This window comes from Populus alba, chromosome 4 (genome assembly GCF_005239225.2).
Source record: "Populus alba chromosome 4, ASM523922v2, whole genome shotgun sequence".
NCBI lineage: Eukaryota > Viridiplantae > Streptophyta > Magnoliopsida > Malpighiales > Salicaceae > Populus > Populus alba.
Window position 1 is genome coordinate 3,271,964 of NC_133287.1, and position 72,089 is coordinate 3,344,052.

General features: G+C 31.3%; 5 protein-coding genes and 1 non-coding gene across 8 annotated transcripts; 3 read left to right on the forward strand and 3 right to left on the reverse strand.

Annotated features, from left to right (window-relative positions):
- Positions 1-131: 131 nt before the first annotated feature.
- On the reverse strand, positions 132-4,422 carry LOC118047354 (protein GID8 homolog). Of its 2 annotated transcripts, none has more exons than XM_035056628.2 (7): positions 4,228-4,422; positions 4,029-4,129; positions 3,071-3,230; positions 2,837-2,940; positions 1,807-1,938; positions 1,409-1,565; positions 132-527 (listed from the first exon to the last, which is right to left on the reverse strand). In XM_035056628.2, exons 2-7 carry the CDS (start codon positions 4,029-4,031, stop codon positions 406-408), a joined length of 678 nt encoding a protein of 225 aa, XP_034912519.1. In that variant the 5' UTR covers positions 4,032-4,129; positions 4,228-4,422; the 3' UTR covers positions 132-405. The 2 variants fall into 2 exon arrangements, with proteins under 2 accessions (XP_034912519.1, XP_034912518.1); XM_035056627.2 differs by having other exon boundaries at positions 2,837-2,943; positions 4,228-4,419.
- Positions 4,423-15,527: 11,105 nt separating this feature from the next.
- Positions 15,528-26,178, forward strand: LOC118047352 (helicase-like transcription factor CHR28). Its single transcript, XM_035056625.2, has 12 exons — positions 15,528-16,032; positions 16,256-16,328; positions 16,423-16,809; positions 16,942-18,158; positions 18,777-18,848; positions 19,683-19,760; positions 19,860-20,769; positions 21,662-21,792; positions 21,983-22,204; positions 23,384-23,971; positions 24,087-24,296; positions 25,651-26,178. Exons 1-12 carry the CDS (start codon positions 15,874-15,876, stop codon positions 25,753-25,755), a joined length of 4,152 nt encoding a protein of 1,383 aa, XP_034912516.1. The 5' UTR covers positions 15,528-15,873; the 3' UTR covers positions 25,756-26,178.
- A 561-nt stretch (positions 26,179-26,739) lies between these two features.
- On the forward strand, positions 26,740-26,811 carry TRNAQ-CUG (transfer RNA glutamine (anticodon CUG)). The gene has a single exon. It is a non-coding gene; the product is annotated as a tRNA-Gln (tRNA).
- Positions 26,812-32,909: 6,098 nt separating this feature from the next.
- On the forward strand, positions 32,910-36,944 carry LOC118047353 (serine carboxypeptidase-like 31). Its single transcript, XM_035056626.2, has 10 exons — positions 32,910-33,234; positions 34,515-34,622; positions 34,746-34,841; positions 34,950-35,042; positions 35,129-35,211; positions 35,307-35,594; positions 35,885-36,015; positions 36,222-36,317; positions 36,400-36,505; positions 36,674-36,944. Exons 1-10 carry the CDS (start codon positions 32,964-32,966, stop codon positions 36,818-36,820), a joined length of 1,419 nt encoding a protein of 472 aa, XP_034912517.1. The 5' UTR covers positions 32,910-32,963; the 3' UTR covers positions 36,821-36,944.
- A 3,731-nt stretch (positions 36,945-40,675) lies between these two features.
- On the reverse strand, positions 40,676-45,602 carry LOC118047351 ((E,E)-geranyllinalool synthase). Of its 2 annotated transcripts, none has more exons than XM_035056624.2 (12): positions 45,219-45,602; positions 44,872-45,067; positions 44,550-44,770; positions 44,306-44,429; positions 43,911-44,026; positions 43,597-43,826; positions 42,685-42,800; positions 42,389-42,487; positions 42,089-42,304; positions 41,877-42,006; positions 41,530-41,775; positions 40,676-41,439 (listed from the first exon to the last, which is right to left on the reverse strand). In XM_035056624.2, the coding sequence occupies exons 1-12, from the start codon at positions 45,541-45,543 to the stop codon at positions 40,948-40,950; spliced, it is 2,511 nt and encodes an 836-aa protein (XP_034912515.1). In that variant the 5' UTR covers positions 45,544-45,602; the 3' UTR covers positions 40,676-40,947. The 2 variants fall into 2 exon arrangements, with proteins under 2 accessions (XP_034912515.1, XP_073264711.1); XM_073408610.1 differs by having other exon boundaries at positions 44,300-44,429.
- Positions 45,603-58,761: 13,159 nt separating this feature from the next.
- On the reverse strand, positions 58,762-60,550 carry LOC118047350 (NAC transcription factor 25). Its single transcript, XM_035056623.2, has 3 exons — positions 60,210-60,550; positions 59,788-60,098; positions 58,762-59,680 (listed from the first exon to the last, which is right to left on the reverse strand). Exons 1-3 carry the CDS (start codon positions 60,391-60,393, stop codon positions 59,117-59,119), a joined length of 1,059 nt encoding a protein of 352 aa, XP_034912514.1. The 5' UTR covers positions 60,394-60,550; the 3' UTR covers positions 58,762-59,116.
- Between the last annotated feature and the right edge of the window lie 11,539 nt (positions 60,551-72,089).

Here is a 72,089-nt window from a genome sequence, read left to right on the forward strand (position 1 = left end):
TTCCAGTAAATGCCCTGCTAGTCATTTATCCCGGAGAACAAATCAGGCAAGGGGGAACGCGTCATGGCCTTGAATTTATTGTGTAAGATAGTGGGGGGTAGCAACAGGACAACATTTTCAAAGTTTGGTCATAGCCTAGAAATTACTTGTGCCATTATGATTTTGGATATGATGCCATAATCCACAACTTTAAAGAAGGCAAATCGCGTAAACATATCTACTGTGCAAGGATTTAGAATAGAGGAGAATGAACAACGAACAAATTGTAAAACAGTAGCATCCAACAGATCACTGACTGCCTAAAGTCATTGTAATAGAAGCAGAGACATTTTGTCCTTCCATCATCCAGTTTCTGCATGTGCAATCTTGACCAAGCGAAATCTTCCACGAGAACTTGCGAGCAGCTCAAACTGCAGGGTCTTCGAGCATGGCAGTAGATAAATTCTTTATTCGAGGATATGCAGCTTTCTCATCAAGTTGGTTCTGAGCCCATAGCAACATTTTTAACAAGCTTGGAAGCTTTGGATCTGTGATTATGTCAATTCATAAAAAATAAAAAGAAAAAAGGACAGCATAATTAATTCTTCTTATAATAAAGATAGTGCAAGATAACAATATCAAGATAATCAACTCAAGTACACAAGCACAGTAAAGCAAACAGAGAAAGGAGAGGACAAAGAACAGTATCCAAAATATGAGCTTGCATCTCATCGCTTTGTCATTATCTCGTTAAGATTTCAGCAAATGTTGTAAAAGAAAATACGCGTGTCTAATTCACAGCAAATGATGTGACCTAAGGGAATAAAATTAGCAAATGCCCATTAGATGCAAGCTCTTGCCCTTCCCAATATTCCTTCTAATCCCCTCCAAAGGAAAGAACAAAATGGCCACATTTTACGTGAGAACCAATGTTGTACAAGGCTTTTAGTGCTACTGAGAAGATCAAGCCCAATTTATGTGGGTCCTTAAATCAGCAATGTCCAAATGGTATACCCAAAAATAAAAGGTTCGGTCTGACACAAAGGATGTTGTTACAGTAACTGACGCCCATTTTACACCATTAGCTAATTGACATGCCTGGAAGGTAAGCATCTCTTTACACAACTATAAGAGTGGATGCTTGTGTATGATGTTTGTGATGAATGGTAGTGGGTGTCCAGAAGACGTGTCGAATAATAATTGATTGGGTTACCATAACATAGCTGGTAGCATGGCAATGAAAATGTACAATACAAAGGTGCTTGATTTCTTCTTCTCTTTTTTTTCTTTTGGGACATAAGAACCGAATAAAAACAAAGAGCAGCAGACATCACCAAAGTACACAGGAACACTTATTTCTATTAACACAAACACACAGACATATAAAAAAAATGGAAAAAGAAAAGAAAAGAAATAGGCATCCGCAAACCTTTTTCATGACTCTGGCTTGTAAGGATAGCTGCATTCACCTCACTTGCTGTCTTAAGGCGTTGTGAAATATCTAAAAGATCTCCAACAGGGCAGTTAGAAACATCTTCAAAAGCCAGCAGCGCAACAGTCTTCTCCAGTTCTTCTAAAAAGCTATGCTGCAGAAATTTTCAACTTTCTCAGGTCATTTATTATCATGAAAGTGGTCATGTGAATGTGTCCACTAAGACAGTATTTATCTTCAAGGTGAATATCATTATTAGTTTCAATAATTATGCAACCAGTTTAATCATTGAAGTTCAACCAAATTGAGAAGAAAAACAAAGCCAGAAGGAACTGCAGATGATATTAAATGCTATGAAAGTAAACATGACAAAATTATGAGGAACTCGGAATTACATCTTCTTCTCCCCTTGGAGCAAGTTCCTCCTGAGCAAACTGCAGAGCCTCGTTTACTTTGCCATTGCGAATCAGTTCTATCAATCTCTGTTGCTGGAGATGGAAAAACAGTTGTGGATTTGTATCCAGTATCTGCATGCAAAATTTTCACATGATGAAATCTAGATAGAAAAAGGCCATAATCTATATGGTTGTGTCATACACGCATGCATGTGTATACATATACGTGCATGTGTTTTTCTGCATAGAACAAGCAATGATGACTTAAAGAACAGCCCTCTATGAAGGAATTTATGTTTCTGAAATTCCACAACCGCCATTAAAGATGAGGTTTCCATATTCTAGCTTTCTTAATCACTTTCCTGTGATTTTCAGTAGTACACACTAAACAGGCAATATGACAATGTCATGTATAAGAACATCACATGACTTTCTCATGGCTAGACTAATATGGGTTGCATGATAAGGCATGCAAAATGATAATATATAATCCTGCAGTTTATTCATTTGCTTCCTTGAAACATTCATTGCTTATAAGCATTTGGCCCATAAGAATATCATTGACATAACAACTGTATAGTTCAAGCCATTTTTCATTCAAACCTATAAAAGCAGTAGGACATGGGAGTTAAACTATGACCTGTTACTAAGGCCAAAGCATTAATTTTTCCACAATTATGAAATAATTAAATGGTCATCGAAAGTTGAAGGTATCATACAGCTCAGTGCAATTGTATGGCCATTGCAAAGTTAAAGATGCTACAACCAACATAATCATAGATGACTGCCTACCATGCTTCTTGATCCTACTGGAAAAGAGAGAGTTTCAGATAACACATCCATGAATATGATAAGAAACTCCCAAAGTCCCTTAAAACAATGAAAAGCTAAAATTTCAACAAAAAAGATTAATCAAACAAACAATATAATCACATGATCCTAACAAACTATGATAGGGATAATAATATGTGTATAAATGACCCACAAGTCACCTTCACAAAGATTGTAGCAACATAGTAAAGCATCGCACCTCAGGATTTAAATCATTCACTTTCTCAATCGCGTCCTCAACATTTCCACACTGCACAGCCTTCTTAGCGGCCATTCGATCTGTAATAGTTGCAAGATCTATATCTGCTATTTCTCAATAAGAAAAAAAAACAAAACATCTCATGCCACCAAAGCACAAAAACCAAACATAAAATACCATAGTAAGAATAATGTTGACACACACACACACACACACACAGATGAAAAAGGATACGTTCAGCTCCAGATTCCATCTGAAATTTCTCAGCAGCGTCCACATAACCTTCCGTAACAAGAAAGTTCATCACCAATTTATTCATGTCTTCTTTCCTAATTTTTACATCATTAAGCTTTCTTTCCCACTCTTCTCTTGTAATCAACTTTTTTGACATAGCCTGTGCACAACAAACATAAACATAAGCACATTACCCATTCAACACCTATCTAAATATTCCAGTTTCAATAAATTTGTTCTACTCTGTATTTCTACACTAAATCTCACACAATTCAGCGCCATGAATGCAAGACTTCACACATTTCATTTCCTATTTTTGTAAACTAAAAAAACAATCAAAACATTGGCACATATTTTCTCACTTGGATCTAATGTAACAAAACCCTAACTCAAACTACTTATCATAGTTATTAGGCAGGTCACAATCAAATTCTCTCTTTCTTAGAATTCAAAATGCCCTCTTTTAGCATGGATACTTACTACGTAACCAACTAGAGACAGCACCACACAATAAAGCACAATCAAGATCAAAATGCAGCATTAATCCAGTCAGTATTACCTTATAGTTGACAAAAGAAAAATCCCTACATAACCATTTTTAATTGTCTTCAATAGATGCATGAGATTAAACACTTCAAAAACATCAAAATAATCATGATTAACAATATCCTAATTCAAAGAAATTATCACCGTCATTTGGCTAGGTCAAAGTCACACCCCTTTTCTTTAAATTGAAAACTTTGGCCTATTTTATCTATCAGGATTTTCTTTTAACAATCAAGAAAAGACCACAGTTTTTAGTAAAACGCAATCATATCCAAACCCACCATTATAATCTAATCTTAAACCTTAAACAACAATCTTTCATTTCCTACAAAAAACACCACAGCATCAATCATAACTAATCACTATAAGAAAAGATTAACAAGAAATGAAAAAAGAAACCATAATCTGTTACCATTGCTTCAATTTCCGCAAGTTCAAGAATTACAACCCAGAACAGTTACATAAGTGCACTAGCACCACCACCGTCCGTAATCCACTGGATTCCACTTCTCTCTGTAACCAAACAAACACCCAGATTAAAAACGCCTAAAAAGTCCTAAAACCTACACTGTTACACTAAAAAAGAATTCAACAATTGTATTTACTCTCACCAGAAAGCCAAAAGCCCTAACTGTATTGAAACTAAGATTTCAAGAGTGGATTGGGTTTCGATTTTCCGGGAAAATATCCACTTTCTGGGAAATATTTTGCGCGCGAGAGAAACCTTCGAGAAGGAGATTTGTTGCTTTTTTTTTTTTTTTTGCTTCTTTTGTTGCTCTACCTTTGAAGAGAGTTTATTCTGTTGACTGATTTTGATAGCACTTTTTTTAAAATGTTTTTAGATTATTTTAATATATTAATATTAAAATAAATTTTAAGATATTTTAATATAATTTTAAGTAAATGCATGATGCCAAATATCTGCGTTGTCGATGGGTCTCAGGTGAATATATATGTATGGGCTTTCAGCCCCATAAATTCACCAAAAAAGTTCGATTGTGTATTTGATATTTGGGCCTGCGTTATTAATGGGTTTGGATTTAATTGAAGGAACATGATATTTGGTCTCTTTGAAAAAACTAATTTGGAATGATAATATTTCATTGAAGAGGAGACAAAATATTTGGTTGATTTTTTTAATTAAAATATAGTATTATTGTAGGAAAATTTATAATGTATATATACGTCAATTGTGTATGCATGGATGATTTAAGAACTAATGAAAGATTTTACAGACAATGGGATAGCCACCATGGAAAATGAAATTAATTTGATTAAAAATTTCGTATTATTAAAAAATATAAGTATTATTTATGAAAATATAAATAAGATAATACTAATAAAAATAATATACAACACAATCATATATACACCAATAGCACTAAGTCAATATATTACATGAACTCTCATGTATCACCAACTGTATTTACATGCCAAACAATTAATGTTATATGACCCAACCAATTCTTGATGATTCAAAGAGTTGACCCATGATATGATATGTTCTAACCTGACAAAATCAAAATTAATAAATTTTAAAAATCTAGAATAATATCATTTTAAATAAAAATTATAAATCCAAGTTCATCCGCCAATCCAATAACTCAGGTTCTTTCTTGAATCGATCTTAAATTAGATACAAAAATTATGACATTATAGAAAAAACTAAGTTGTGTAGTATATTAACTACATTCAGAACATTATAGTCCCTCTCACATTTCCTTTTGGATTCATGGTGTTAATTTGTTTTTTCTTCATTTTGATAATCAAACTTTTTTTTTAAGCAATTTCATCGTCTTGTGTCTAAATTGAAGGTTATTTACTTCAAATTTATCAATGAATGACAAGATTGAAATAAAGAAAACAAGGGTGAAAAAAACAAGGAAAATAGGTGGGAGATTTGAGATTGGGTAAAAAATGTTTGCTTTAGCCCTCCAACTTCTCAAATAATAAACTCTCAATCTCTCAATATTTTGATCCAAAAATTCATTTTCCTTAATTTTTAGTTTATGGCTTAAGAGATGAGAGAGCGATTGGATTTTCATGATAGAGAGAGAAAATCTCAACTGACACCGATTTTGACCACTACAAAAAGCAATTCTAGTATCAATAGATTTCATTTAGTGAGGGGAGTTTAGCCTATGTTTTATTTGTTTTTAACCTTGCATAAGACAGTAGATATGAGCTTATGAAATTCTTTTTTGTTTTAGATTAATTTTGAGTTTTTTAGTTATACGAGGCCACAAGTAGATTTGTCAAGGTGTATAGAGAGTTTTCTAAATTTTTTGGGTTAAAAATCAAGTTTTTTTTTGCCAAAAAAGCCCCCTGGCCTAGATTTCTAATGAACTTCTAGATGCCTCAAATCAGGCAGTAAGCGACGCGTCACATTTTTCATTTTTTTTTTGAAAAAAAAAAAGGAAGCGAATGATAGATCTTCCACCCTTTTATGAATAAAAAATAACTAAACTCAACACAAACACGAGCCTGGGCTGTTTTCAAGCCCTAGAGTGTTGGGCCACCCATGTCATCCCTGCATGTGTTGAGTCTCTTTTGTTTTGGGTTATTGGTTTTTTTTTTCTTTCTTTTTTTTTTCTTTAATTTAATCATTAATTATTGGATTTTTATTGAATTTTTTATTGCTTTTTTTTTTAGTTTTTAATTTTTTTTATGATTTTTTAATAAAATATGATTTACTTTCTACTTGATTTACAAATGTGCTTTCAAAAAGAATTTTTTTTTTATCTTAGAAGGTATTATTTCTGTGTAGCTCTACTTTTTTTTTTTCTCTTTAATTTTATTAAATCACATTCATATATATGTTTTTTTTTATTAAATAGAACATTAGTTTCAATAAATAATATTATTAAATACAATCAAGTCTATAACCTATATTTTAAGATTTTATATATATATATATATCTCAACTTTTCAATTTATTGTTTGGTTAGTTATCGTTTTGATTTTTACTTAGTTTTCGTATAAAATGATATTATTTTTTTCTAATATATACAACATTGCATAATAATTTTTTTAATTCAATTCAATTGATTTCATGCAAGCATATGTTTCTATTATCATTAGATTAAATAAAAAATCATTTCTTAGAAAACAGAATCATTAAACACAACCATGCAAATTACTCATGTTGTGAGGTCAAATATCTTGATTTATATTTATTTTTTGAATTTTTGGACTAGTTTTTAATTCTTGTTGATGACTTTTTTTTTTATACCTATTGATATTGATAATTCTTATTTTATTTAATTAAATACATGCATACACTTTTCGATTCACGTTTAAGATTTTTTATATAAAAAATATATTAGGAAAGCTTGTGAATTTAATTTTTTTATCAAAAAAACAAACTATCCAGTCACGCACGGACAAGCCGTCATATAGCCAGTAAATAGCTAATGTTATAAAGTCGTTTCAAAATCTATGGAAATAAGAAACGTTTTAAGAATGGTAGTGGATTGAACATTTCATCTTTTCACCATGTAAAATGTGTTAAGTGATTCTTTTATTGGCCACACATCAATTATTGGTGAGCCGAGAAGAAAGAACCCTCCGATCGTCCTGTGACCCCCCCCCCCCCCGGGCGGTTACTTAGCCACTAAGTGACACCCACTCTTACAACTTCTTATTCACGCCATGACAAAAGAGTTTTTCTTTCGAGTCAATAATAAAGTTCCAAAATAAAATAAAAAATTTTAAAATTACTTTTTAAATTTATTATATTCATGACACCAAAAATCAATATCGACCAAGCATATCCTAGCACATATATGCCTGACACACAATATGGCTCCACCTTGTTGCTTGTTTTGGAAACAATTGTTGCCAATAAATATGTAGTATATATTTTTTATTTTTAAATATGTTAAAATAGTATTTATTTATTTATTATTTTAAATTATTGTTTATACCAGGATATTAAAACAACTTGAAAATATAAAAAAATAATTTTAAATAATTTATTTTTAAAATTTTAATAAAAAAACCAGGTTAAATGTTCGAACCAAATTCTGTAAATCACCTGCACAACTGATAATTCATAATAGCCTCAAATTTATTGGATCTATTTTTCAAGATTATCTCTATAATTTTTATATATCAACTAAGAATCATCTAAGTTGATTTAATGTGTTTTTTTATTAATATTATATAAAAATGTCATCTCATATAAAATTAATTTTAAATTTATAAATTTTTTTTTAAAAAAAACATGTTAGCAATATATAAATTTTTTTTTTTTTTTAAAAAAAAACATGTAAATGATATCACCAACATAATGAAGTAGTAATCTCTAAAATATCACAAACACAAGTAATGTGTAAAATTTATTATTCTCACCACCATGCCAATGATTGAGGCAAGCGCTCCCTGTATATAAAAAAGTTGTGTGAGCACTCGAGCTTGTGCCCGTACATATGAACAACTGTAGGGTTAGGATAGGAAGCACGTCGCTGCCATCGGAATTGCCCAAGAATCACGGGGTGGATGCCTTCTCGTCGACAGACAAGTAGACAACTGCCAAACGCTAGTTCGGCAGATTCCACACGAAAGTTCCAAGGGTTTTCTACACAGGTGAAAGTCGAATTGAAGAAGAATCTGCCTGCCGCCTGCCTGCATGGTTTAAATTAAATTTCCTGACATGTACCCAGCCCCGTACTTTCTTAGGAACGTGGGTCGCTAAGAGTTTTATATATATTTAACTCGGATTCACGTTGGCATCTTTGAGAAATTTGCCCAACTTTGTCTACAAATGGAAGCCCACTCTTTTTTCTTCTTTTTTAAAGTAACTGTAGGTGTTAAAGTTAATTTAGCCGTTTGGGTACACGAACAAAAACCGCGTTTTCAGAAATTTTTAATTTTTTTTTAAAACAAAATTTTTTATATATTTTAGATGTGTTGATTTTAAAAAATAACCACAACCATGACCGTATTTTCAAAAATACTTTATACATGCCTTAATTAATTTTTTAAAATTCTAAAATTAATAATTAAATAAACCTTTAATAAGTCTTATATTTGTAATCTTCAAACTAGTGAGAAGCAGTGTCTTTTAGTGTTATATTAGTGCGCGTATCTTGCGTGCATGTAAAGGCATGCACTGGCATCCATCATTCTATTCTCCACTATTTTCTATCTGCTTTATGCGTAGATCGTAGACTTTTTTTTTTTAAAAAAATAAAAATTAAATAAATCCACATTGTTTACCTTCCTTCTTAAAGTTTTAAGGGTAAGAATCTTGAACCACTAAAAAAATATCCTTACCAAGCTCAAAGACAAAGACATCTTAAATTTGAGCGAGTTTTGCAATCACTTTACCTAATTCTTCTTTATTTTTTTAAAAAAAAAAAAACTTTATGGTAAGATTGTGAGTAAAGTTAAGAAAAATAAAACAAAGATTTTCTTCATTTTGATTTTCACTTCTTATTAAGAGCTTGTCACGAGAAATGTTGCGGCCACTTGCTTTAGCAATTAAACTAGTCCACTAACTAGCGTAATGCTGCAATAGGATTAAAAAAATTTAAACCTAAAAAATAAAAGTTTTGGTTGCAAGATTTTTTTTTATATTGTTATTAAACTTCATCTAATAAATAAATTTTAAAACCTCTTAGACCAACTTTTTATCTAAATTTTAAATAAAAACTGTGTGAGGATTGTCTCGATATAACTCAATTGATCTAATGAGTAAAAAAAAAAACCCCAAACAATAGATAAACATATGATTTGGCTATAAAAAAGTTTAGAATTATATATTTTTTTATTATTAAGATAAAAATATATTTAATTGAATTGGGTTTTGTGACTAAACCTACCAAACACTCAATCTAGGTCATATAACCATTAGGTTTTATAGCTTTGTTATTCTAACCATTTTTTACTTAATCATTCTACACTTTACTTTGGTTTGAATAAAAAAAATTTTAAAACATAAAAAAAATGCAAATATTATAATGTATTTTCTATTTGCACGTAAAATTTTAATTATGAACTCATCATTTAATATATATGAAATAATTTTTTTTTTCAAATACTGAAACTATAATATATTCAATTGACTAGGGCTACCTAATCTCATATGTTAAACATGTGATTTAGGTCATAGACTTGACTAAACTTAATAACATCGTCTTTTTGAAATAATATTTTGTTTAATAATATAATAAAAAATAGACACTCTTAAAATCAAATATTAACTCAATGTTGAAACGATCTGTAAATTGCAAGCATTGTTTTCTAAACAAAAATCCATCATGGTCTTATAAGCAAATTGCAAGTATTTTTCATATATGATTGAAGACAAAAAAAATTGATAAATGAGATACAATTATATAAAAAATATATTAGAAAGCTTAAAATCAAAAAATTTATGCTAATTAAATATTCATGAGTTTTTTTGGTCATATGGAACATAATAATTAAAAAAAGAATGTTAACACACCCATAAAAATCTATAATATTATTTAAAAAACATGAAAAAAAATTAAAAGATATTATAATAAAATGTTAATTTTTTAGTGCATTTAAATCTAAATTTAAAAAATAAAATGCAAATAACATGTTGTCTGTTAGTTCAAATTTTCGATAACTTGTTATGGTTGAAAACTTAAGCTGGGATGTTTCTTAGTTTAAAAATCTATTTTAACACAAAACATTTAAGAAACACCATAAAAACAAAAACAAACCAATATTTAAACTAAAACATATCTAAATTGGTCATAAAACATAAAATCAAACTTTTTTTTTCTCTCCACTACATTCTACTTTTTCAAGCAAGTTTAAGGTCTCAAAACACCTTAATATAACTTTTTGTAGCTGAAACACAGCAAAACAATAAATTTCTCTCTTTTTAATCAATATCAAATGAGTCTCTTTCTCATCTTTCAAACTTAAAGACTAAAAAATAAAATAAATAAATTTTCAGATCAAAATAAAAATTGTCACTAATTTGGAACCAATCATGTATTTTTTTTGTGCTCTAAATTTCAGTTATTTGTCTTTTAATTTTCAGTTACATGTATTTGGTCATTGTATCACAATTTCAAACTTCATCTCATTTGATTGGATCATAAAAAGATTTAATGAAATATTTTTTTAAAAAATAAAGGATATATATCAAAGTCAAGCTCTCTTACACGTATTTATTCGCGGGAATTAGCTAGCTGACTTAATTGAGAAAACTATTTGAAATCATTTTGATAATTTGATATTATCTTTTTTTAAAAACAAAGAACTTGAAGAAGATTATACAATTGGAATTGATTTGATTCTGATGATATCACATTCCATGCATGTTCATGCAATGCAATGATGTAACCATTTCTGCGTACTTGAAGAAGAACTTGTCACTCTTGCTGCCATTAGAGAAGTTACGGAGGCTTATGTTTTCTTATTTTTTAAGCTAAATTAGTTCGGAAATCATTTTAGTTAGCTCTCTAGACAAATATTATTACATTTATGGTCTTTAAAATAAAAAAAAGGGTTTGTTTATTTTTGTATTTTAAAAGTATTTTTGTAAAAAAAATTAAATTAATTTTTTATTTGTTTTGCTTCAAATTAATATTTTTTTTTTTGTATTTTCAGATCATTTAGATGTGTTGATATCAAAAATAATTTTTTTTAAAATAAAAAAAAATATTTTAATATATTTCCGAATAAAAATAATTTTTAAAAATAACAACTATCACCTACAAACACCTAAAAAATCATTCATTCAACATTTAAATATCCAAGCATCGAAAATCAATCCTTTTATCACAATTCTTATATAGATTCTGAATCAATTCAGTCGTTCAGTGGATTGAAAATTAAGTTTTCTCGACTCTTTCTCATATTTTGTACTTTAGTAGAGAAAAAATGGAACCAACAACCGAATAAAGTTGTTAATCTTCCATCACTAATCTCAAAAACAAATTGTAGCTATCTGCTTAATAATGGATTAGTTCCAAAGGCTGGAAATAACACTTTGACTAAGATTCCATAAATTATACTACTGCAAAGTAATAGCTTTTTATTGTAATTGTTCTTGTTCTAGTTCTAGCCTTTTCTTCTTGTTGTAATCTTTTTCATTTTCTCAAGAACACATCCAAGCCACCCCGCTAGCTCCTATACGATCACCTCCACATGCATCAACACAGAACCACCACAACAGTAGCCGAATCAGCCTCTAACAAGTCCTCCTCTCTTCTTTTTTCCGCTATTGTCACCTCCACTAGTCGAAGAGCGCTGCAGCATGAGTACTGTTCATAGAGCTATAATAGAGAGACATTTGAGGAGTAGGAATGCCATGGACTCTCTCTTCTAATGGCTCGTCTCGTGCTCGCTGGCTGCTGATCAATGATTCATAGACAAGATGTGCAAGACGTCCGATTGGGATGCTTCTGTGCTCATCAATTCTACATCCTATTTGTGACATTTATTTGAAATTAATCGCTAATTAAGATATCCTTACAAAATATAACGCATTGACTAACTTTTTTTCTTCTTCTCCAAGCTCAGGAATGAATTTCTAACTGTTTAATACATCACTGGTTGTTTACAATATTTATGATATATCTTGTTTGAAATATAAGAAGAGTCAAATCTACCTGATTAAAATATAACATATATAAGAGGTGTAAGTTTAACTGGTTAGATCTTGAGTTTGTTGAGGTCATCATTTGAGTTCTATAAATTTAAAGCCACTAGAGCTTATATGGTCATTAACTCAGCTGATATGCACACAAGTTGACCTAGACATCCATATTAATAAAAAATATATAAATACTGTGTGTATTTTGTATTGAAAAAGAAAAAATATCATTAGATAAAATATATTCATCTTAAAAATATCTTGATAATTTCGTATTAAGATGCATAAAATTTTAAATTAGGGAAAAAATTTAACAAAAACTTACATCATTAATAATAATTTGGAGGGTATATAATAACTAGAAAGATTAAATACAACTATTGAATACAAGATATTAAATAACGAACTTTCACTATAAGATTTAACAGTTTTTTTTTCCGTCGTGAGAGCTGGTTACTAAAAATTAGTTGCAATATAAAAATTGATCTCATATGAAAATATTATTAAAATCATGAAAAATGTGAAAAATAAATCTATAAAATATTCTGCTTTACCGATGATTTAACTGATAATTTTAATTATTCTTTCGGTAAAATATTTAATTTAAATTTTAAGTTTAACAAAAATTACATTTAAATGTATTTTTTGGAGTTTTAATAAATAATAACTAGAAAGATTAAATACTAAAAATTAATATATATAAAACTATGAATTATTTTAAATATTAAATAGCGAACTTAATATATATCTTATATGAAGCTTCAACACATGCAGCATAATTCACTAATTTCTTCTCCCTCATACTTATAAATGGAAGAAATTATGATTTCTTTCACATAATTCTCATTTTTTAAATATTAATGACGTGTAATTTAAGATGGTCTTCAAACAAATATCCTAACTATATTTCTGATTCTAGACCATATCCAAAAAAGAATCATTAAAAGCGATTAAAAAAAAAAAAATTCTTTCAATATATTATCAAATCGACAAAGTTGGAGAAAACTTTAAGAATTCTTGTCCTTTTTACAAATGTTTAATGAACTTCGATTTTTTTTTTTTTTTAAAGTTGGGTTTGACTAATGGCTTCCATTCTCCTACAAAACAAGCTTCCCACATAGAATATGAGGTCTTTCGATACTGAACTTGGCAAATTACAAGAAAAAAATAGTTTTAAAAGAATGAAATGAAGGAGAATATTCTTCTTATGCGCGATTATCTCTTGTATTATCGATCCTACTCATGTGACATAATTATCTTCATCATGAAAAACCGCAGAGCTAACTTGTAAAACAAGACGATGAGGTAAGCAATCACACTGTTAACTTGTGACACAAAACATTCAAGTGAGCAACCACAAGAATTATCTTGCAAAATGGGGCATTCCGGTGGTCAATCGGAGTGGGATGAACATGTCTAGACATTGTTTAACATGTTCATAACAGTGAAGAGTCATGTCAGCAAAGAAAATTACAAGAAATACAAAAGGATGATGGACTCGGATTTGGATCCATTTTCCAGCTTTAACGGGCTCCATTTTGAGCTCCTCCTCCTCCTCCTCCTTCTTTCACCTTGGGTTCGATTTTTCCCTTTCGACTTCAATTTTGCTCTCCTTTCTTTTGTGTTGGGATTAGTTTTGCCCTTATACTTCTATGTGATATTGGACCGGGTTTCAGCTCTTAATCCCAGATCAAAATTCTTATGCTGTAATTAGTATTAATATTAAAAAATATTAAAACAATAATATATATTTTTTAATTTTTAAAAACTGTCATTATGCGTAAGAACAAATAAGGTAAAAGTCCAGTCGACATGCGTGTTTTCATGCTTGGCATTTGATATTCGTCATCACATGCACAATCAGCGTTGAATTCAAAGCGTAGAAGATACCAACCCAATCCCGCCGCCATCATCGCCCGTTCACGACTCTCACTTTAGTAGCCTTGACCCATCCCACACCTTGCCCTTTGCTTTGGCTTAATGCCATCCTCTAATTTTCCATAGCTTGACAATATGGTCCTTTTATTAATTGTCATAAAACCACTCCTTTTTTAATTAATACATAAACGAACCATTAAAGATTTCACGTTATAAAGAATGGGATTTAGCACATATCTTTCTAATATGGTAACGTTTTTAAGATCGACTCTGATAATAAATTACAACGCTATAATAAATACCAATGTACTAAATTTACACTCTGTTTGGTATGTGTTTTAAACAGAAATTGGATAAAATTTAATTTTTTTTGTTTAAAATTATTTTTTATATCATTTTTTATTGGTATCAAAAATAATTTTTAAAAATAAAAAATATTATTTAAATATTTTTAAAAATAATTTTTTTTTTTTGAGGTTGGAGATGACGAGTCTCTTTGCATCGCGCGGATCCAACAAGTAAAGCAGCCGAATGGTTATGAAAATACAAAAAATTAAACGATAAATAAAAGGTTGATATTTAATATAAGTGGCTGGCCACCATTTTGTCAACAGTATGGAAAGTCTTATTCTTGGATATTTCGTGAAAGTTCAATTAATTCTTACAAACCGCCATACGTAAGTTCTCTTTCTGAAAATGAAGCACCTTCTAATCGATGCAACTATGGCTGGCCTCCAACATCCCGTTCTAAGAAATGGAATCATTCTCAACTCATAAAACACGCTATATATACACGCACAAAATTAAAAAAATAAAAAAATTACCAGATTTGTTTTAAAAAATTAAAATTATATCATTTTAATATTTTTTTTTATATTAAAAATCAATCCTGATTATGACAAGATTAACATGGTTATAAATAAACCTGTTAAATTACTCTAGTTCAATTGATCAACTCTTATTTGTTTATTTGAAAATCAAACTCTAGCTATTTTAAATGAACTTTATAATTTGAATGTAATAACCATGTTTTAATTATCTAGTAAATTGTTTAATAATAAAAGTTTGGGATTAAGAGATTTTTTTTTTTATATAGTTTTAAATTCAAGCTATATGATTGATAAGTTTATAAAATCATTAATTTTAAAATTTATAAAATTAATGGAGAGGCGTGAAAAAAAAGAAAAAAGAAAAGACAAAAGATGACATTAGGCAACACCAAAAACCCTCACATGCACGGTCTTCGACCAATCTAAAGTGTGAAAATGACAAAGCGAAGGTGGAAACAGAGCAACCAAACCCAAAGCCACAACACAAAGCTACTGCCACCCACCCTTGCACTTTCCCCTCCCCATCAGTTATCTCGCCATATATAAATAGTATATTTCATCCATTATTTCCATCACCGAAAAAAAAAAGAGAAAAAAAGAGGGAGGTAAAAACCAAAGACAAAGTCGTTAACCGACGCACCCACCCACCCCCACCCCCTCTTCTCCCTATATTTAAATCTCCGCCACTCGCTTTCTACACGAGACTTCCCCTTCTTTTATTTCTTCTTCTTCGTTTTATACACGATTTTATTTTATTTTATTTTCCGGCTCTCTGATCGGGAAAAACAGGTCCACAAACAACAACACACGCTAGATAAACCCCAAACCCGAAACTCCGCTGCAGTTTCTCTCTCTCTTAAAAGCGGTTACAATCAAAATGCGATTCGGATTTCTAGAACGAGTTTAATTGAATTCACTGCTAGGGTTTCTATCTTTGCTTGGTTGATTTGTGATTTGAGTCGACAATCATGATAATGGCTGACGGGAGGTCGGGGAGTGTTCTGCCAGGTGGTGAAATTATGGCCGTTGGTGACGGTAATAGCGGCGATGGAGAGGAGGAGGATTTGTCGATGGATGTCGATTTGTTTTATACAATTCTTGGAGAAGAACCGTCGCCTGCTTCTCCGGTAAGATTCGGGTTTGCTTGAGAATTTTGTGTTTTTAGGTTAAATTGAACTGGATTTTAGGATTTGGAGAACTCTAACTTGTTTTGTGATTAAATTATTGAATTTGATGCTGCATGATTGATTATTTAAAGGCGGAATATTGTTCCTTGAGAGAAAAAGAGTGATGCTTTTGCTGTTTTTCTGCTCCTTGAGTGAATATTTTTTCTGTTATGTCAAATTGCAGAGTGGTAAAGGAGATTTTTTGGATGAGACGGTGCTGGATGCTGGAAATAGCCGAAACTGGCTGCTCCAAAGTGGTAATAGATTTGAACTGAAATCCTTGGAATATGATGTGGCGTTGGTTGTCGCTGTGTAGATTGTAATTAACTTTTTTGTTCATATACTGTTTAGGGTCTCAGAAGATACAAGGGGCAGATGGGTTAGGGGGAGAATCCATGGATCATGCTGCCTACTCTTTGCACAATCCAGAAGGTTCGGATGCTAGGGCAGGGCATTCGGGTGATTCTATTGATTACACAGGGAGACAAATGAGCTCTCTTATGCATGCTCGCTCTGGAAGTATTAGAGAGTTTTGCTTCCCTTTTCAAAAAGATCAGGGAACAATGAGAGTAGGAGCGTCACAATCAGAGATGGCCAGCTGCCTTACAGAACCTACTACTTTTGCTGATGGAGTGTCTAGCTGTGTTGCTGATCATGCAGGTGGTTTGGACCTAAAGCTTCTTTTGGATGATAATGGAAACCAATTGAGGCATCTGGAAGGGAGTGTTGAATCCAAAGGCATGTAAACTCGTTTTTCTTTTTCTTTTTTGCTTTTGTATTGTATGGTTGATGATGTGTACTTGGTAGGTTGATTTATATCACTGTGATTTATTATTGGAGCTCTCATTTATGTTTCTCTAATAATTGCAGGTTCTTCACATGGTCCTTGGATGGATGGTTCAGATGAGAAATTTGGATCACGTGATGCTTTAGACAATGATAGCTTAGGAATTCTAGAACTTAAAACTGATATTCATAGATCCATGGTCATGCCCTTGATGGATACAGATGTTTTTTCTCATGATATGATTTCTACCAAGTCTGCTGACTGGCATTATCCTGGTTTTAATAGCGAACTTAGGGATCATGATTCAGCTATGCAATTTGGCATGAATGGATATGATACACATTATACTGATTCTTCAGGTTTTGATTTTTCCAATGATTTTCATTTTGGATTATTTCCCATTAATCAAGAAATTGATGAATTTCAACCTGAGAATGCATGCTCTGGACCAGAGATTTCGATGATGCCTTGCTCTGATGTAAATGGGATGAATCTTAAATCTGACCCTAAACCCTATACGTTTCCAAAGACCAGAAAATTTCCATCAAGTGCTGATGATGGACTTAACCATGACAAAGCATTGGTTATGCCACCCAGTGATATTCAGTTAGGCATCAGTGAGGTCCAAACAGCCTGTGTAGAGGATGAAAAAACCGATGGATTGGTTGCATGTAGGAAGATGACATGGCAGTCTGGTGAAGGTGTTACCGAAGCTGTTGACAGGAAGTGTTCCTGGAGCGATGGAAACGGTACTTTTGTTTATGAAGACAAGCAGCAGCCACCTTCTGGTGTTTTATCATCTGTGCAAAGTCAGAAGCATGAGATTTACACCAACAATGACAAAGGGGGCATGGCTCTTGGATCATCAAGAGCTCAAGTTGAGGGGATTGCTGGTAGGTTTCCCTTTGATAGTGTATATTTGAATTTAAGTGCTTCAGAGCAGTACTTGCCCTTTGCTCCGACATCTCATATAAGCAAGATGCAGCTGGGTTGTGGCAAGGATGAAAAACAAGGCTTGCCTGTTCAGTCTAAGGCCTTGGGTTCTCAGCTTTCAATAGTCAGCCCTGAATCAATTCAAAGTAATTCATCTGGTAGCAAATCCCATGTTGATGATGATCCTGATATATGTATTCTTGACGACATCAGTCAACCTGCTCGCTCAAACCAATGTTTTGCTCCTAGCAAGCCCATAGTTCCTTTGCAACACCCAACATACAATGATTCACTTCATCATTCCACAGTAGAAGGCACAAGGTTCAAGGCCAATGACGAGCAACTTGTACTTCGAGTTGCATTGCAGGTGAGTATTTTGAGCTAGGGAATCTACCTGCTATGTTACACTAAAACAAAAAAAAAAATGAGTTTTTAAATTCGTTTTGAATTCAAAAGAAATTGAAACTAATAAATACATAATTTGGAAATCAATGGAGCTGGAGTACAATTTACTTTCTGGTCAGATGTCATCACATTGATACGAGATTTCCTTCCCTCAGCCCGAAATATTTTGTTTGGATGCTCACAGGCTGTGTCACAGACTCATAGACACATTCTCACCAAACATCCTTACAACAAGCACGGGTGCAATGTGCAGGAATTTGCTCACATATTAGGAGGAAAATTTTATTTTGTTTATGGAGAATTTGTCCTTGCTAGCAAATATTCAACGGAAAAAAATAAAAAAAATGCTGTGATCCTCTAATGAAATTGAACTGATTTTTTCATGTATGAATAGAGACATGGTCCTGCCATCTCGAATAAATACACACAACTATTTCATGTTTCAGAATTTTTATATTGCTACATACCACATTGTCTCCTTTATCAGGAAATTAAAGAGCTTCTTCATGATTCCATGATTTTTAGATCATGACTTACATTGTGAGTATTTGACATGACTAATTTTATGGCACACTGACAGGATCTTGCCCAACCAAAGTCTGAAGCTGTTCCACCCGATGGTGTTTTGGCAGTACCACTTTTGAGACACCAGGTTTGAATCTTTCTTTTTTCTAAAGATAAAAGAAATAAGGCTATATAGGACTCTTGATGCGTTAGACACATCGTGAAATCGGTATGTATTATGGAATTGATTTCTATCAGCAGACTCTAATATATTCCTCCCAATAGTTCTATATAGAACACGAGGAAATAGTTTTCCATATTCAGACAATCTCTTTGCAGTTACCAGATGTGGATCAACAAGCTTGGAATGTAGTTTTATCTCCTATATTCCATTCTAGTAGCAAGGAAAAATGCTTATAGTGGCAGCCAAAAATGGATATTTCTGGTTGGCCACAATTTGTTTTGAGTTGTGTTCTGCTTTTTTTCATGTTAATCCATGTATACAAAATCAAATTCAAGTTTGTGCAAGTGGAAAGAATACATTTATAGAGCTAAAGATATTGAGGAGTTGGGTTTTTAATGCAATGACAGAGATTTCAGTTCAGTCTGACCTGTTTAGTGATCCAAAACCAACTGGCATCGGCAAAAATTACTTTTGAAGTGGATCCTGTTTTTTATGGTAGTTTGTATAGTTATCCAAAATCAATTGGGATCGGCAAAAACTGACATTTGAAGTGGATTTTTATGGTGGCTTTTAGCAAGCATTTGAAGTCAACTATCGTTTTTGTAGTACTTGTTTATTGTTATATGCTTTGTATTTTTGATGTTCTGCATTTCTTCACTCCTACTTCCAAGATGGGGTTTGAAAACTATATATGGATTCCCTTTTCTATTCTAATGGGCATGTGTGTTTTTTATGTGCTTATGGATATGCATGTTTATGCATTATTATCCCACTGATGTGCAATAATTTCCTGTGTAGCGAATTGCTTTGTCATGGATGGTTCAGAAGGAAACATCTAGCTTGCACTGTTCTGGAGGCATTCTTGCAGATGATCAGGTAGATTTTATGAACTTGCTAAAGCCACTTAATAGTTCTGGCATTGAGAAATTGTTTTTATCTTTTGGCTTTGGCATTTATACAATCATTTTCTCTCAGGGACTGGGAAAGACAGTGTCAACCATTGCGCTTATACTCAAGGAAAGAGCTCCTTTATATCGAGTGGATGCTGTGGCTATTAAGAAAGAAGAGTGCGAGACATTAAATTTGGATGATGATGACGATGGGGTTATTGAGATTGGTAGATTGAAAAAAGGTGCTGATGGTTCTCAAGTTAAGTCAAATCAAAGTTCAACAAAGAGCCTGAATTCTCCTGGGCAATCCAAGGGAAGGCTAGCTGCTGGAACTCTCATTGTTTGCCCCACAAGTGTCTTGCGACAGTGGGCTGATGAGCTGCATACGAAGGTAACTACTGAAGCCAATCTCTCTGTTCTAGTATACCATGGAAGCAATCGAACAAAAGATCCTTCCGAGGTGGCAAAGTATGATGTTGTTGTTACAACATATTCAATTGTCAGCATGGAGGTCCCGAAGCAGCCTCTGGCTGATGAAGATGAAGAGAAACAAAGAATGGAAGGTGATGATGTTCCGCACCTAGGACTTTCATATGGTAAGAAACGGAAATATCCTCCCACTTCTCGCAAAAAAGGTCTGAAGAATAAGAAGGGAATGGACAGTGCAATGCTTGAGTCCATTGCCCGGCCACTTGCAAAGGTGGCATGGTTTAGGGTTGTCCTTGATGAAGCCCAGAGCATCAAGAATCACAGAACTCAAGTGGCTAGGGCCTGTTGGGGTCTTCGGGCAAAACGCAGGTGGTGCTTGTCCGGTACACCTATCCAAAATGCAATTGATGATCTCTATAGCTATTTCAGATTCCTCAGATATGAACCTTATGCTGTCTACAAGCTATTCTGCTCAGCAATAAAGGTCCCAATTCAAAAGAATCCAGCAAAAGGGTACAGAAAGTTGCAAGCTGTTTTGAAGACAGTAATGCTTCGTCGAACCAAAGGTAATATCTTACAATTTTCCTTTGCATTAATTTTGTATGTTTTGTCAGTCAATGTGGTGAAATTCATTCTGTTTGGATTTTCCTAAAGATCCTTAATTTATTTTACAAAATAAATTAAAAAACCCCAGCATCTTCTACCTATCTATCTCCTTTATTGTATAATTGAAATCCTTTGTTAGTTCTTCTCTAATCGAGGTTTGTTGCTTGGCTGGGAGCTGATTATCTCTCCTTGTTTGAATGTTTTGTCTGTCTTCCAATTCATTGGGATTGCTTTGATAGTCGAGGAAGTTTTTTCACAGGTTTTAACTACTGTTTACATTCTTTTCCTCTGCTGACATTGATTAGTAGTGTATTAACTAGAAGAAGTGGTCTAAATTAGAATGTGGTTTATAGCTAGGAATTTTTTTCACAGCTTTCAACTACTCTTTCCATTCTTTCTCTCTGTTGACAAATTGATTAGTAATGTATTAACTAGAAGAATGGGTCTAAATTAGTGATGTGGTTTCTAGTTCTTTTTGTCTTTGCCTCGAGGGTCTTGCCATGGGCTGCTCTAAAGTTTACATCTTCAAGATTAATACTGTGATTAGTTGATGGAGTTTAGTTACAAGTAAAATGATCCTTTGATGTTTCAATGTATGAATAGGTGCCGTCAAATATGATTTTACTACTCATACAACTTGTTTAAGTCTTGTAATGCATAAACATACAAGTTTCCTTTGATCTGTTTGAAACATGTTGCCTGCAAAAATTTCTGTCTTTGCAAGCTTGTCTACATGCTTTTTTCTTGTCTGGTTTGAATCATATAGATTGTAAATTTTAGCTAGGCTGCTGATGTTGTGCAACTTATTGCAGTTTCTTTTTTGACTCATCTGATGGCTAATGTTTGCTTTAGGCACTCTTCTTGACGGGGAACCTATTATTAACCTTCCACCCAAAGTAGTAGAGTTGAAAAAAGTGGACTTTACAGAGGAAGAACGTGATTTCTACACCAGACTAGAAATTGATTCACGAGCTCAGTTTAAAGTATGCTTTTACTGGAAGAGTAATTTAGAAATTATTTCAATTTTCTTTCATATTTCTGGTTATCACGTTCCCTTTCCCTCCTTTCTGAGAAAATTTAATCGTAACATTGTTATGTGGTAAACATGTTATTTCTGTACTCATTTTGTATGCAAATTAACCAATTCTTTGAACCTCGCCATCTGTTTGTCAGGAATATGCAGCTGCTGGAACTGTTAAACAAAATTATGTTAACATCTTATTGATGTTGTTGCGTCTTCGACAAGCTTGTGATCATCCTCTTCTTGTCAAGGGTTTAGATTCAAATTCTCTAGGTGGATCCTCAATTGAGATGGCCAAGAAACTTCCTCAGGAGAAACAATTATGCCTTCTCAAATGCTTAGAAGCATCTTTGGCAATCTGTGGCATCTGTAGTGTATGTCATTTCTTTTCTTGCCCGATCACTCTGCTTATTTCTACGTTCGCCTTTTCTCTCTCTTGTAACTTCATTGGTTTGTTTCCATATATTAACTTCATCGGTACATTTATATTGTGGATGCTTATTATGAAAGTAATTCTCAATGCACACACATTTATTGTAACATGTTCATCTTAATTTGTCTTTTTTGTTCATTTAAATGTCAGCTTGTTCAATCAGTTAAGGGACCTGAAACATGATTTTAAGATAATTGGATGCTGTTGCAAGTTCTTTGTTCTGGATTTCCTGAAAAGATAGTCATAAAGATGCATGTCTCTTACGTGTATAAGAAACAGGATCTTTAAATTTCAAGCGTTAATAGTTGAGATGTTTGTAGGTTTAGGGTTTTGTAAGCAGGAATGGGGGAATAGGCTTTTGTTTGGTTTGGTGTTGACATCTTTGATTTGAAAGGCTTCTTGTATTGGCTGAATTCTGTGGGAATTCAGTTTGCAGCTTTTGAGGAGAGAGGGTCCTTGTATTGAGGCTAACCTTCTTATCATACTGACCATATCTAAGTAATTTCCATCCCAAAGTGCTCAATAGCTCCTTAGATCATTGTGCTATTTTGTCTAGAGCTTTCACAGTTACACGTAGAATAGTTTTCCAAATCCTTTGAAGCTGCTACTTTAAGGTACTTACAACAGGACTATTGTTTGGTTCGGAGTATCATTTCTTCTTTTATCTAATAGTAATGCTACTATGTTTGTTAGGAAAGCAAACATTGCATAGAAAACTTTGATAAAACCATATAAAGGCTTAATAAAAGCAACTAAGAATCATTGTTGCTGGTACATGCCATTCAGAAGTCTTGGTGTTTTAAGAGAATTTAGATAAAAGTATCCCAGCTGCAATTTCTGAGGTAAATTTTAGTGCAAGATCATTATAGGAGCTTCAAATCAAAGCTTAAGCACGTGATGATGCAGCCCTTGTTGGACAGGGTTGCTGCCACTAATAGTTTCTTTATAATGTAGTGTATTTATCAGTCTTATTTTATATTTTAGTTTTCTTTTATTATTTCTTAAACTGCTTTTCCATGTAGCTTACCCCAACTGCTTTATCAACTCTTTTTTTTTTTGTTGTGACCTGATACAGTTGTCAATGTTCTGTTTTCTGACGTTTCTGCTGATTTTCATACAGGATTCGCCTGAAGATGCTGTTGTTTCAGTCTGTGGTCATGTATTCTGCAAACAATGTATCTGTGAGCATCTTACTGGTGATGACAACCAATGCCCTGTGTCAAACTGCAAAGTTCGCCTGAATGTGTCTTCAGTGTTTTCCAAAGCCACATTAAATAGTTCTCTATCTGATGAGCCTGATCAAGATTCTTCTGGTTCTGAGCTTGTTGCTGCAGTTAGCTCATCCTCTGACAACCGTCCCCATAATTCATCAAAAATCAGGGCAACTCTTGAAGTCCTGCAATCGCTCACTAAGCCAAAAGATTGTTTGTCTAAATGCAAATTTTCAGAGAATTCTGTTGATGGAAATGTTGCTTGTCGTGAAACCTCATCTGGTTCTACAGGCTCACTTAATGATGGAACTGATAAAAGACACCCCCCAGCTAAGGTTGTTGGGGAGAAAGCCATAGTGTTTTCCCAGTGGACGGGGATGCTAGATTTGCTTGAAGCTTGTCTTAAGAGTTCTTCCATTCAGTACAGAAGACTGGATGGAACAATGTCAGTTGTTGCCAGAGATAAAGCTGTGAAGGATTTCAATTCCCTTCCAGAGGTCTGTGGGATTTTAACCATTTGAACTTCTAAGATCTATGCTAAATGGTTTTTTATGCCCCTCAAGTGTTTTGACATGTTCTTTCTCCCTGATGTTTGATCCCTTTGCACCACAGGTATCTGTTATGATAATGTCTCTGAAAGCAGCTAGTCTTGGACTGAACATGGTTGCAGCTTGCCATGTGTTGCTTCTGGATCTCTGGTGGAATCCTACAACTGAGGATCAGGCAATTGATAGGGCACATCGTATTGGGCAAACTCGTAAAGTTACAGTTTTGCGATTAACTGTAAAAAACACTGTTGAAGATCGTATATTAGCTCTCCAGGTACTATTTTTTCTATTAAATTTTTGTTACACAGTTCCTCATCAAGTTGCCAACTTTTTTCCCCACCATTTAAAGGGACATCGCTCATCACTTTTTCCATCATAAATTGTTTAAATTGCCCCTTCATGGTTAATCATGCAATAGTTTTATTTAACAATGGAAAGTATTACTTGGAGATGATAGATGTGGTGCTCTCAATGGTCTGCAAGGAGTATCTGGTTACTCTGTTGCCATTGTTAGTTGCTTAGTTTTTGTTAATGAATTGATATTATAGGCTTGCAGCACTGTAGATGAATTTAACTGTGTTTCTCATTTTGGTGAGGCTAGAGGCAAATGTTTTTCACCTATGCCATGGAGATTTGACTTCTTAAAGTTGATGGTTGTTCAAATGCCAACTGAATTCATTGATTAATCGCACTATTTAGCTGTATATAATATGTGATCTTTGAATTAGTGAGCGAAGCCAAAAAGGGAATGAGTTTGGGTATTTGGTGAACTTGGCTCAACTAAGTATTTTAAGTGAACATAGTAATGTTGCTATAACAACTTTAACTAGCAGAGTAAGGGGAGCAGAAAAAGTGGATGGGTTGTGATATTAGGTGAGCTTTGCTTTAACAGTGCTCAAGCCATCAACATAATGTTCATAGAATAATTGAAGTGGTTGAACTTGTGAACAGGCCTCCTTTAATGGTCACTGTAAATATGTTATGTTTGGATGGGCTCAAGTTGTCAAGCTCAGTGCGGTCAAGTGCATGTTTTAGTTCTTGGTTTTAGCCAATAAAAGTGGGTGGGCTGAGAAAAAGATGTTTGTTTTGGACAAACATGCTTAACATGATCAATGGGTTATGACTTTGAGCTTATGTCTGGGCCTGCAAGTTGCAGCAGCTCTTGCCAAAAGCAGCCTTTTGGATGCTTAGGCTTAAAGGAGTCAAACCTGCTTTTGAAGTGCTTTTGAGCTGCCTGCTTTGGTCATTGTAGTTCCTAATGTACCATAGAAACAACATTTGCTTGCTTTTAACCAAAGCATTTAAGGGGTTGTTTTTGCTAAAGTAGCTTCAGCCAAATAGGCTGTTGGCTTGTTTACGTTTTAGTTTATTTGACCTAGCAATGTTCTAAAATCAAAACTCGAATGCATTTCTGAACACTTTTCTGGTTGAGAATTTCCAAGGTCTTGTTGCATATTCTTGTAGGATTTTTTTTTGGATAAGTGCATTATCAAGCATTCATGAATGTTTATTATTGGATAATCATTTGATAATCGTGTTTTTAATTGTCTATTTTATTATACTACATTACTACTTTTGCTCTGAATTTTTTCTGTAAAACAAAAATAACGGGGTCATTTTTTTTGCAGCAAAAGAAGAGAGAGATGGTGGCATCTGCTTTTGGAGAGGATGAAAATGGTGGTCGTCAGACTCGCCTAACCGTGGATGACTTGAATTACCTATTTATGGTGTGAAGATGGAGTTCAAAATTTTTTTTGGCAGATATTCTTTCAGTAAAACCCAGAGATCACCTACAGGTTCCTTTTCAGCAAAACTCAGATATCTATCCTTAGGTTCCTAGCTGCTTGCCGTTGCAGATGAATATTTGAGCCTTTGCCTGACTAGGTTCAACAAGATAACAAAGGGATATAGGATTTTCTGACTAGTAGATAAGATACGTGCATAGTTGGCTTTGACGATGATCCATTCTTTATCCATTTTTTTTTTGTCGGTTTAACAGTGGATCCTCTCATTTTGTTTTCCACTACAGTGGGATACAACATAGGGTTACAGTAGTCTTATAGCAAGTGAAGATAAGAGTTATATAGATATTGCTTCGACGTTTTTCGTTTTCTCCCCAATTGTAAATGATAAAAGGGATTTTTTTGTTTTTTCTTTTTTTTTTCTGCCCCCTCATCATTGTGCATTTATTTTCATTAAGGCTTTGCATTGTTCTTCTCAAGGTACAGAGATTGCAAAAATCTAGCCATCTTCTCAATTTGGTATATTCAGCTTGTGATCGACTGCATTTCATTTGCTTGCTGTAAAGTTATGGTGCTTATTTTGCGACTTGCGTCGGGTGGGTATCTCAGCTGTTACTTTTACTTTTATTTTTTTGTTTAAAAAAATAGTTTGGGTGCTGTGATAAATACCACATACACGAGAGCAAATTAATGAACTGAGAATTCGAGAGAACATAGCCGAAAAGGGAGGAATTTAAGTTGCATCAAAATGTTTTTCAAAATGACAAAGTGGTTAAACCAAAAGTTAATGTGGGAAACTTGCTTGGCCCACGGCTTGCGCAAGCATTGCATTTTAGGCTGTAAAAATACACAAGCCATCATATTGAACGAGGAAGGAAAAGAACAAAGCCACCATGAGGGCTTAAGCTACACTGAGCCAATGGTATCTGTCTTTTCACCTATGTTTACTAAAAGGCTTGAACACTTGTAGGACCTGGTCCCATGGTCTAGTGGTCAGGACATTGGACTCTGAATCCAGTAACCCGAGTTCAAATCTCGGTGGGACCTGAGTATTTTGCTGCCCCCCCCCCCCTAAAAATCAAACTCACAAATATAAAAACCCATATAACACCTTTTGGTATTTAAATAAAAGAAAAATTCAAACTGGAATTTAAAAGATTATAATATGATAATTTTAAATTTAAATAGTAATAAATCTTGCTGAAGTGTTAATGACAAGTGCTTCAATGTGTGGCTAGAAATATTTGGTTGGCTGAAAATTAAATTTTATAATTTTTTTGATTTATTTTTTATGAGATTATTCAATTTCATTATCTGAATCGAGAATTTAATATATTAACTTGGATTGTTTTTATTTTTTTTTGTTAGTTATGAGATTATTTTTTTTTTATCATTCAATATTTGATTGATTAGAAATTGATTTTCTTGATTTATTTTAATTTAATTTCTATAAGATCATCACAATTTCATGACCCGAGTTATAAATTTAAAAGATTAACTTAGATTGATCCAATATATATGTTGATGTTTTAATATTTTTAAAAAATATAATTCAAAATATCACCGTATTAATATTTTTGTGTTTGTTATTAATTGTTTTTTTCCAAGACCCCTCTAATTTCTATCATACAAAGAAAAAAACATTAAAATTTAAGACTAAATGAAATTAAATTATATAGCGTATTGTATGGTGTGATTGCAATGAGTCAATTTGAGAAATTAAGAAAAAGTGACAAAAGTGGAATTATTTTTAGGTAATATAAAGATTCCTGGAATTTTTTGAAAATTGGAAGTCGAGACAAAGAAAAGGGGAAAAGCCCTCCTAGTTTATTAGCTTCTTGATAGCTTTTGAGTAAGAAAACTATTGCGTGGTTCAATCTATTTATCTGCTAGTCATATGGTTATAATGTTGATGCATGCTTCATTAAACCTCTTTTTTTTCCAAGACAATCCACTAAATTGTTTGTAATTTGCATGTACTGGTCATGGGAATTTCTTCTTCTTCTCATTGATTACGTTCATCCTATCTCTTTGTACTTTTCCTGGGTATCATTAAGACGTGGATAACTCTAAGAACACCAAGAAGAAAGAAAATTACAAATTTTTGTGCTCTTCACATCAACTTTATAGTCAAAGAATCATGTTCTCGTTGAAAAGATGCAAATACAAAAGAGGCTCATGCAAATCAGATTTTGACCAAGGGAAATGTAATCCTGCCTTGTCATGCTGCAGAATGGACACACAACCACTCATATAGAAACACCAATCTCACCCCATGAAATATATGCTCTTGTATTTAAGTGCTCCGATACCAAATGAATGGTAAGAGATTAGATGAATGGCCCAAGCACTTGTTGTTGATCACAGACAAAGACTGTAGAGTACTGTGTTTAAGAATATAGTAGAGGTTAATATTTGTGAATGAAGTCCAGAAAAAAGGATGAAAAAGTTAAAAAAACTAGTTTTTGCAGGTGAAGTTTATGTATAATTAGGTTATATTTTATCTCAAGTTTAATTTCGACGACGTTTCAAACACACTTGATCTTGGGTAAACATTTTTCACTTTAGGTTATAGCTGAAACAGTTCAGGTTTTGACAGTATTATTAGCAACACATCATAATTAGACACGAGTTCCCTTGTTTGTTCTGCATTATTATTATTTCATGGATATATCTGACATGAATCTTTTCTCTGTAAATGAGACGTTGAACTTGTAGCTAATTCTTCGATAATGCGCTTTATCATAACTTAGAACAGGTCACTGGCTTGATCTTGATCATTTCCTCACCTATTAAAGAGAAAAATTCTTTCTGCAAAAATAATAATGATTGAACTTGTGGAAGTTGGTGCTTATCATAATCAGATAATTTGTCCACTGGTAAAGCAAGCAATAGGGTAAAGCTTGAATGAAAAGCAATTGTCTCATTTGGAAAACATGTCTCCTCATGGTTCAGACTGTGCTGCGCAACAACCAAATTGGAGCACCAAAGACACACAGGACACTTCACACATCACACATCACACATAGGTGTTTAAACTTATGTCATGGTACAAACATGCTATATATATTATTTAGTAAAATGGCAATCACAATTAAAAAAACAAACTAGTACAGGCACATTACAGTGTACATTTAAACAATGTAAAAATTATTTTGCCATTCTCAAGAAAAACAAATGAATTGGTTACCGAGGATAATATGAAATTTTCATAAGAGTCCATTAGTTATTTCGAGATTAACAAGGATAGACTAGTCTTTTTACATTTTAAAACGCAATAAAATAACTAAATTATTTTTAAAAATGGTAAAATCTATGTTTTGACCTATTAGACTAAAACCCAAGTATAACTCAAGAACCTAACCTAATCTATGTATTTAAAGAGAGTTTTTGCCAAATAATTTGTTTTTCCCTTCTTCTCTTTTCCTTCATTTACATTGAATTATTTTCTCTAAAAAAAACCAAGGAATTTAGTTTTAAACTTAAACTTTTGAGTTTTAAAAAAGGTTTGAAGAAACAAGTAAGTATCTCGTTATTAGTTTGATAGTTGATGAGTTAAAAAATGTGTTGGGATTTTATGATGTATATATTAATTTGATAATTGGATGATTTAAGGTGTTTAATTAATGTTTTAGGGTGCTAGTTTGGCTTAAAATCATTTAATACGAAGACTAGAATCTTTGAGTTTTGAGGATCTCTAGAATTTTGAAAGACTAGCAAATTAGGATTTTGGAATCTCGATCAATCGATTGGTTTGATGGTGCCGATCGACTGGTTGGCCTGCGGTGGCGGTTGACAGGTTGGTTCTTTTGGTCGACCGATTGACTAAGTAGTGAGGTTTGATTAGTTCTTTTCGATTAAATCAGCTTGATAGATATCCGAGATCAATTGGATGAATCTATTCTGGTTTGTAATTTTATTTTCGTCTCCATTATTATAGCTGAAATCTTTTATTTTATTTACTATGAGTTGTTTTTGAGTAATTTTTGTATTTGTTATAGTTTCTGCTGATGTTACTCCTAGTGATTATCAATAGTTTTCAGTTCTATATTTATTTGTCTTTTGTCTTTGTTTTCTGAGTTAGTAAGATGATATTTAATATGCATGTAATATAAATAATACATATATGTTGATTATATGACGAGTACAATTAGTTAATGATCATTAATAGTTTCTAGAAAATATGTATGTTGAAATAAGAGGTGGGGGTATAGGAGGAGATGATGGTGGTTATGACGGTAATTGTGAGATGGAGATATTGGTTAAAATAGTTGGATCTTATTGGAAGTGAATTACTATTTATAAAAAAAATGATAATACTTTTAAGCAAATGAATAAAATTTAAAAAATTGAATGTAAAATATTTTTTATTATTAGTTTTTTTGTAAAATATTTTATGGAAAATAAAACAAAAAAAATATGTTTTAGAAAATATTTTTCAGAAATAAACATGAAAAAATCTGGAAAACATTTTCCTTTAAAATCTTTTATGCAAAACAAAAGAATCTTAGAAATTGTGAAATCGACCAAAGAGAGAATTGCCTAATAAGATTACCAAGGGAATAGGCAGAGATATCCATTGGCCAATATAAAGTTGTTTGTGCTTCACGTGGAATAGATTATAGGAGGTCGATGTAGCTAGTTCCCAAAGTGCTTTGGTGCCATTTTCTTGTGGAAAAAAGAACATGCTTAGTGGGATAATATTTGTAGATGATATCATGATGCTAGATGTTTAAGTTCTATTAATAAAACATTAAAGATCTTGCATAAACCTTCTTTCTTTCTTTCTTTGTTTTTTTTTTTTTGTTTTTCTGATAAAGAGTGGTTACCTTCTTTCAATAAGATTATGCGGATATTAGAATCAGAATAGGATTTGTTGTTTTGGTTTGAGACTAAAAAATATATCAGATCAACAACAAAAGCTACATACGAACACAGCATCTTTGAAAGCTAATAATATTGGTTATGTTAATGATTGTTGGATGGAAGAAAGAATATCAAAAGAAATTGAAGAAAACAGTATAAACTAAACACCTAGGAGACGATCTCCATCTCATATTCAACTTATAGTAAAGTTGGGATGCAAGTCATTATTCAGCAGTCATCTTGGTCGTTCCTTTCCTATCTTTCACCACCTAGCTAGGGTTCATTATCACCAGACTCAATATTCACAAGCTGAATATTGACTTGGTCGTTCCTTTCCTATCTTTCACCCTAGTGGATTCTGTAAGCAATAGGAGAGCGGACATATATGAAAAAGCAAAGACATGACTGGATGCACATACAAACATGGTTATGAGTCTAATCAAAACTCTGTGAATATCTTCCATATTCTCACGCTTTAGTTGAACCAGTATCTTATCTTTCTTTTATGAAAGACTTGGACAAGAGTAAACTTTGACTGCTCTTTCTAAGAAATAAGAAAGAAAAAAAAAAACAACGAAAATATTCAATCCAGCAATGACTCAGATTCTTCATGCCTATCTCGCTTTTTAGGCAAGGATATAACATCTATGATCAACAATAGATATGCACAGGTTAAATTGGGATTGTGTGAGATACATATTTAGTTTTACGATAGATAGATGGTATTGGAATTTGACACAACAATTACACAGTTAAATATAAATATATCACTATTGACAAGATAATTTTTCACATGAAAAGATCTAGTACCTCCTGAGATTGAAGTTTTTATTTGACAATTAATGCATGATAGCTTATGAACCAGAGAGTTCTTATCCTACAAAAATGTCACATCCCATCAAGCGACTTCCATTTTATGACTATGATATAGAATCCTACAAACATTTGTTCCTATATTGTTTCGAACCATGAAAACTATGAAATAGATTTATGAATTGGCTGGGGATCCAGTGGTGCATGCTAAATATATCATTTGATCATATCTTGCTACAGTGAGATCATTTGATGATGGTCAGTTTTTAGCAATAAGTAATTTTATCATTGTCTTATAAAATTTTTGGAGGATTTGAATAACTAGAAATAACATGGTGTTTTAGGATAAGGATCCAGACTATAATAATGTTTTCCATCTTATACTTCAGAGATTGATTCTTTGGTTAAGGTCTATAAACAAGAATATTTTTTATATAGGTCTGAATTTATATAGGGGTTCCAAAAGCATCTTAATTACAATGGATAAATTAGATTTTTTAAAAGTCTATTTTTTTAGTTTTTCAGTTTGATATAGAATATTTTTTTTTCATGTACACAAATATAACATTTCTTTTTCTATTTAGCTAAGTCTTTTTAGCACGAACTTTTATATAGAATCTTGATTATTATAAAAAAAACATATTTTTGTTTTATGATGGTATTTTTAAACCAATTATATTGAGATTCAACTTTCTATTTTTTTGTAGGTAACTTTTGAATACTATTTCAAGATAAAAAAAATATAGAGATAATAGAGATATATATTTAGTTTTATGATGATTTTTAAACCAACTATATTGAGATTAGATTTTCTTTTAGACAAGGTAACTTTTGATTATTATTTCAAGATAAAAAAAACAAAGATGATAGAGACATGTCCTTTAAATATTTTTTATGTTTTTAAAAATATAAAAATTCACTAAAAACTACTACAAAGATGTATTTATTTTCATCTCTCCAAAAAAATTTGTTTTTATCTCTATCATTTTTATCTTTTTTATTTTATGACAATAACTAAATGCTATTATAAAAGACAGAACATGAAAATAACTAAATGCTATCATAAAATACAGAAAATCCACGCCAAGATTAGAAAATTTAAACGTTGGGTGTCATAAAATCTATCTATCTATATATATATAATAGCATTTTTTATCTATATATAAATGCTATCATTTTTATCTTTTTTTTTTTTTTTAACATGTACGAGAGGGAGATGATGGATGTAATTCTATCGTGCAACCATGTAATCAATCCACCCGACCTATGGAGGCTCCGTCAAACCATGTTCATGCAAGAACAAGTTGCCTAAAAGTCCATGTCAGATGCCTTTAAGGTTGCCAACATGGTAAAATCACCGTGTCCCATAGGACTGCTTGCTCTCCCAAGTATCGGTTGTATAATATTTATCTCCTTCAAAATACCCTCCAATACTATAAATAGACATCCTTGCATTCTTGTAGCATCATCTCCTTTTTTCAGAAGCTATATCTCTCACTAAGTTGTTCTTTATTTCCAATATGGATTTGGTACCCAAGGTGACAGTTTTCCTTGCTTCGGTTCTTTTTGCTTTGTCCTCTGCTGTGAGTATTAGACACTGGCATTTTCCCGGCCAGCCACCGGGAGGTAAGCATCTTGTAACGAATTTGCCGGGCCAGCCAGATGTGAACTTCAAGCACTATGCTGGCTATGTTACCGTCAATGAACAGAAAGGACGGGCATTGTTTTACTGGTTCTATGAGGCCACAACTCATCCTGAAGAAAAACCTCTAGTCCTGTGGCTTAATGGAGGTAAGCATACAGCATAATATCATCATTAGACGAGCAGCTTCCATTTTTTCCATATATTGATCGGAAGTCAGAACAAAAGGAGTCCAAGGAAAAAGGTATTATGCAGATATCAGTATAGAGTACTCTAGCGGGAGAATTTTAGTCGTCTTGTAATTATCTTCAAAGCCACTTAGATTGTTACCAATCTCTTGACCAAATCTATCCAACTATAATTTTATGAGTGTATTATAGTGGAAAAGCACATGTTCTTTAAATATATTAACTTCTTTACTAATGGAACTGGAAAAGCCCAGCTCCTTCACTGTACATGAAACAGGGAAGGAACTCTCCTCCTTTTTTTATTTTTATTTTTTTTTTGATTTTATTCTTTAATATTTAATTTAATTAAAAAATAAATAAAACCGAATAGTAAAGAATTTTTTTTTAAATTTAATTTTATATATTTTTTTAATATTTGAGTCTTTCAATATTATGTTGAATTAAAGAAAAAATCCCAACTCCATATGAACAATGAAGGAGTTGCAAATTTTTTCAAATTCCATGTTCTAGTTTGTTTTTTTTTTCTTTTTTTATATTGAATCCTTTTGGCCTTTATTTTTTTTTCTTTTTAATTTATCCTTAATATCTCATTAATTTTGAATTGATTTTCACAATTTATTTCTATTTATTTTCTATAAGGTTATTGTAATTTCAAACAAATATCATAATATTTAATTGGAGCTTAATTTTGTGAGTATCTATTTTTTTTTACTATATTATTAATTAAGAAATAATTAAAAAATAAAATTGTTAAACCCAATGAAATCCATGATTCAGGTCACAGGTTTGATGGGTTAAACCACAAAATCTAGGTCGATTCAATATGTCATAGTCTTATTATTAAAAAAAAATATCATCTTGATTTTTTTTTTTAAAAAAACCAAACTATGTTTTTTACTAGTCATTAGAGATATTTTTTTAACTCGTCAAATCAATTAAATCATTTCAAAATATTTTTTATGAATGTTAATTTTAAATTTGAATTAAATAAAAAATTAAATCTAGAATTTAAAATTAACTTTAATATCATATTAAAAAAAAACTGGCCGCGGCCTCTACAATTTTTTCACATTTGTTTTTATCCGAGCTTCGGCGTAGCATTATTATACAAATCCTCTTTCTTAGTATAACAAAGTGGGGGTTTCGTTTTTCTTCCTCTATCTACCTTATCCAAAGCAAGTTCTTTTCAATAACTAGTTTCTATGTTCTCTAATGAGGTGATAAGATGCTCCATGTTTCAGGTCCTGGGTGCTCTTCTGTAGGACAAGGAGCAACACAAGAGATTGGCCCTTTCATAGTAGACACCAATGGACATGGACTTAAATATAATCCTTACTCTTGGAATACAGGTGTGTGTGTGTGTGTTTCTATCTAATGAGGTTCCACAATCTTACAAAATATGACATGCAAGTATATATGCGATTAATTAGAAAAAAATGATTTCAACCTTCTTTGTGTCTATGAGGATGCAGAGGCCAATATGTTATTCCTGGAATCTCCAGTTGGAGTTGGGTTTTCATATTCGAACACAACTAATGATTATCATATCATAGGGGATGAATTTACGGGTGAGTTTCAAGATGATTCTCTTGCAGAGATTGTGTTATATATGAGTGCTTTGAACCATCTTGGTACCATCAGAAAATCCTGAGATTTCCTTTATACCTCTTTGTTAGCAAATGATTCCTATGCTTTCCTGCAAAAGTGGTTTCTCATGTTTCCATCATATAGAAAGCGGGCATTTTATATTGCAGGAGAGAGCTATGCAGGTATTTAACCTTGACAGCAATTAGTTTCCTGACTCATCCGGTTCATTTCTAATCTTACTGACACTAATTTTAACATGTATTAACAGGAAAGTATGTCCCGGAGCTTGCAGAGCTTATAATTGACAAGAACAATGATCCTTCCCTTTACATCGACCTCAAGGCTATTCTAGTATGGTCCCATAACAAAAATTTATCCATGACTTTCCTGTTTCTCGATAGTATTTGTTTAAGGAATCACCCCCCTTCTTTTTGGTGAAATTATAGCTAGGAAATCCTGAAACAAGTGATGCTGAAGACTGGAGAGGTATGGTGGACTATGCTTGGAGTCATGCTGTCATATCAGATGAAACTCATAAGATAATCAGAGAAAGCTGCAACCTTGACAGCAATGACACGTGGAGCAATGATCATTGTACCGAGTCTGTTGATGAATTAATCAAACAGTACAAGGAGATAGATATTTTCAGCCTCTACACCTCAGCTTGTATCGGTGAATCAGCAAGTTCAGACGACAGATTTACACAAATCATGTTTAGGCCCTCATCTAAGAAGGTAGATGATTTCAGAATTGCTAAATCTTGTTGATATTATTTCAGTGAAGTGGCAATATGGCCTTGTTGAATTTTCGAAAGGACCTCACTTAAGCTGAGACTGATCATGAATTGTTTGTTTTGTTGGAGTATTCTGCTGATGAAATTCCTACACAAACTAGCTGTAGACGAGGCCTTTTTTTGACCTCTTCTTTTGATGTACTGTAATCTGAAGCTCATAGGTATTGATTGTCGCTTATTTTTGAAGCAAAGGGTAAAGTGATGACCTAAATGTCTAATTATATTTACCAGATGCCAAGAATTATGGGTGGTTATGATCCATGCCGGGATGAATATGCAAAAGCTTTCTACAACAGACCAGATGTTCAAAAGGCCCTCCATGTGAGTGATGGTCACGTGCTCAAGAACTGGAGCATCTGCAAGTAATTCGTTTTCTATCTATATGCTTCTCTATAATAGCTATAACAATGTTAATTCTGTTTGTCAATGTTTTTAGCTTCATTTACACACGGGGTCAGGAAATTCTAATGGCTGCAAATTGAAATTCTAGTTAATCATGTGAAGTCCATGAGACATATATGCGTTTAATTCAAAACTGAAAAATATTATGGATAATTTCTGGGTTCAGCAAGAAGATATTTGAGGAATGGCCGGACTCGAAGACATCAGTTCTTCCTATATACAAGAAGCTGATAGCAAGAGGACTTAAAATATGGGTCTACAGGTTTGAATCCCTGCACTGTGGAGATTGTAAATTAATGAAATATTCTTCATCAAGCTCACATCATCTGTTTTGGATGGTTCAGTGGTGATACAGATGGAGGAGTTTCTGTGCTGTCTACAAGATACAGCTTAACCTCTCTGGGACTGCAAATCACCAAGGCTTGGAGGCCCTGGTACCACCAGAAGCAGGTATTTACGTAGTTTACAAACATGCAAAAACCTGCGCTAAATTAAATCAAACCTTATATCAATTTGTCCTAAAGTAGATCAACCACTTCATTTAGATTGTTTTAAGAAAGAATTACTAACAGTATCATCAAGTTATCTCTGACAACGAGGAATAATTCTTTGGAACAGGTCAGTGGTTGGTTCCAAGAATACGGGGGGCTAACATTTGCAACATTTAGAGGAGCTGGACATGCTGTGCCAATCTTCAAACCAAGCAACTCCCTCGCATTCTTCTCAGCCTTTCTTCTAGGAGAATCTCTTCCTTGTGAACGATAAATAAGTGGTGTAAGAGATCAAGACATCTTGTTCCTCAAAGATTTGGTCTTGGTATGTTAGGGTGTCAATAAATATATATCTTACATCTAATAAAAGGCTCAATTAGGGGGCAAGCTTTTAAAGAGACCATAACACCTCTCTCCTTTTTTTTTTTTTGTCAAGTTGTGATTTGATTGGTCTTTTTTAAATAAATAAATTTTGGAATCCTAATTAACTAAAACTGTTATTTATTTATTATTATTCATGTCTTTTTTTTTTCCTTTCCAAGTCATTTTTCTTTTTCTATTTTATATTTGTCAATGACAACAATCCTAATCTTATATTAATTCATTTTTTTTTAGATATAAAAAGTTTCATTTCCCAAAACTCATTGTTATAGTTGGATTAGAATTCTATTCCTTTACTAAAACAAAATTATTATATTTTTATAAAAACAATACTTAGTGATCTACGGTCAAAAGTTAGTATTTATCTTTGTTAACTAGGTGTGTGTGTGTGTGTGTGTATAAGTATTATTTAACAAATAATTTGGATAAATTCCACTTAAAAAAGGTCGGATACACAATATGCATCCTTAAAAAAAAAAAAAAATACAGATTTGAAGTGATTTAGTTTATCAAACCAAAAATAAAGGATCAAATAGAATTAAAATTAGTACAACTGCATTACTATTTTAGATTGCTTGCAACACTCACACATTAGTATATAATTTGATTTTTTTTAAAAAATTGCATGCAATTTAACTGTTTTCCTCTCTTTTTACTCAAACAAATAATATTCTTTCAAATAAATTATAGTTTTTAGGCATGCAGAATAATGGCCAAAACTTTTTGAATTCAAAGTAAGAAAGAGGGGAAATTGTTTAATTTTGATTAATATATTATACTTTCCCATGTAGACCAATTGTTTTTAAAAAGTTTCTAATTTAAATATTATGTAGTTAATCTTGTACGTGGACACGTGGAGTTGGTGGTTAGAGAGTCGTCACCTAATTATTTGGTTCGAAGTCGCTAGGAAACCCGAGTGTATTAGTCTTATCAGAATTTTCAAGGGCAAGATGCTGATTGTAGTTAGAGAAAATATTAACACTCCTAGTGCACTTTACCTTATGTAAGTTGTATTGTGTGGCTTAAGTTTGATTTAAAGGTTTTGATGGGTTATTAACCGGTGGTCTGTCTATAGCTCATTATAAAGATTTACTCTTATGAATAAATTTGGTATTTTGAATTTATTATGTGATTGTGTGCCCAAATAAATTCTTATGACAATGATCTATGCAGGTGTCTTAACAAGGTTTACTTATCTTGTAAGGCGAAATTATTTTTTATAATTCGTATATTGTGATAAAAAATACTTTCAATTAAAATTAATGAATATCTAAAATAATTCTGAGAATTTTTTGGTCAATTATTGATATTTAAATACTATTCTACTTGTAGGTTCAATATTTATACCAAGATATTGGCCATTAATTACATGAATTAACATTCCAGGAGTTATTGAAATACTGGTCAAGTTCTCGTAGATTCAATAAACTTGTTATGAAATCCAAAATATTTGCAAATTTATATTTTTTTGAATTCGGTATAAAAATACTAAAACACACCATGTATTTTTTTAAGCCATATATATATATATATATATATATATATTGTAAGACCATGTTTGTATAGACCCATTTTTTTTTCTAGGAATAAAACTATCCAAAATAGGCCTAAGAGGTGTTTTCCAAATACACGCTTAAAAAAATAAAAAAACCTTAACAGAAAAATGGCAAACCAAATAGGGTATAAATGACTGACCCGATTTTAACTAGACCAGGTTGACCTGAAATAAACCAAAACAAAGACTCAAAACGAAAACAAATTGAACATAAAGAAAAACATAAAACCTCAAAATCTCTTTAGCAAAACAGATCAAACACAAAAAACAAATGAAGAACAACAAGAACATTTAAACCAAACCCAACAACATGGGTTTCAAATCAGACCAAATTTGATCAAAATGAGGTTAAATATATGTTAGAAATCATGCAAAGATTAATAATCTAGCATTCCATCTCTTTGATTTTCACTTAAAAATCATGATTTTGTAAAGAAGTTATTGAATTTAAAATGATTTCATTAATTATTTAGTTTACATAATTATTTTCAGATATAACATTGATTTTAGTTATTTGATGCCAAGATACTTCTCTTACAAAGACATTCCAAAACAAAAATATAAAATCATATAATTACATGTGAGCCACGTCCAATAGTGCTCATGAAAAAAACATAGTAAAAATAAGAGAGCAAGATGCCAATGAACCAGTGTTGTGCTCAGACTTCACACAGAATATGCAAAGTTGAATGTCCATTAATTCCTTGTCTTGTAATTTACTAACAGAACTTCCATGGCATTCTTTGGTTTTGACTTAAATTTCTGATTTGATGTATTCAGTGGCTTGCATTTATGTTTGTTTGAGTTGAATGCTCTTTGTATTGATCAAAACAAAAACGTTTTCTGTTCGTATGCCTAACCACAACAGTGATAGAACATCAAAGGTTTCAATGAGATGGCTGGAGAGACTTGTTCTTGTGGAAAATGTTTTTCATTGCAATAACCTTCTTTTACAGTCTACGTAGTATAAGATTTGGTGTTTTGAATTTCCTTTCACGCGGCCATCCGGACAAGAGTTGCCTGGTGTTGTTGTCCATAGAACAGGTGCTCGTTCGCAGCTGTGATAGAGCTCATAAAAAGCTCAATATTTCTCCTTCGTGTTGTCCCTAAAATAATTCAAAGCAACCATTTAATTAGTTTTTTTTTATTCGGAGTTGATCTATTAATATTTATTTTATTTAAATTAATTTATATAAAAAAATTTGTTTTCAATATTATCTCTCATAGATTTTTTTTATTTGTTAACTTTGGTCCTTAAAAAACTCAATGCAACCTTTCAATTAGTTTTTTCTTCAGATTTGATTCTTGATTTTTTGATTGATATTTATTTTATTTTTAATAATTTATAAAATTAGATTTTTTTTCAATTTCATTCCCCATGAATTTTTTCATATGTTGAAGTTAGTCCACATTCTTTTAATTTCTATTTATTTTATTTAAAATGGTTTATAAAATTAATTTGTCTTTTGATTTGACCCCCTTGTTTTTTTTTCCTATCGAATTTGATCCTCGACTTTTTATTTTTATTTTTTTACCTTTAAAAATTTTTTAGTTTGATTTTATTTTATGATTTTTTTTGTTCAATATTAAATTTGTCGAGTGTTGACCTTCTTGATTGAGTCCGAGACTAGAGATTAACGAGTTGCGAGTTTGAGATATTAATATGAGGTTAGAAGGTTTGCCCGAGCTTATTTGATTTTTTGAATTTTTTTTTTAATATCATATATTTTTAGTTTCATCATTCGATATTTTTTTCATTTTCGATAGTGTTTTTCAGATTTTTTTAGAGTAACACCAGATATTTTGTTTTTTTTTTTTAGATCTACCTCTTTTAAATTATTTTTAATTAAATTAAATTAATTTATTTCACCATTCAATATTAATTTAAAATCTTTATATATATCCTTCAACATTAAGGAGGATCTACACATTGTTACAATAATGCCGCCACCGATCCCACCTCTTCCTCCATGGTTACTGTCACAATCATCCTTCTTAATAAAGTATTTTTTTAATCATTATTTTTTTATTTTAAAAAACATATTTTTATAAAAATTTAAATTTCACTTTGATTTTTCATTCCAATTTCTTCAGTTTCATTCCAGATTTATACCTAACGGAACATAAATATTTTCCAAGAAGTCCTATAATATCTCCTATGCTTGATTTTTCAAATTTGAATCCATTCTCTACTGCATAATAACATAAAGAGATTAATTTCATATTACAAACATAGATATACACGTATTATTGTTATATTGCAATCACAGCCTCGCAATGTTGCAATACAAAGGAAATATACTGTAAACACCAACATCCTATATGCAGACAACCATACTGTACACACCAGCAAAACAATGGCTGCAGAAATCCTCGTCATCACCAGTGCTTTGTGCTTCATGACACCTACAGCCCAAGAGTTTCTTCACCGGCTCTTATTCTCTTATATTAAATTACAAACTTACTTACATGAAACAGAATTTTAACTTTGGTGCCATAGGCATCTTCATGTATGGATTTCCTGAAATAGGATGAGAAACAACACTGTTTGCAGCCAATCTAATGATTCTATTTTTGTACCGCTGATCGAAGTGATAGCTGGCTACTACTGTTGGATATCTCTGTTTTGATCCGGAATGAGGAAGCAGAGGCTTTGGTGCTCCAACTTCTACAGGAATATAAAATGCTTTTTGAATGTCTTGAAGCATTTCTGTGTTGGAGTCATATCTATTGCTGGAATCAAAGAACATATGAAAAACTTTCACACAAGATAAGTGGAGATGCCTGCAAGGTTTAGAGAAATCATTAAAACCATCCATTAGAGCGTGCTCCAGCAGCTCTTTCTTCTTTCTGTCAAGAATCTCTCTGGCGTAGGCAATTGAATCTTCGATGTCTGCCTCTGGATTTTCTTTCGAGTGGAGCAAAACAAAGTTGGTTTTCCCTTCCTTTTGTTCCTTCTGTGAATGGATTGGACAGCATATATTAGCTTTCTATATGATATACCACAAAGAAAGAACTGTAAGAACACATGAGAGATGACAATTTACCTTATAACCCTGTATGTCATTCAACAAACGAGGGATGACCATTAATAATCTGGTAATGCTTTCATATTGGGCTGGATTGAGTTTGTAATCTGGTATGCTTGGACTCAAGAAACATGAAGCTGGAAGAACCAAGGTGTGTGAAGCAATAGACGTCATGCCAGTCTCAAGATACTCTTCGGCTGCAGGTAAGAATCCACTTTTGCTCCATTTAGCTTCCGTAAACCAGGAAGCAAATGTTTCACTCCACTTTCAGACCATAAAAAAACAAAATACCGAGACACGTTAATCAACTGTGTAGACAAAATTAAACAAACCATAAAGGTAAAGAAAATTATAGAAAAGCTTACTATATCTCGGAGACTATTTGTTATATCGGTTCCGTGTTGCCGAAAATATTTTCTTGCTAATTCGTTCACAAGGCTGTCAAGGGCATCAAAGATAGTCTTACTGTGGCCACTCAAGCCCTTTGCATCCCATCTGTCAAAGTAATTTAGGGAGCATTAGGAGTTTGATCTCCATTCATAATCTTTTATTTCTCTGTATAGGCACATCAGTTTACCTTTGAACTGCATCTGTGATTTTTTCCAAATCATCAAGAGAGCCTTCCACATCATAAAAATCATCAGCAACTGTGATAACTATAGCACTCTTTGCTACCATCATTCTGATCTCAGAATCCTGAGGTAGTGATGTGCTAGCAGCGACGGCGAAGTAGCAATACGCAGTTTTCTCTCGGCCGAACCCCATGTCACTAAGTCCCCAGCTCTTAGACCACCTGTCTCACACAACCAAGACATTAATTTCCTTAAACTATCTAGAACTACTTTATAAAAAATTTACTTTCCCTGTGTGTTGTTACCTTGTCAATTCTTCCAATTCACTTTTATATGTTGTTCGTCGAAACTCGTAGTTTTTCACAGCCAGTTGCTTAAGTTTGTCATTATGAAGGCATGATAACCTGCAGGCATCAAACCTTTGAATATTAGTCCACATCATTGCTATGTTCCAGTGCTTAACATTTTCTTTTTCTTCTTTTTTTATGAGTAAAGGTTTTATCTTTACCTTACCGTTCAACCTTCGAGATTGAATGGTAATAATTCAAAGAGTTAACATTTCAAAAATAATTATTTTGAATAATTGGTAAGATCTCCCTACCTATGGAAGGAGGTCTTTCCCATCCATAGACCGGAGCTATTCTTTTCTTCCATCCACATTCTATGCTCCAGGTGATCCAGTCGAGCCATCCATGGAAACCTCAACTCATGCTTAATCTACATATTTAGCGCACAAAAGTAGTTAAGAATACTTAGCTACTTTATTTTTATTTTTCTTCCCTTAAGGTAGAATATTTTATTTTTTCACGTTTTCAGAGACGGTTCCTTGGAAGAAGCTACGTGGCAGACTTTTAGGGGGTGTTTGATATTGAGTTTCAATCTTTTTTTTGTTAAATTTTTTCTTCAAATGAATTTTTTTTTAGTGTTTTTTTGGTTGTTTATATATGATGATATCAAAAATAAAATTTAAAAAATAAATAAATAATTATTTTAATACATTTTTAAACAAAAAAATATTTAAAAAACAATCATTAACATTATCTCAAATACTTTTAAATTAAGATTTAAGATAGGACATTCTATTTGTTCTCACTATTCCTTGTATTTCAATAAAAAATCTTTCAAAACACCACAAGGCATGCATTACAAAACCTAAGGGTCAAATCCCCTACCCCCAATATTTTTTTTAAAAGAAATAATTAAAACAATTTCTTTTTTTAAAAAAATTAATAAGTTAATGGCCGAGTTTTTTACCAGATTAATAAAAAAGTTTTATTTATTTTTTTAACTTGATTTAGGCTCAAATTAACCTATTTTAAAATTGAAAAGAAAATTTATTTTTAACCGCACCAACCACCATTAAGCAACGGCAAATTAATCGGAAATTGATCATCGAGTAATTATTAAAATGTGATAAACAGTTTGTGTCCCTTTATTAATCCTGGAACTAATTAAATTAGAAATTAGAATATGATATATCTTTTGTTTTGTCAATGGGGTAGTAAGAAATTACCACTGAGTGGAAACTTGGAAAAGGAACAGGATGTTGGTCATTGTTTCCCATTGATATGGTTTTCTCAAGCAACTTCCTTGAAAATGACCTCGCCTCCTCAAGTTCATGGTCCCCAGGAAACATAAGATCGGTAGCTCGATAAACATTAAGAACGGCACCTGAGAAATATTCATGGTTGCTTTCAATTTGATCTTGAACTTCTTCTTCAAGTAAGAACCAACAAAACATGCCTGCAAAAAAAGAAAAAGAAAAGGAATGAAGGAGTAAGAAGACGCAGTGCTTGTAAGTACTGGCATAGTTAAGAACCATCATACATGGAGATACACGAAATCCATGCGTCCTCAGTAGACAAAATGCCAAAGAGTCTTTGTATAGCTGTGTCGCCATCGAATTTGTCCCTTTTGGCCATGACTCTTGGTTCATGTAATTCCTGAAACAAATGAAATGCTAGAGAATAAATATAAATTCATGTAAAAGAACCACCTCATATATAATTTTATATTGATCATATAATTATTTAGTTTAGTTTTATCAAGTATTGTTCCTGTTACCATCAATCATGGGTCCCCGACAGACTCTACTATTAATATTTGAATTCGAATTTTATTTTTTAAAAATAACTTTTAAAAGCTCATTATAAATCTTTTATATATATATATATATATATATATATATATATATATATTATCACTTATTTACTTACATATACCTGTAAACTTGTTGCAGCAGTTCTTCAATCTCTTGGTTAAAATGCTCAGCCAAACCCAACCTTTGCAATTGGTTAACCATGCAAAGCTTTAATAGCTCTTCATCCATAGGATAAGTTTGCGGGACTGCCTCGCAAATATTTAGATTCACTTAAGAAAAATATATACACAAATACCAAAGTACTGCTGCAAGTGGTAATGAGAAAAATAATGGACTTAAATAAGCTTCTGAGGAATGTTTCTAACCTCCATGAGTACATTTTTGAGCTAAAGTTTGAAGGTAATTCAAGCAGTCTTTGTTTCCAGTAGCCATGAAAGCACTTGCTGTAGCAGAGGGGGATTGGAATAATGAACCATCGGCATGCAAGTGCTTAAGTGCATCTTCTTGATCAAAATTGTATAGAGCAGGCAATGCTTCAAGATATGATAGTAATGGAGGATAATGATACCTGTCCACAAGTTCTTCCCTGAATCCATGGAAAGGACAACAATGTTAGCAGGAACTAATCAAGATTGCTAATAGAACGTTCTGTTCAAGCTTGATCTTCTAAGAGATCGGAAAAGGCACCTTTCAAGAATTTGTTCTCTTTTGTAGAACATGCTCATCACCACCCTCTTTATCCGATCAGGAAAAATGATCTCCAGACCATTAATTTGTGCCATCTCAACCATTGCAGGGAAGACGATGGCAAACCAACGAGGACAGTTAGAGTCATATATCTCTCCAATAAGCTTCTCTGCGTTAGCTTCAATGAAGGCCATACCTGAGGACAAAAAATTAAGTTATAATCAGAGATCATAATTAAGCCATGCATATACAATTGCAAAAACCTTTAGATCCATTCTTTTTTTATTCCCTTTCATGATTTACGCTGGATATGATTATTTTATACTCGTTTTGTACACTATCATTACCTTTATCAATAATCGTTTCTCCTGCATTCCACCGTTTGAGTGCAATCATGCAAGCAATTGTTGCAGGAAGGCATTCAATAGTGGGCATGCCATGGCCATCATACTCTCCCCAGAACCCTTCTACGTTCTGGTTGCTGAGCACCCAATCCAAGCAGTTCTTGAACATGGGTTGACATGGCTCGGACATATCCGGAACCATGGCTAACCATGCAGTGTCATAAGCAGAAGGTGCAATAAACGAATATGGATCGTTGTTGTCTGACAACAACTCTTCCTTGATCGTTTTGACTAAAGCTTGAATATTGAAAGATTTTGAAAACTCCATAATTAAAAGAAAGAGGATATTAGGAAATTGAGTGTGTTTTTTTCTTCTTCTTTCTGATCATCAACTAGTTGCTGGAGTGAGTAGTCCTAAGCAAATGAATTCTTCTTATAAAGTTCGTGGACTGCTAGGGACATGGCATGTATAACGTGGATTGTATAATCTAGTGCATATGTTCACACATAAGTAAAATTGGACTTGTGTTCAGCCTAGTCATGACTTGTGTTCAGCCTAGTCATGGAGACTGACAAAATTAATTAATACGTCCAAAAACAATGAAGACGAGTCCCTCTGAATTTTGATTATTAGTATAAATGAATTCTTTTTTTTTTTTTCTCTTTTCCAAACCTGTTTCTTTTTTTTAAAAAAAATTTCGGTATGTATTTGTATTTTACTTTGATTATTAGTTTTATCATCTTTTCGATATATTCTCAATAATTATCAATAAAATAAAATAAAATGTATCACCAAATATACCAAGAGGGATGTCTTGGTTGATAAATAAATTAGATTGGGAATATCTTTATCATCCAAAAATAAATAAATAAATAAAATAGCTACCACATGTTTTTATAATTTTGATATGAGATTTTATAGCCCTAAAAATTTTACTCCTTATCAAATGACAAGATTAATTAGGAAAAAAATAATGAGCTTACCGTTTCTTAGGAAATTATGTAGAAAACAGCATTGTGTCTGGCCAATTATATATTTTATTTTGATTTACTGCAACAAAAATCACAGATAATAACAACCATTGCAACAAAAAATCAATTGCATAAACCTTTAGATCCATTCTTTTTTTTCTTTCTTTCTTTTTTCATGATTTATGCTGTCAATGCTCCACTTCCAACCATTCTGAAAGTTATAATATTCTTACATAGGCATCGGTAAGGGCTATTTCCCCTCTAGTAATTAACGCATATAGGGCTTGAAATTCGAACATATTATAAAAGAGAGTCGCATAATAAAAGAACATGTTTATCAAAATTTTAGTATTGTAATTAAAAATAACTCTTATTTTTTTGAAATTTTATAAAAAAAATATTATTAAAAAATATTACACACCACAAACAATACAAATATTAATATTTGATGCTTCTCTTGCTTGTAGCCCGAAAATATTTTAGAGTGTAATAGCGGTTGTTTTTTAAAATGTTTTTTGCTCGAAAATACATCAAAATAATAGTTTTTATTTAAAAAAAAATTATTTTTGATAATAATAAATAAAAATAAACTGAAAAAACTAAAAATTTAATTTTAAATATAAAAAATTAATTTTTTTAAAAAATATTTATAAAACATAAAAACAAATAACTTTGTCAGAGTAATGGCAAAAAGATTACAAATGGATAGATATTTAATGTTTGAATCCAAGAATAAAAGTAAAAACAAAACTTGGCAATGTTTGTGGGGAGAAATCATGCGTACAGAGGACAGGCACCCTATAAGATAGAGATTGATCCTACCATAGTTTTAAAACTCAACTCGGTGGTCAATCTGGTCTAATGATCGGGTCACGGGTTAAATAAGTTGACCCGGATAAACCCAAAAATAATAAAAATCAAATAAAAAAATCACGGTCAAACTTTATAGACTCGGATGTTTTTGACAAATCAAATAAAGACTTCTATAGTACAATTCCCCTCTCTTATCCCTCTCTCATCAATTCACTTTCCAACCACAATTAGATGCTTTTGCATATAACAAGAAAACAACAGCAATGAAAAGAGAGAGAGAGAGAACACATGGGCATCGAAATAGAAAACAATAGCAATCTTGTATCAATGACAACACTGACATTCATGTATGGAACTTTGAAGAGGGGCTTTTCCAATCATGTCTTGATGCAGGATCTTTTCTAAATCAGGGATGCTATCTTTAATGGAATCTACAGAACCGTTGACAACTACCCGCTTGTATGTGGGCACTACAGGGTCCCATTCCTTCTCAACCTTCCAAACGCCACCAGGTCTCACCTGGTCACTAGAGAGTTATACGTTGTGTCAAGGTAGGGGTTGCCAGGCTTGATGAATTGGAGGGAACGAGTGGGATCACTACGAGAGGCTGCTAATAAGGGTAGAGCCCATTGATAGAGGGGACGCCGTGTTTGGGGTGGAGAAGTATTACAAGCACATGAGCTATGAATTGAAATTGGTTTTCTTTAATTAGGTTATCTCTGTATGGTGTCTACAATTCTGCAGCATTGGTCTTCGTCGTTTTGGCCTTTTAAAAGGCCAAAACGACATCATTTCATGGCTATGTGTATATATAAAAAAAGGGGCCTGATCTTAGCCGGGTTTGCCCGGGTCACCCGGGTTGACTTGCCGAGTCGACCAGGTTTCACCGGGCCAACTCCCAAGCAGGTTTTTACTTAGACCCGGACCGGTCCCAGGCCCGGGTCGATCCGCCGGGCTAGTCCGGGTTTCAAAACTATGGATCCTACACTTGATGTGGTCGGTTTGTAATTAATTAAAGATAGCCCAGTCAAGCGGCAAAAGGAGGAGAAAAAAATGAGATTCTGGGGCTAGGAATTAGGGGTGATTATTTTTTATTCGGTTTGGTTTTTATATATAAAAAATAACTAAACTGAATTTTTTTAAAAAAAAACCAAAACCGATTCAAACCGATTCAAACCGACTGGTTTCGGTTCGGTTGAGTTTTTAGGATAAAATAGGTTCAAACTGGTTTGGCTCAGTTTTTCGGTTTTGACTTGGTTTTTTCTTGTTTGGCTTGGTTTTTTTTATTATTTAAATTTGCTTTAATGATGATAGCATGTTGTCTAAGAAAAAAAATATTTTGATAAAAATACTTTATAAAAAAATATTAGTATAATTAATAAGATAAAGGGGTTTTAGGTAGTTATATTTATACACACACACTATTTTCATTTACACTATCTTCATTTTAAATCGTCTAGATTTTTCTAGGCATCTCTTATAATTGCTTTTTGATTTTTATTAAACAAATAACATAGAAAAAAATGTTTGATTTTTTTATATTAAGATTAAATATATTAATATAAAAAATAAGACTTAAAATAACAAATTAGTTTGTTTCAATAGAGTTTGAATTGTAACTCTTTTTAAATAAAAAGTTAACGCTATATAATTAAATAAAATAAATTAAAGGGCTCCACTTTCCATAATACAATATGAGATATATTGATTTATATTTGTTTTTTTTTTTTTGTCACTATTCATGTTAACGGCGCTTACTCTCTTTTTTCTCCGACGTTTAAAATATCTTTGCTCTGACCCACGTGGACATGGTTCAGGTCGGGGGCCCGCAGCCCTGGGACCACATCGCTTTTTTTCTTAACGTCTCTCGTGCTGCACAATTGACGTGTTTGTGCTCAATTGTGGTCCTGTGCTCTTGATGGCTTAATTTTTCTCTTTAGTCGGCGGATACATGAATCTATCTATATGTTGATTTTACTCCCAGATGTTGATATCCCATTTAAATGCATAACCAACTTGGGAAACTAAGAATTTGATTAATTTTAAGGAATTGTCCTATAACTAATGAGGTTTATTCCTTATCTTGATTTTGTAGATTCATCATTAATAATATATTCAAATAGATTTTGAGGTTTTAGAATAGCTAGATCCTTTTTGTGTTAGAGTGTGTTTGCGGTTGTTTTTTTAAAATTTATTTTACTTGAAAATATATCAAAATAATATTTTTTTTATTTTTAAAATCAGTGTATCAAAATGATATAAAAACACCAAAAAAAATTAATCATTGTTTGTAAAAATCATTGATTGTAAATAAAGAAATCCTTTTATCGTTCATGCATTTTTTTCTTCACAAAAAACATGTTTTTTTATATATATAAAAATCATTGTTTGTAAATAAAGAATTAATCATGATTTGAAAAGTAAATTTCAATAAAAAAAACACAAAAATAATCATGAATGAATAATTCATATGTTATAGAAGAAGAAAATGAAAGAATAAATTATTTGAGAAAAGTATGTAAAATTAATGATAAGAAATAACAAAATAGATATTTTAGTGTCATTAAATATTCATTAGCTTTAGTTTTATGATTTTGCATATTAGTTTTACATATAATTAGTTACAAGTATAAAAAGCTATAATTTTATTTGAAAACTATGATGAAGATGGATAATATTTTAAATTTAATTTTAATTATTTTATTTATATTTAATTTTATTAAAACTTAAGAGAATATATATATATATATATATATATATATATATATATATATATATATAAACTAAACAGTAATATAAAAGAAAAGTCAAGGCTTTGGACTAAAAGGGTAGGAAGCCTCTTCAATAATGGGGTAAAGAAGAGGAAATTTGTTGTTGTTTGAGTCCATTTGTGATTAATAATTTTGATAGGAGTGTATCATCTCAACAAAAAAAAAAGAAAAAAAGAAAGAAAGTGAATAGATGCTCAAATATAAAGAGAGTAGACTTCTAGCCTTTGGAATGTAGGAGATGCCTTGCGCGAAGATGTCTTCAAAAATAAGCTCCTTATTTTTAACCAGTCATTGCTTTTGATTAATATTTTTAATTTATTTTTGGGTTGATCTAGGTCAATCCATCAAACCTGTGATCTTATCATTAGATTGGGTCAAATTTCAAAACTATAATTTTTTAAATGAATGGCATGGTAACATGTGTCTGTATGTAGTGAAACACTAAGCCTTATTTTATTATTTTTAATATGAGACGTAATTTTTTAATATTCTGACGGGTGATTTCTATTCGAATTCATGAATATTCAAAGACATAAAAATGTAGTAATTAATTTAATGGCTTTCATCTCAGGTGAACACATATTCGGTTGCCAGTGTTGAAGTTCAAGGATTAGTAGTACTGAGTTTTCTTTTCTTTTGTTTGTCTACAAAAGTATATGACAAGTTTGACATAACTATGGTTACTGTTCTCTTCATGGAGAGATGCGAGACCATGCAAACGTGGGGAGCGCTGGACTTGGTCTGAGACAGCCTACCGAACATGAAACATGCCTTGGAAGGAAAATATAGCAAAGAAAAAGAGTGTAAGATTGGGTTTCGGCTGCATGCTTGCTACTAATGGCAAGGCGGTGCATGCAGGATGCAGCGGCCCCAGGGTGGCGAAACCGCTTTTGTCATTAATGCCTTGTTGATTCGTGTCAAGATTTTAATTTGACCAAAGGGGAGCCTCCAAGCGATAAGCATGAATGAATCAATAAATAAAGATATATACTCTAATTTATAACCCTTTAAAGCTGTAAATTCTCAACAATACCATTATTTAATGCCACATTAACCCTATGCTTTAAGAATCTTTTTTTTTTTTGAATTTATTTCCCCTTTATTTTAGCCCCCTCTCCTCTCTCTGGACATTTGTTTTGCAAGATATTTTTTTAATTTTTATATGTTTGTTTTTTATAAAAATATTAGTCAATATATTTATAATATCAACATCATCTTCGTTGTTATTTGTTGTTATAATAACTGTCATCTTCTCATAAAATATACTCCATGTAAAATACTATATTCCAAACAAAATCACACTAAATTTATATGTTTATTGATGGCATTTTATTTTTTTAATAGATAATATAATTTTTTTAATAGTATACGTCATCATTTATAACTTTCATAAGACTTGAATAAAAAAAAATACAAGCATGAATTTTAAATCTATAAGTAGAGCAGTAATTATTGAACTTCCAAGTAGCATCTCGTCCTCTTTGTTTTATGAATTTTGAAATGACTCATCTGATTATCTCTTTTTGGATTAAACATGATATGATGTGAATTTTTTTCAACTATCAAGCTGGACCAGACAAACTTGTTTAGAAATGTGGTTAAGTTGTTTTTCAAAATATTTTTGTGTTGAAATATATTAAAATAATTTTTTTTATTTTAAAAAAATTATTTTTAAAATTAACACATAAAAAAATTAAAATATAAAAAAATTAATTTTTTTACAAACATAAATTAAAATTTTTAAAAATACGATTCGCATCGTTTTTTCTAAATATTTTTTTCACAGAAATAAAGATTAGAAAAAAGAAATCACAATTATTGCATGCGTGTGGGTGGTAAAGTGCATGTACGATGGTCCAATTGTTGGTCAAATAAAATCAGATTGGATTGTTTAGAAAAGGAACTTGTTAATTTGACCTGTGTAACTCCTTGAACGGAGACCAGTGTAATTCTTCAACAGGCCCTTGAAGACCTGTTTCTTTAGTTTACAGGCTCCAACAAAACAGTCCAGCTACTTAACTTTGGGCCGTCAGTGAGGTTCGGAGGTTGACAAGCCTCCTCCTCCTTCATCTCTCCTTCGTTTCCACTTTATTTTACTTAGCGCCCTTCTTTTCTGGTTTCTATCATGAAGATCAAAATAGTTTTCAAACCCGTCTAATCTAACAAATTAACTTTAAAAATCCAATGTTTAGAGCTTATTAAATTGGATTTTTAATTAAATTAGATAAGTTATTGACCAGATAAAATTTAATTAACTCGGTTAACTTGATATAAAAAAATAAAAATTAAAGCAATGTTATTCTGATTAAAAAAAATAGCCGGTATGGTTAACAATGATTTATGTCCTTTTCCATATCATTCTTTAAATTGAATCTGACAACCATATGCAAGAAGGGGGATAATATTCATTGCAATTCACTTATAAAATTAGATTCATTTATTTAGGTTGTATCTTGTTAGTATCATAAATAAATAGATAGATCAAAACGTATTTCGTTGGAGAAATGAGAATATATATATATATATATATATATATATATATATATATATATATATATATATATATATATATGAGATAGTCTTAAAACGAATTCCCTTTTCTTAAAAAAAAAACCTTCAAGGACATTATAACATATTCTTTCTATCTCCACCTCTTCTATCTCGGGCCAATAATTGAATGCGGATCAACTCCAAGCGAGTGTGTTTGAGAGTGGAGTTCTGGTTGTTTTTGAAAATGTTTTTCATTCTAAAATATATTAAAATAATATTTTTTTTATTTTTTAAAAATTATTTTTGACATTAGCATATTAAAATAATTTAAAAATATCAAAAATATATTAATTTAAATCAAAATAAAAAAATAATTTTTTTAAAAAATATTTTTAAAACACAATTCAAAATGGTGCCATGGTTTGATTTGTTTTATTAATAATTATAATTATGATATTATATAACCAAGGAGAAGCAAGACTGCAGGAGAGCCTGGGAAAGCCTATTATATCCGAGCCCACACTAAAGGAGGAAGGTATAGGGCTTGGACCACCACATATAAAGTCATGCCATAACCACCCGAGCCGCAAAGCCTCGAGCTCCTAATCCATGAACTTCAACACCGGCAACCGAATATGTGTTCACCTGAGATGAATGCCATTAAATTAATTACTACATTTTTATGTCTTTGAATATTCATGAATTCGAATAGAAATCACCGTCAGAATATTAAAAATTACGTCTCATATTACAAAAAAATAATAATAAGGCTTAGTGTTTCACTACACACATAGACACATGTTACCATGAATTTCTATAGTGAATTATCATTTTGCCATTCATTCAAAAAATTATAGTTTTGAAACCTGATCCAGTCTAATGATAAGGTTACGGGTTTGATAAGTTGACCCGGATCAATCCAAAAATAAATTAAAAATATTAATCATAAGTAGTGGCCGGTTAAAAATGAGGAGCTCATTTTTGAAGACATCGTCGCGCAAGGCATCTCTTACATTCCAAAGGCTAGAAGTCTGCTCTCTTCATATTTAAGCATCTATTCACTTTTTTTTTTTTTTTTTTTTTGAGATGATACCCTCCTATCAAAATTATTAATCACAAATGGGCTCAAACAAAAACAAATTTCCTCTTCTTTACCCCATTATTGAAGAGGCTTCCTACCCTTTTAGTCCAAAGCCTTGACTTTTCTTTTATATTACTGTTTAGTTATATATATATATATATATATATATATATATATATATATATATATATTCTTAATTTTTAATAAAATTAAAATATAAATAAAATAATTAAAATTAAATTTAAAATATTATCCATCTTCATCATAGTTTTCAAATAAAATTATAGCTTTTTATACTTGTAACTAATTATATGTAATCACAAATGGGCTCAAACAACAACAAATTTCCTCTTCTTTACCCCATTATTGAAGAGGCTTTGCACCTGAAATAGGTGCAGAAGTTTATTTTGGTCTGTGCTTTCGTGATTTGCCTCGATATCAACCGAGAATAACTAATTCCCAACAATCCCGATGTTCTACCAATAGTCCTTCAAAGGCGTTAAGGCAAGGGTTGATGTAATTGAGTCGTGATAGGGTTCTCGTAGGGAAGGCTCGAGCGAATTTGGAAAATCCTATGTGTGGGGGTTTCTCTCTCGATCAAATCTTTCACTGATGGAAAAGAACCAGTTGATGAGGTTTTTCAAGTTGGTGCAAGGGCATGTGGTTGCCATAGTGAGAGCGGGTACATCCGGTAATGATAGTCTTAAAACGAATAAGTTGGTGTAATGATAGCCTTACAACATAGTAACGTTACTAAAATACCTACAGGGTACAAATTCCTTTAGCTAGCGTACAAAGGTATTTTCTTTTCTTTTCATCATAGTTTTTTTTTATTATTATTCTCAAGTTTAGTGAGTGGTGATGCAGTAATTTTATATATAAATATTATTATAACCTAATTTTTTTATTTAAAAAAATCTAAAAAAAATAAAAACAAAAGAAATTCCAAAACATTTGTTTTTTACGTGTATGCATTGTTTTTAGTATTTTTAATGTCTTTTAAAAAAAAAATTAAAATTTAAATATTTATATTCAACTTGTTAAGATATTAACATGTCCATTTCAAAAACATTAATTAATGTTTCTCATCAATTTGCGTTGACATTGTATTTTTTTAAAAAAAATTAAAATACAAAATATAAGAAAAGTATATATATATGACAACACCGACCACTAGCCAGCATTAACCACCGAGATTCTCTGATCCTGTCCTCACCAAAGCAACACTCCACCGCCCATCTACAGTTGATTTGAGAAGCCTTTTCCACACGTGTGAGCAACCTCACACTTACATCGGTCTCTCTTTTCCTGTTTTCTTTCATTTTTGCTAACAGCCACCACCATTTTTAGCCTCCCCTAGAAACCATTAGCTCACCGCCGTGAAAGACTAACTATGGTCAACCCCTTTCCTTTCTTCTTCCACTATCAGACGTCAGCCTCCCCTCATCAACCAATTTTTTTTTTTAATTCATCATTTTTTGTTTAATTTGTTAGTAATTAAGTTTTATAATTTTTTTTTTTTTAATGAGATTTTCTTATTCTCTTTTAGTTTTTCCTCTATTATCAAATAAAATTATTGAAAATTTTTAAAAATATTTAAAAGATATATATTTTTTTATAATATTGGCAAGCATTTAGTCATTATTGCTGGTTTTTTTTTATATATATAAATCCAGTAAAATTAATTGGAGTTTGAAAGTAAGTGGTGAGGATGTCCACCATAAGAGGAGATTACGTAATGATTTCAATGTCTTGATATTGGAAAGTTATTTGTTCTCTTCACCCAGTAAAGAAAAAGAGAGAGGATTAGAGGGCTTAATTAATGAGGTATCGAGATGTGATCATCCCCTTTTCATCCGAGAGGTGTGCATGGTATCCATATCAATCACTAGACACATCACTAATTTCTGTCCTAGCTTGTTGTCTTTTTGTCATGTTAACGTAAATTGATCACAAAGGTCATTTGTAGAAGGATCGTTATTCTTTTAGCTAAATTTAAATTTATCTTTTTGAGGTTTGAAATAAATTCAATTTTTTTTCCATTGAAGAATTATATACATCGGTGTTTTCTTTTTAAGTTTCAATTACATGTTAATGTTTCTTTCAGGTTATCCTAACTAGCAGAGTCTCTAAATCTTTAAAATTGGATTAAAAAAATAGAATTTTCTTAAAATTAACTCCCTTTTATAATCAAAAAGAACCAAATAATGCTATATATATAATTTATATTTAAAAAATATAAGATACAAAGCCAAAATTTATCCTTTTTTTTATATGGTTTATATTAAAAAAATAGAAAATTAGAAGGAAAAAAATAGATTAGGAGGACTCCAAAAGATAATCTTAAAATTATGAAGCCTAATTGTTTTAGAAAAATAACATTTAAAATTTTCTACTACTACAAGGGTTTAATCATTAAGTGACAAATTAGCAATATATAATTTGATAAACCAATCTCGAATGTGATGTAAGTACAATTGACTCTTCAAAGTAAAAATAAAATAATTTATTTTTTAAAAAAATGAGCTTCATTGTTTAAACTTTCTCCTTACATATAATTTTTATTTTAATATATATTATATTACTTTTTATGATTTTTTTATTTATATTTTTAAAAATAAATAATTTACACTACATAATTTGAACCTTTTAAATGAAAGAATAACATCAAATTATTATAACTTTAATTAGATTTATTTTAATTTTCTCTTATTGATTGTTAGAGAATAATATAAATTATTTCTCGAAATTTCACATAACAGTTTAAACTATTAAGTTGAGATAATTCTTTGACATGATATCAGAGCTTTGATGACTAAGCAGTCACAAATTCGAATCTTATCATCTATATTTATTTAATAACAATTAAGCACAAGATAATGTGGGTATGTTCAAGTTTCAAGTTCAAAAGGCTTTAACTTGAGGAGGTGTATTACAGAATAATATAAATCATTTCTTGAAATTTCACCTAACCATTTAAACTATTAAGTTGAGATGTTATTTGATATTAGTCGAATTATGTTAACAGAATAACTTATACTTCCTTTTCCTTAACAAATACATAAAAATAAGCCATAAAAGCATTAATATTAGATTTGAAAACCATAGTGCTCACTGCTTAGGTTCAATTATTGGTTGACACGCTAAGCTATGATTTGAAAAAAAAAGAACAAGAGGCGACACTTAGGTCTAGTAGTGGTGTCTAAAGAGCCAATGCCACCACGAGACAGTAGAGCATGGATGGCACAGTTTTTCGTTTTGTGCTAATTGCCATGATCATATTCACCATGATGAAATTAATTTGAACCCCATGTTTAATATCGTCATCAACACATGATTACCAAAGAAGATAATCACTCTTATATTAGAAAATTGTTTGAGAACATTGTGTCAAAATATTCAAAAAAAATTTGTTTTGCTAAAAATGAATTTTTTTTTTTTTTTATATTTTGGATCGTTTTGATGCATTGATTTTAAAAATAATTTTTTTAAAAAAAAAAAATATTATTTTAATATATTTCAATATAAAAAGCTCTTTAAAAAATAATCATAACCACAATCACACTCCCAAACAAGTCATAATTTTATTTAATATTTTTCATGATTTAAAAGTGCAAGTAGCAGCCATGTATGCGGTGCCAATCCACCTGTTTATCCAATCAACATATGTATTAAATTAACTAAGTGGGTGTCACTTTCTTTTAGATTCTTTGAAACGATCGATTTCCCTTTGCTTTATTACTTTTTATATAATACGACATGGGAGATTTATAATTAATAGACTTAATCTATCATTGTAAATTAGGTCTCTAAATATAAGATATATTAATTCTCACTAGATAATATAAGTATTTTACGTGATTTATTTTTTTTTTGCAAGATTTATAGAGTGATTGAATTCTACTACTAGTTATGTAGATATTCAACTTCAGCGTCCAATATTCAAAGACAAATGGCGCTTTCCAATTTTGTAAGAACAATAATTTTGATTATTTTAAGAATACAGTAATTAATTCAATTTAATAAAAAAAACCAAACAAGTGATGTGTGTGTGTGTATTACCAAGCAAATAAACAAAACCAACTTAGGGTAATTAATGATTAGGGATGGTAATGGTTTTGCTCTTTGCACTTCCGATTCAAAAATTTTTAAATTCATTATATGTTTTCTCCTCCAAGATCCATTCAGAAATCTTTTTTTTTTAATATATAATTAAAATTCAAGTTTTTTTTTTTTAAAATACAACTCCATCCATATATAAATTATAAAATCATAAGATGGAGTATAAATTAACTTCTAATCCATACATAAGATCATAAAATATCTTAGTGAATTATAAGATAAAAATCCGTGTATTACATTACACCTCTATAAAACGAAAAAGAAAAATATTTTTAAAATTTTGGATGGGGTAACAAGGTGGGTAAACCCTTCACCAAATAAAACGATGTTGGGTTTTACCTTCTAAGATTATAAAATTCAATCCAATCAATTAAGTTAAAATCATAATCCCTAGATAATTAACCATATCCAAAAGAAAAATAAATAAAAATCTATTAAGTTAAAATCATTTTCTTATCAATATATCCGTATAATATAAAACAAAAAAAAATAAAGCTATTAGCTTTAGGTAGGTCATTAAAAAAGAAAATATGGGGTTTAGATGCTAAAAGCTGAAAAGGCTACTTTTATTTAGAAATGGATTTGAGCATTTGAAGGCAAGAAAGTCAAAAGAGAAATCAGGATCAATATGAAAGCGCGTCTACCATCCTGTCTTTCCAAGGTTGCTACATGGTGACTGCTGCTACTACTACCAGCAATAGTCAATAGTCAAGCAACCATATACTAGATCGCTAGTAATAAAACTAACTTAAAATTAAAATATTTATTTTTTTACATGATTTCAGATTTAAATTAATCTTGTTATTTATAATACAATGATAATTAAAAATTTATTTATATAATTATTAATTTTAATAACTTCAAGACCCATAAAATTAATTAATCGAAATACATACAAGTTAGCCTGAACATCTATATTAATAAATAAATAAAAACAATATTTAATCAAACCAGTTCTATTTATCCAATTCTCAACCTTGAGATCTTTTACCATAAGCCATTTTTTTTAATGTAGCTGATAATCATGCATGCTATTCATAACTAAACAGTTACTTCTAAAAGCCAAACCACGAGAAAAAAAACTCGTCAACTCGAGATTTTTCAGCGAGCGCACATTTGTGTCTAGGTGGTTGTGTACAGTGATTTCAAAGAAGTCACCCATCGTAACACTGTTCTGATCTAAACAAGTTTAACTTTAAAGTTCTCATGGGATTTGGTCTAGATAACACAATGTAACTTTCAAATCAAAATAGAAATAAAAAAAACATATATAAAATCAACTATATAAATAGGAAGATTTATGAACGTTAGATTCATTACCAATTAATTTCTTAGATAAAGATCCTCAGTGTTTTGGTAATCTCGCTGCGTAACAACAAAGTATGACACAATATGCTAAAATTGACATAATTATATTAACCAACCTTACCTGTGTACTAAATCCTAGTTGTTATGGTTTCTATAAAGAAGCCTTCTAATGAATTTAATGTCCTCGTAGATATTCTTGAAATTCTCTTGCAATTCTCCTTGACCTCCCGAATCTTGCACGTGCATATGTGCATAATATGTATGGCAAGTATATATATATATGTATGTATGCATGTAAGTATGTATGTATGCATAGTCATGAAGTGCATCAACTGCTGACCCAATTATGAGTTCCAATTCAAGCTAGAAAGTTGAAACGGTTGTCTCAAAACACCATCAAGAAGAGTACTTGGGTGGACCATTGGTGTGCTCTGTGGAAGCTGGTTGAGCATAGAAACAAAGGAGGTGTTATCCTCTTGAGTTCCGGTAATACCACTATTAAGTTCACCGTGAAAGCGCTTCCCTGATGAATTAGCCAACCCCACTGGTGATCCTGTAGCGTCGTTCCAGTACTGATGAGGAGGGAGGGTGCGTGTCGCCGTAAAAGTATTTGCGGAGACTGGGGCGGCCATGGACATGTTTGGCTTTGAGCTTGAAGATGGTAATTGAGAAATGGAACCATTTTGCATGCCATCTCCTGTTAGTATCCCTTCAAAGAAGGTATCTTCATTCACAAGTAAAGATGCATAAGTTGTGTGCTTTGAAGCTGAAGGGGGTTTCGGATTTTGGTGGCCGGAATTTTGCAGTGTAGCAAACATGCCCTCCATTGAATCCTCCTTGTCCCTTTGATCCATCGGTCTCTGAGAGTTGTTTTTCTTGTAAATCCGGCAGAGAACCCAATCATCAAGCTATAAACAACACACGAAGATCTCTCATCCCATAAGTACCAGACAATACACATCAATAACGGACCATCTTTAATAACATGAAAGCACCTAGAAGATGATGAACATACCCTTAAAGAGCCGCCTTTCTTGGTGGCAGAATCAGCAGCAGGGGGGCTTGGGCTAGAACTGTTTTCGATAAGGCGATATTCATGCATAATCCAATTGGTTTTAATCCCCTTCGGTGGCTTCCCACCATAAAAAACCAGGGCCTTTTTGACACCAACCTTTTGAGCTCCATTAGATGTTAATATAGGCTTATCAGTCCCGGTAGCTTTCCAATACCCTGAAGTTGCAGCTCTGTTAGGCCTAGCACCGTTGGGGTATTTCCTGTCTCTAGGACTGAAAAAGTACCACTCTTGCTCTCCAAAAGTAGCCTTGCCTGCGTAAAAACCACAAATCCAAAACACTGATTAATTAGAACTACATATATATAAACCAAGGAACTAATCAAGAACAAGCATCCACATGCTCTAAAGGTTTGATCACTTACTTGGCAGCTCCCATGGATCAAATTTGTATAGATCAATCTCAGCTATAATTGTAACGGGTAGCGGAACCGATGCAGCCTTCTTCTTTAGGTAGTGGACCACTAGCTCTTCGTCAGTAGGGTGGAACCGGAAGCCGGGTGGCAGCTGCGGGTGCTGTGACCGGGACGACGAATTGGTACCCTCCATTAATCTGGCTTCAATGATCTTGATTGAGGGTGTCTTGAATCAAGTACAGTACTGAGAGAATTAGCAGCTGGTGATTGAGCAGCTAATAAATTGGGCTGATACAAAGGACAGAGCAGGGGTGCCTAGACCATATCTTAAATGTTAATATTAGGTGTGGTGGCGAAGAGAGGATGTTCGGCACCATTTGATAGAGGTGCCAATTGGAGAGGGCTGGTCATCAGGTGACACGTGGAGAGCCTGAGAAGAGGGTAGGGTAACACGTGTCAATTATATGGATGCTGGGGACCACAGGGAAACATGAAGAGGGAAAAAATGGGGGATCTTATCAGGGTGGGAGAGCAGGGCAGGTTTCGAGGGTCTTAGGTTCGGAACTGCCTTGTACGCTTTTCTTGTCATGCTTTTCTTATGTTGTAAGCCCACAACTTTTGTCCAATTTCGAGAGAGAGAGATAGCTCGACAAGTTTGCCAGTGTTGGTGGCTTTTGCCATAGTCATGAAACCCATTATAATCCCACTTGGTATTGGGATTATGATTTTAATAAGTTAATTTAAATTAATTAAAAATAATATTATTTTAAGAAATTTTCTAAAATAATTAAATTAAATTTCATCCATGTTACCAAATTAATCGAATTTGACATAAAACTCGAGATAGAAAGTTATCAAGTTGACCTGCAGTGTTTTTACATGTGCTAAATTTTTCATTTTGTTTTTTAAAGACAATTTATGTGTCAATGGATATTAATTTTTTTTGTTAAATCATATTAATTACACACTCATTATATTAATCCGATGCTTTAAAGAATTAATTTTTTTTTAACATTGTACTCGAGATTTATATGGATCGACAAGTTGTGCGAGAGATTCTTTAAACTTGGAAAAACAGCAGACACAAAACGTGGGGTATTGAGCTTCTCGACATATTTCCTTTTCTAAAAGGATAAATTTAGCTCATTGCCTTTTCACTTTCCATGATAGCTCTGTTTGTTCGGAAGTTGTTGTTACCTTCAACAAACCTACTCATACCATGATGATATCACACCTCTCATATATTTCCACCCTTTTTTAAATAAAAAATAAATTAAAATTGAGAATCATGTATTTTTTTTTTTATTTACGTGGGTGTCCGGGCCAGCTTGCACGCACCACGACTAATCCCACGGCTTACTGAACATCCTGCAAACCCAGTGAACATGTAAGGCATCGCGGGGGTGATAGGCGTGCACGGTGAGGTTTGAACCCAGGATGCAAAGAAAGGGAACAAATCCCTTCAACCGCTGGGCCAAGACCTCAAGTGCAAGAATCATGTATTTTCATTCTTAAGTGGAAGGGCTTGTAGCATCAATTCTTTTATCTCTATGAATAATTTCTTCTTCTTCTTCTTTTCAATTTTATTTGCTTCACAATGATTGCATGTGTTTGTTTGGTATTGTATTTCTAATTATATTTAGAAGCGTTTTAAAATTATTTATACCTTGAAAATACATTAAATTTATGGTTTCTTTTTATGATTTTGATGTTCTAATATAAAAAAATCAAATATTTTTTTAATGCATTTATTAGTAAGAAACACTGTTAAAAACATCATACACCACAGTATTATACACGCACAAACATGATTTTATGAACGTGTACCCAATCATGTTATAGTAATATTAGGGTTATTTAATATTTTTATTAAATAATGTAGCACTTTATGATTTGTATTTTACTCATAATTCAATTTAATGATTATAATCATTTTATTAAATTGATATCTATGTTTAATGATTTAAAATATCTTATTGAGTCATTATGTAAATAATTCTAAATTTAAATTGATTTTTCTGTATGAAGTTGTAAAAACTAAAATTAGATTTGGACTTTTTACAATTGCATTTTAGGATGAGATGTTAGTACCATGTTAATGTCATGCTCTTTTGTAAAAATAAGTTTTTTTTTTCTTTTTCAAAATAAAAGACTCTAATACTTAAATCAATAAAATATACAAAGAAATAATATATATAAAGATAACAAGAATGAAAAATGTAAGAGGATATTGTACGTTGATTATGTGTTTTATTGCTTATTCTCCCATTATCTCTGTGTGGGAGGCTTTATACTGTTTGAAAACTGTTTTTTTTTTTAATTTAAATTGTTTTTGTTTAAAATTGTTTTTTTATATATTTTTAAATTATTTTGATATGTTAATTTCAATAATTATTTAAAAACATATTATTTTAATATGTTTCTAATAAAAAAAAACATTTTAAACCTAATTACTATGTTTCCACTCAACATCCCTCTCAATATTTATATCCCTAGCTATCGCTATCGCCATCGCATGGTTTACCCAACGAAGAGGGTAACTTACCTACATTCTAATAATAGAAAATCATTTTATTATCATCGCAGGCCTTTTTCATGACTAATAAAAATATAAAGTTTGGATACACAACCAATTAAATGATCTCATGACGTGAGCTATCATATGATAGGCAAATAAAAATAAAAATATTCTTCTAATCAAAATGCATACCAATCAAGTGATTTGTACAGCGTATGATTGCCTCTGAAACAGAGAATTAAATAGGGCTACATTGATATTTCAAAGGTTGTAATATGCATTATTGTGGATACCATCTTGTTTTTTAAAGTTTTTTTTTAATATATTAAATAATGTCTTATTTTTAAAAAATAATTTTTAATATTAAAATATAAAAATAATTTAAAAATAAAAATTTAAAATTTAATAAAACATCTTTTAAAATACAATTCGGGATAAGAAAACAAATTCTTACAAATAAGTTTTTTTTATATCTAAAATCAAATTAATGGAACAATTCAAAACTGTCTGAAATTATGATTTTTTGTTGTTCCACTATGATCTTGCACGTTTACTATGTGATTTTTACAAAAGAAAAGGTCTAGATGAAAAACAAATTTTCTGAAAAAAAATATTTAATTTGACCATAGGTAGAGATTTTGTGAACATATTCTACATACTAAAATTTATAGAAAAGCAATTACTTATACCCAGCTGACTTTGTTTTTATATCCAAATTACATATGAAAATTATTGTTTGTTTATTTATTTATTTTTTCTTTTTTTTTATCTAGTTTAGAAATTCTAATACTAATTAAATTCTATATTAGCCATGTAACTTTCAATTAAGATTTCTTTTTCTACAATGATTAGAATTAGAATTAGATCAATAACTAGTATAAATAATGTTGTTAAGATTGTTTTTTTAAATATATTTAATTATTTGAAAAACTATTGACAATCAAAGTTTATTAAATTAGAATTATTTCTATAATTTATTTATAATTTTAGAGTTTTTGAAACTCTAATTATTTGTTTTTTATTATATGTTGCGTCAAACTATTTCTTCAATTAATGAGATGATTTGTTTGATAGAAATAACTGAGAATTACTCTGATTCTTCTTAGTTTAGTTTTTTTTTTTTTTACTTTGTTTTTATTATTTCAGAAATCACAGTTTATATTCTAAATTTCATAAATTTATAACACTTTACTTGTGCATCACCAAAAGTTGAATTATTAACATAATTGTTATTATATTTCAATCATGACTAAAAAGGCATTGTAGTATTAAAATTATAAAATTACAAGCCAGAAAATCAATACAAATAAAAATATTGAGAGAATATTTTTATTGGTAAATTGCCGACGGATTCTACCAATGAAAATATTCCTTCAATATTTACCAAAAAAATTATAGTGAAAAAAATAATAATTAAAACAAAGCACACAAAATGATGACATGCTCAGGTATGTCTTCTTCTTCCTTTTTTTTTTTTTTTTTCTTTTCTTCTCTCCTCAACTTCTTCTCTTCTCTTTCATGCTCAGGTATTTTTTTTTTTTTTTTCCTTCTCTTCTCTCCTCAACTCCTTTTCTTCTCTTCCATGCTCAGGTATGTCTTTTTTTCATTTCTTATTTTTTCTTCTCAGTTTTTTTTTTAATTAGTATACTTTACAAATTTGTTTTTTTTTTTATCTTCTTAACTTCACTTGCAACTACATTAAGGTAAAAAAAAATATATATTCTTTTTTCGTGTTTTTTTCACTATATTTGTTTTTTATTTTGATTTTAATTGTTTTTGTTCTTAATAATTGTATGAATGTTGTTGTTGCAATATTTTTTTTTTCATATGAGATCAATTTTTTATTGATTTATTTATAGGATTTTTAAATTTTTTTCATATGAATCTTTTTAGTTGAATTTATTTTCCCGTGTTATTTATTTGTTGCAAATTGTTTTGAGTTGATTTTCTTCTTCTTTTTTCCAAGCATTTTGAGTATTATAGATTGTTGATTAATATTAATATAATTATTTTATAGTTTTGTAAAATATATTTTTAAAAAAATATTTTTAAATAATTATCAACGGAATTACAAACGGTTTGTTTCCGAGGGAATTACCAATAGAATGAAATATTATTTTTACTTGTTTTTTTTTTCGTCAGCAAATTCATCGGTAATAATTTTTTTTTATTGTGAACGGACATACCAACAAACAAAAAATTACTAACGAAAGATTCACCGACATAGACTTTTCATCAGTAATTTTATTGGTAATTTTCTTATCAATGGAATGGTAGTGAAAATACCAACAGAAGATTCCATTGATAAATTTAAAGATTGCGGTAGTGAAAATTATAAAATTACTATAATAGTTATTTTTTTTAAAAAAAAACAGCATTTGAAACCCTTCTCTTCTACCTGGCTGTCGTCTCTTTTCTTTCTCTAATTCATCTTTAGCTTGAATAACAATGTATAACTTCAAATTTCTTTTATTCATCTTCGACCGAAATCAAAATCAACATCATGGAATCCAATGCTACAGTTATTCAAAGAAAATTTCTTCTTGCTTTCCTTGTTCGTACTGTGGATGCTTTCTAAAAGCTTTACCCAATTTCAAGAAAACAATCATTTTTCTTTCTCAGTCTTCCATTCCTCGCAGGAAAAAAAAATCTATATAAAAAAAATGTTATCTCCAACTTTTCAACCCCCACCATCTTCGAGCTCCTTTCCCGGGGCTGAGAGGACTTTGAAGTTTGAACCCACCTTCAAGACAGACAACGAGCCACCTTGCATTAATTATTATATTATACAATACACTCGAACACGTGGTTTACTATAGCAATCTGCGGTAAAAACTCTACTTTGACTTTATTTGCGCTTCTCTTTTTTTTTTAATCAATATGTTTATTTTTTAATATTACAATTATTTTTTATTAAATTATCATATTTTAATGATACGAATTATAAGTTTGAAGGGTAAATTCGAGTTGTTTTTTTAAAAAATTTTAATTCATCCTTTAATATTAGATTAATTGAGGATTAAACTTCATGATTTGTTTTGTTTGCTTTATATTATGTTATTTCACTCTTATAACCCGAAAATAATACTTAACGGATTAACATGAGTTAACTCGAGTTGTTTTTTGTGATTTTTTTTTAATTGAAATTTATTTTAATTTTATCACTCAATATTGGATCGGTTGGAAATTGAGGTTTCATAATCTTTTTTAATTTATTTTCTATGGAGATATCTTAGTCTCATAATTAGGGGTGCAAGTTTTAGTATTTTAACCTCGATTAAATTGAGTTGTTTTTTGAATTTTTTTTATAAGAGGTTATCTCAGTATCATGATCAGGATCACGGATCTTTCAACATTGAATTTTCTTCTTATTAGGTTGTCCTCGTCTCATAATGTAGGTTGCGAATTTAGCGAGTTAACCCAATTAACTCAATTTTTTTTAATTGACTATTTTTTTTCTAATTTTATCATTTATTATTTTGTTTTATTGGGAATTAGGTTTCATGATTTTTTTTGCTTACTTTTTATTAGATTATTCCGATCTCATGACTCAAGAACAGTGCTTAATGGGTTAACTCAAATTGATTTGACTTATTTTTTGTGTTGTTTTATAATTAAAAATTTTACAAGTTTCATCGTTCAATATTGTGTCCAAGAAGATCGATTGAGAATTAAATTGCATAATTTATTTAAATTTGCTCTCTATGGTATTATCTTAATCTCATTACTAAAGCTACAGATTTGACGCGTTAAATCATGTTGTTTTTTTTTTTTTTTTTTTCTATGAGGTTATCTTCGTCTTATGACCTGATTCATAGGTCTGATAAATTGACTTGGATCATTTTTATGTTTTGTTTTTTAATTTCATCTTTAAACATTGAGCTGATTAAGAATTGAACTTCGTAATTTATTTTGATTTTCTTTCTATGGGGTAATCTCGATCTTTTGACCCTGGTTGCGGGTTTGATAGGCTACTCGGTTCACTTGTTAGGTCATGTTTTAATTGATTTTTTTCTTCAATTTTATCCTTTAAAATTTGGTTATTTGAGAATTAGGTTTAATAATTTGTTTTGATTTGTTTTCTATAAAGTTATCACAGTCTTATAACCTGGGTTACAAATTTAATAAGTTAACTTGGGTTGAACCAAGTCAATCCACTATGTTATCTAAATAAAAAGGATGTTATCTTGAAATTTCTTCCTAATCAAACTATGTTTTTACATACTGTCAAAGTTGCTTTTGAATCTGTAGAGTCAACCAAGTCATATCAAATCAATCTTCATATGATATAATATTTTTTCACTAGAGCTAAAATATTGGCAAGATTTGAATATCTTTTTAAAATTCAAGAAAAAATTGACCCGGCATATAGTTTAGCGTGAGTCAATAATCTAGCTCACATTTATGACAAAAAAAGAATTACACTATTGTGTGCTCATGATTCCATTTCCATATAAGAACCTCTATGTATTAATTATCATGTACAAGCAGTGTATTCTTAACATCTAGTGTATATTGAAAGTTTTTGGCATTTCATTGTAGTAATTAATAGTAAAAACCAAGGTTTTTTTCACTTTGGTCCTAAGAAAGTTTTAGGATTTTTTTAATTTCAAACTTAGTTTTTTTTTTCAATTTTATCCTTTGAAAATCAGTTTAATGGATATTAAAATTTAAAATTTTATTTTTTTATATAATTATCTCGGTCTCATGACCTATAATTGAGAGTTTTGCGAGTTAGTCTTGTTGACTCGGATAATTGTTTTGTCCTTTATTTAATTTTTTTTTCAATTTCATCCTTCAACATTGGATTGATTGAGAATGAAGATTTATAATTATTTTTTGATTTTATTTCTATGGGTTGCAAGGGTTTTAAGAACCGGACATGAGTTTTGAAGGTTAGTTAGGTTATCTCGGGTTTTTTTATTCTTTTTAAATTGAATTTTTTTTTTCAATCTCATCCTTCAATATTATTTTGATTGTGAATTGAACTTTATATATATATATATATATATATATATATATATATATATATATATATATATATTTATTTATTTTCTTTCTATAAAGTTATCTCTATCTCTTGACCCGGTTTGATAAGTTAATTTGAGATGACTAAAGTATTTTTTTGGTCTCTTTTTTCTATTTGATTTTTTCAATTTAATCTTTTAATATTGGGTTGATTGAGAACTAGGCTTCAAAACTTTGTTTTTATTTTTATTATTTTATAAGGTTATCATAATCTCATGACCTAGTTCGTGGGTTAGGCCAATTGACTCAGATTGTTTTTGTCATTTTCTTGTTGATTGTTTTTTTATTTCATCATTTAATATTTGATTGATTGAGAATCTAGTTTCATAATTTTTTTTTGGTTTGCGTTTTATGACGTTATTACGGTTTCATGACTCCGGTCACGAGTTTGGTTGGTTAACTCAGGAGGTTTTTTGTGTATTTTTTTAATTTCATCATTCAACATTGAATTGATGATAAATGAACTTCATAATTTGTTTCAATTTGCTTTATAAGGGATTATCTTATTTTTATAACCTGGGTTTGATAAGATAACCCGGGTTAACTCAACTTATTTTTTTTTAATTCAATTTTATCCTTTAACATTGAGTTTATTTATAATTAGGTTTACTATTTCTTTTGAATTTATTTTTTATAGATTTATCAGGGTCTCATAACCTGAATAACAGATTTAACATATTATCCAAGTTGATATGAATCAATTAAATAAGCTGTCATTTTAATATTTTAAGAAGATGGTGTCATTAGTTTTTTTATTCAAACTAAATTTATATGGGATACCCAAATTGTTTTTAAATTTATAAAGTCAACCATACCTGGCGAATCATTTCCTCTTACAAGCTAAACAAAAGCACCGGAATCAGGAGCGATGAGGGAGGATTGAGTGTTTTAGGGTTGGGTTTAGAAAATTTGGGAACTCGATATTTTATGTACAAGGGTGGATTATAGGATAAATTATAGGATAATTAAAGTATTTTTCCCTGGAAAAACTTCCTTTGTATTAATTTTTCATGTCTTGGCGTTGGAGAAGATGAAGTGAGCAACATTTGTCTCTCAAGAGATTTATACGAAAGATGATGGTGCAGTTTTCCACGAATCAGAATGTACATGGCACCATCACTACCCAAGCATCTACCTTTTCGAGTTCTTGTCAGTCGTCTCCTTGCTTAATGATTACAATAGAACCGAGAGCGGTGGACAATATACTAGAGGTCATCCCGGCCTTCATACATTAACTCGAGTGGAGAAGAGAGATAAACCTTGATCTCATCGTTAGTCCATGGGAGCATGTCGAATTTGACCTACTTTAGTGATGGTGACGACAACCGAATCTTAACAGATGTGTTAGAGATGAATCAGGGCAAGCCTCCAAATTAAGATCTATAACTCCTCCTTTGTTTGGGTGGTGGTGCTTCAATCAATTAAAGTTAGAGTTTTTTAATTTTTATTGATCTCAATTCCTCTTGATAGATAAGAAATCCCAACAAATTCTCTGTTCTAATCCCAAATACACGTTTCAAAGGCCATAAGCAACTCGTCCAAGCGTTCATCTCAAGACCTGGGACTTCGTCACCACATCGTGGATATAGACCTCCATAAAATGTTCGATCATGTCGTTGAAAATTAAGTTTATGACCTTCTGATGAGTTAGTTGTTTTTGCTTTCTTTAGACCAAATGATACTGCAATTCACTCAAAATGAACCCGCTAATTCATACCAAACTTTTCTTTCACTAGACAAAAACTCTACATCTTTGAAATATTGAACTCTCTCTCTCTCTCTCTCTGAGATTCCAATGCATTCCTCATAACACCATCCACATAATAATTGGCCTTGGACTGGTGTAGATTGTTACACAATGCTGCCCAAAATGCAGAAATGGCTGACATAGCAACTGATTTGAGCACAAGTGACACCATCCAGTTGGATATTATTTGCGTAAATGAGAGTGATTTGGACTGCTGCCCACTTAAATTTTTCTTAGGCCCAGTACCGAACATGAATGATAACATCTTATGAACTAATTGACTAATTGAAAGGCTTAGATATGGCTGTTTCTGATGCAAGCTTTTTCGTCTTCAACTAGGAATGTGGTCATAATTAATAGCTGGATCGGTTTAGATTTAGAACCCCCTGCTGCCTTGATCTGTCTGTCACTTTAGAACTGTAAAAGTCAATATATTCTTATGGCCCGAATGTAGAACAATGTTTCCAAAGGGATCTCTGCATCAAGAATGGGTATCTGTACTATTCAGAACTTCAAAGACAGGGATCCACTCTGACAAATATGTCTGTCTTGCTTTTGTTGTTAGCATAAAAGCTGTCTATAAAAACCTGTCAACGTACTTTCTTGGAGTTATTTTATTGTAGAAATCATCTCAACGTTTTCTTAATGGATTTCCATCTCAAAAAAGAAGAGGATAGACACAGAATATAAGATATGGTGTGATGCTGGCGATTGACTAAATCAAGGTTGTATGGCAGCTGCTTTGCTGTGCTCTACATCCAAGAAGAAACATGGCGCATCGGCCTTTGGCCACTAGAAATGCGGTGTTCTAATTCAAACTTCTGAAAATGGTCAAGAAAATGTCATCTTTCATTTTCTCAGTAGAATACAAAGATCAATGTCTCTTGTTTTCGTTCAAAGTTTTATCCGTAGGAGCAAGAGCGACGCCAAACTTTAGGCCATTGAGCTGACCTGTGAAGCAGATCAATGCTAGATGACCTGTTCTTCTTTGTTCGTTGTTAAAATCATCAATCACCATATATTTAAGAAAGAACTCATCAGTTTCAGTTCCATTTTAGGATTTGTTACAGCAGACTTTCAGCTGAAAGTGACAAATCAAACCTAACAGGAAAAGGGAAAAAAGGGTTATCATCATTCGCATTCATCCGTAAGTTTGGCAGGATTTGGTATATCCTGGAGGACGAAAGGAAGTGGTCCACGGTTCCAGGCCTTATCCTCAAAATTGGGCTACAGTGGGCCAGCGGCTACTCGGTGTCTTTGACAATTCAGCCAGGTGGTGTGGCATGAATGTGATTGTGTTTGATATTGTAATAATAATAATGGTTTAAAGTATTTTTTATTTAAAAATATATTAAAATAAATTTATTTTATTTTTTTAAAATTATTTTTTATATTAATATATTAAAATAATTTTAAAAAAAATAAAATTTATTTTAAATTTTAAAAAAAATCAAAATTTAAAAAAACGTGATTTAAACTACAATCCCAAACACACATAATCACATTCACAATCACAGAACAGTAACTTTTACATGTTCTAAGGGGTCTGTGTGATAAGCATTTGGGATCGGTCATGGTCTAAAAGAACCAATTATTGATTTTAACTCGTCATCTATTAGGTAGAACAACATGATCATATTTTCATTTTCAGTTGTTTTCGAGGGCTGTCCTATAAAATATAGAGTAATAATAAAGGACTTCAAAATCTACCTGCTTAATTTTAAATAGATCAATCACCCAAGTCACGCTGGAGTTAAGATTAAAAAAATAATAACTTAAAAAATATATCGAGAAGTTGCTAATATTTTTTTTTACAGTGGAAAAAAATTTAATTAAACCATGCAGGGTTGATCATATGTGACCCGGTTCACATAACAAGTCCAAAACAATCTGAAAAACTAGTAAAAACCTAGTTTAACTTAAATTTTTTTTTTCAAGAATTGATTAAAAAATAACAAAATTAAATTTTTTTAAAAAAATAAAATAAAAGAACAACCTGAGTCAATCCATCACACCTATGACTAGAGTTATAAGATCGAGATAACTTTATAGAAAAAAAATTTGAAATAACAACCTGATTTAACATTGGTTAACCTGCTAAGCCTGCGTTTCTAGTTATAAATCTGAGATAACCCAAAAAAAAAAAAAAAATTGCAAAGCTTAGTTCCCAACTAATCTTGTTGGACCTAATGTTGAATTATGAAATTGAAAAAAAAAAAGAATCAAAAAATGACATAAAAAACAACTTGAGTTAATTCTCTAAGCATTATTATCGAGTCATGAGATATTAATAGGCTAATAAAAAGCAAACCAAAACAAATTATAAAACTTAATTCTCAATTAAATACACTATTAAATGATAAAATTGGAGAAAAAGTTAATTAAGAAAAAAAATAAAAAAACTCGAGTCAACTAGGTTAACTCGTTAAACCCATGACAAGTGTCATAAGACTATAACAACCTAATTAAAAAAATTCAATGTTGAAGAACCCATGACCCAATCATGAGACTAAGATAACTTTATAGAAAGAAAGAAAAATTACCCGATTTAAATGGGTTAATTTACCAAAACTCGCTATCATAGTCATGAAATTAA

Bases quoted from the DNA above. Each gene is read 5' to 3' on its own strand.
- LOC118047354 (XM_035056627.2), bottom strand. The intron at 1,939-2,836 runs GTGCGATGCTTT...TTTTGCATGCAG, and splicing joins TGAATGATTTAAATCCTGAG to ATACTGGATACAAATCCACA. The intron at 1,566-1,806 runs GTAATTCCGAGT...AAATTTCTGCAG, and splicing joins CTCCAAGGGGAGAAGAAGAT to CATAGCTTTTTAGAAGAACT.
- LOC118047352 (XM_035056625.2), top strand. From the start codon at position 15,874: ATGATAATGGCTGACGGGAGGTCGGGGAGTGTTCTGCCAGGTGGTGAA. The intron at 18,159-18,776 runs GTGAGTATTTTG...GCACACTGACAG, and splicing joins TACTTCGAGTTGCATTGCAG to GATCTTGCCCAACCAAAGTC. The intron at 24,297-25,650 runs GTACTATTTTTT...TTTTTTTTGCAG, and splicing joins ATCGTATATTAGCTCTCCAG to CAAAAGAAGAGAGAGATGGT.
- LOC118047353 (XM_035056626.2), top strand. From the start codon at position 32,964: ATGGATTTGGTACCCAAGGTGACAGTTTTCCTTGCTTCGGTTCTTTTT. The intron at 35,212-35,306 runs GTATGGTCCCAT...GTGAAATTATAG, and splicing joins TCGACCTCAAGGCTATTCTA to CTAGGAAATCCTGAAACAAG. The intron at 36,318-36,399 runs GTTTGAATCCCT...TGGATGGTTCAG, and splicing joins CTTAAAATATGGGTCTACAG to TGGTGATACAGATGGAGGAG.
- LOC118047351 (XM_073408610.1), bottom strand. From the start codon at position 45,543: ATGGAGTTTTCAAAATCTTTCAATATTCAAGCTTTAGTCAAAACGATC. The intron at 44,771-44,871 runs GTGCCTTTTCCG...CCATGGATTCAG, and splicing joins AGAGAACAAATTCTTGAAAG to GGAAGAACTTGTGGACAGGT. The intron at 44,027-44,299 runs GTAAGTAAATAA...CATTTGTTTCAG, and splicing joins CAACAAGTTTACAGGTATAT to GAATTACATGAACCAAGAGT.
- LOC118047350 (XM_035056623.2), bottom strand. From the start codon at position 60,393: ATGGAGGGTACCAATTCGTCGTCCCGGTCACAGCACCCGCAGCTGCCA. The intron at 60,099-60,209 runs GTAAGTGATCAA...GTTTTTACGCAG, and splicing joins TGATCCATGGGAGCTGCCAA to GCAAGGCTACTTTTGGAGAG. The intron at 59,681-59,787 runs GTATGTTCATCA...TGTTGTTTATAG, and splicing joins AGAAAGGCGGCTCTTTAAGG to CTTGATGATTGGGTTCTCTG.